This window comes from Ixodes scapularis, unplaced genomic scaffold, assembly GCF_016920785.2.
Source record: "Ixodes scapularis isolate PalLabHiFi unplaced genomic scaffold, ASM1692078v2 PGA_scaffold0__279_contigs__length_252992795, whole genome shotgun sequence".
NCBI lineage: Eukaryota > Metazoa > Arthropoda > Arachnida > Ixodida > Ixodidae > Ixodes > Ixodes scapularis.
Window position 1 is genome coordinate 17,502,135 of NW_024609835.1, and position 72,089 is coordinate 17,574,223.

A 72,089-nucleotide genomic window follows, 5' to 3' on the forward strand; every position below is an offset into this window, starting at 1 on the left:
ATTACTTTTAGAAGTAATAACAATTAGTTCTAACCGTTACTAGTTTTTACTATATTTTTACTATATTTTTACCTTTTTTTCTGAAATGACAAAAATAAAATTTACTTAATTTTTCGAACGGAAAGAAAAAATATTTTTTGCAGAGGTGTAGAAAACGAGGTAAACCCCTTTGTATGTACAGTTTCTGTGGAATGTCCGTTTTTTTCGAGCTGGGACTGGGAGTGGAAAGCCCCAGGAAAGCACCAGTGCGTGACAAAGGCCATTCAGGGTGAAGTTTGAGGGAGCCCGAATGTAGCTTTGTAAGTCCTTCGTTCAAACTAGGCCCCTCGCGCACACACAGTCCGAAAAAAACAAAACAATCCTGCTGATGGTACGTACTCGCAGCCCGTAGGAGAACCAGAACCCAAGGATATCTAAAGTGGATGCAAAATATAACAAAGCCAGTTCAAATGCACGTCACGATCACGTATTTCCCCTACGTGGTCTTTGTGACAAGCAAGGTTTCGAGTTGAGAAGTGGTCGGGGCGATCTCTTCCGCTAATGGATACTACGCATGATCCGTTTCAAATCTTGCAGCTGATGCTCTTATGTGTAACATGCGAGTTCATCCACATGTGAATAATATCTGGAGAAGCGCGTGTGTGTGCGAAAGAGAGTAAGGGCCTCTTGGTTGCCAGTACAAGAAAATATATAAATCAAGAAAACAAATACCTTTTATTTGGAACCAGAGATCCCAAGAACGTGCAACGACTACGAAGAGGGACCCCGTGTTTTCATTTTTCAATGCTTGTGAAAATGTGAAATATAGGTTGGAAGTCGTTCAATGTTATGAGCGCTAAATGTGTAGGTCTATACACAATAAATTAAAAAAAGAGGAACGGTTACCTCTTAAAGTAATGTCCAATTACTTTTGCTGCCCAGTAATCAAGTAATCTAATCGAATATTTTTAGCCAAAAGTAATAGTAATTGTAATCGATTACTTTTTTTTAGTAACGTGTACAACACTGATTAAGAGTGCCAAGTGCTGCGGGAGTGCGTTCTTTCCGAGTTTTTTTCTTTTGCGACAACCTTGTTTGGATCCTCGGAGCGGTGTACGCTATCAAAAGTCTGGATGCCGTAGTACGTTTTCTTTCGGCGAGTGATTAGAGGGAGAAGTGCAATGTTCTTTTGAAATATTCTCGTTGAGTCCCAACTCGATGTCAAAATATCTCCAGAAAAAAGGTCAGGAAGAACCACACAAGCATTTTTACATCAATTCACTAGCTACGCTGTCAAAAGTTCCCATGGGTGTATACTGTCCGGAGGTGCACTTGGAACATTCATTATTGGTCATGTTTTAATCATTTCACCCAATGGAGCTGCGAGCGTAATGTGTGTTTTAATGGTCAAACCGTCTCAGTGTAAAAGAGAAGGTAACCTTTTTTATTGCAATTACTTTACGATTGGAGCATATTAAACATCTCGCTCTTCATTGACTGAACCGGTAAAAATAAACCCAATGATTGGTGTCTCGGTTGCACCGCTGTGCAGTACACTTGCAGGCACTTATAAGAGTGTAGTGTTTACGGCTCTCACGGAGGTTTGAAGCGCAAAAATTAAAATCGTAAATATGCTCCACGGGACTGCTGTTTAGAAGACGTGCCGTAAGTAATTTAAACGTACAAAAATTACGACGAAGTTTGATTTCAGTTTACATGACAGCAAATGTACTTCGATACTGCGCGTATAAATTGCGCGCATACCCTCGTAGTTTCAATATTCTCTAATTACGATTGCCCTTCTTTTGCCTGGGCTGATCTTAGAGATGAAGATGGAGTATTGCAATCGAGCCGAAATTGCACTGAAAGGCTGTTGTCGAGTTTTACCTAAAAGTTAACTGCACCGGAATTTTGGGGCACAACCCTGCCGTGTTCGATAACTTTGACGCGACTTTTAATTTCTAGTTTTATTTTTGCTAAAGAAGCAATGCACACCGAGACAGAGTTCTTGAAAGAATAATATCGCGTAACATACGAGTAGGCGTGAAAGCTTCGACTTGCGCAAGGAAGACGGGCAGTGCACTTCGATGATCAATGTCTGTGCGGTGCGGTCATCGCATTTCTAGGCCTAGCCTTATCATCTTAGCTAAGCTAGAAACCGGCTGCCCTCGTGTACTGAAGAACTGGATACGCAAAGGTGTTTTATTGGGGCGTATGACACAAACACGTTATTAGAGCCAGTTTTGTATGAAACGTAATGATCCGCGGCACATTAGTCGCCGAATGAATACGCGTCAAAAGTTCATGCTTTTCTGCAAAGCTTTTATATGCTTAAAGATGCTATAGATAGTTAACCCGAAGTCACACTCACATCAATTCTTACATTTAGCAACATCCGGTCGTCGGGATCCCAGACGGACTCGAGCAAGATGAAATTCGCAGTAAATCGGCCCGGCCCAAGTTAGTATAGGGCTCACCTTTATTTTCATTAGAACTGAACCAACACAACCTATACCCGTTTTCACCTCAAGAACCGTAGTAAACAAATTGTCGGGCTTCTGGCAGAGCATTACTGATTTCCCCCTTTATGCAGACAATTAAGATATATGCGGTGACATTTGAGAATAGATATATGTTGTCTTATTAAGACGTACACGTTCCAAATGGCAAAAGCATCGGTTTTTCCTCCGACAACCAAATATCGTAAGAAGTAGTTCGCGCCGCGTATCAACAATGCGCAAAACTTGCTTTTTTCTTGAGGTGGAAACGGATATAGGAGACAAGGCTGACGCCTTTCCTCTCCCTAAAACGTCACTACTAGTGCGTCAGCATCGCTGCGAGCGCGTGGTGCAGCGTCTCATAACGTGTGCGACGCTAGCAGGCGGTGACGCCCAGAGGAACGCGTCTGCCACTTTGCGGCGTCTCTCGTCCAGGTTCGGCGTGTTTGCCGCTCGCGGCGGGATCCACTAACGATGACGTCATGCGCAAGCCTTGTCTGCCAGGTGCTATTGACTGGACTCGGCTGATTTGGGCTCGGGTTTTCGAACTTGTCCGAACGGGCGCAGGTCTCCTAATATAAATTTTCGGGCTCCTCAATAATACTCCTCTTTTAGCGCGTTCTAATGGCATTCTAGTGCACAACTTGCCCTTCCTTGTGTATATAGTATGGACCCTTTTAATCAACAACCGTCAAGCTACCGCTTTCTTTTTAGGCAAAACAGCGCTCCGTGTATTGTTTTTTTTTTTTGTTAGGAACAGACACAGCCCTGCCTACATTGTTTTTTTTTTGTTTTTGTTTTTTTGTTTTTTTTGCGTCTCGTTTTTGCGCTGCTTTATCCTATAAGATGATTAACCAACTCGCCCGACTTTCTCCTACCACTTTCCCCATTTCTCACGAGGGTAGCTTTCGATTGAAGTTGCATTGTTCCCATGCTTACCTACCGGATTTTTGGCTTGATCTCAGCTCTAAGATTTTTAGATGTGGACGTAATCAGGCATCTTTTGTATGCCGAGTGTAAGAAATGAAGAAAACCGGCTTTTTCATATTTCTCCTTTTGCTAGAAAAGAGAAGCAAGGAGCGCTTGTTTGCGTCGAACATCAAAAAAAGGTTTACATTCTTGCCTTAATTAATGGGGTATCCACACGAAGGACAAATCCGCCCCTTTCCTCCGTGGAGCGCGCATCACGTGAGACATACGTCATCCTTTTTTGACGCCACGCGGCGCCGTTCTCCTCCGTGGCGGAGGCGCGGAGGCTTCGTGCTGTCAGCACGAAAGCTCCGCAGGTGCACGCGGCGGAGCCGGGGACGGAGTTTCCCAAGTTGTTGACGTCACGACATCCGTCCGCGGAGTTCTCCTTCGTGTGGATACCCCTTTAAAGAGCGGAAGCTATATGCGCCGAGAAACAGAGGAAGAAGGAGTCGAGAGCGCGCGGGCGACGTCAGAACGCCAAGTTCTGATTGGAAGGATTAGGGGGTAGACCTAAAGCTAAGCTGCCTTTGTCTCCACTGCACTCGTCGAACGCTCTCGAATGATGGAGCCAAACACCGGACGCCCGCGTTCCGGGTTCTAACACGTTCGGCGAGACTGCAATGGAGACAAAGGCAGCTTAACTTCAGGTCTACCCCCTAATCGGTCCAATCAGAGCTCGGCGTTCTGATGTCACTGCGCGCTCTCCTCTCCTCCTCCCCCTCACTTTCCTCGACGTATTGCTTCTTTTTATTTCCAAGAGAAGTTTTCCATAAGTGGTAGTATTTACCTCCTACATTGAAGCAACGCTTTCGTGTGGTAAGGAAAGCAGTACTCTGCTCGGCAATGTATCTTTGTGCAAGGTCGGTGGCACTGTGATTACTATTTTTAAGTTCTTATTAACTTTAAGAACAACCGTGTTTATTTTTTTTTTTATTTAAATGGCTACAAATCAGACCTCTATTGCACCTTTGGTTGGTATTTTTTTAAGATCATCATATGCTAGCGGCGTCTTCGTTTTGTTATGTACACCATATCAAAGCGATGCATCTTTTAAAAAGCCGATTTTTGTTAGTGTTTAAAGTGTAACTACAAAACGGCTGGTAGTATCACGCACTGGCGAAGATGTGAATGCTTAGATTGATGGAATGATGGAACCTTGGAGATTATGCCAGTTTTGGCTATTGAAACGTACTTGCATATTTAGCACCCTCAGGCATTTATTTCAATGGCACTAGAGTTGTAACAGCGCGCAGACAAAGTCTTTTTTCGTTGTTTTAGGTTTTTAATTGTAGGGCTCGTATTTAATCTCCAGTAATTAGCTATAAACAAAACGTAAAAATACACGCGGGAAATGTCTATTCCTTGGTGCAAGATCGAAGGTAACCCTTCTAAATTGTAAAAGCTAATTCTCTTTTATAAGTTCGGCGCCTATCTTGGCTTTTGCGATATTTTTTTTTCTCTATTTTAACGCGATAGTGCTCAGGAGCTCGTGTCGCAGAAAATCACGCGTCGGCGTCAGCGTCGGCGGGACCGGAAAATCCCGGCATGCACCTGGTGATGCCACGAGGGCTAAATTTCCCGCTAAGTTTGCGGGACATTTCTCTTTAAATTTGGAGGAAATGTTTTTCACTATCTTTAGCGGGTCGATTGGGTCAAGACGTCACAGCCATATGTGACGTCACGCCACATAACCTCGCGAGGGAATTTTGAACAACCCGCAACAATCACGTGTGACATCACGTGACATGTGGCGCTACCAACTAGACCTCGCAAGCACGCCTCTATGGCTTGGGAACGAGCGCGAGTGAAAAGGCTTTGCGAACGGGGCCCAATCACGCTATTGCCTTCCACCCTTAAAGGAACACTGACAGGGTATTTATGCTCGCCGAGGGTTTTAGTTGTACGTGACATATGAGAGCTGAACTACCCAGAACAGAATTTGCGGCTCGAAATTCGGTTTCTTTCCGCCCGAAAACCGCCGATCAAGCACTGGCCGGTTCGAGTCTCGCTCACTCTCTTTTCAGCGGTCACGGGCCGTTTTCTAAGGTATCGATGCGACCACCAAATTTAATCAAAGTCGTGGGTCACTGAAGGCACACACCTAATATTGAAAATAGAAAAAAATATGAAACCCATTTGTTGTGGCTTCTAAAAAGCTGCAAATACGTTGATTGAAAAAAAAAAGTTCCACAGACAACCGGAAGCATTCTGTGCGTTCGTCGTTTCCCGTATCGTGGGACTCGCGGGGACGGCGATGGCAGCGGACGACTGGCGTGGGACCTTTATTTGAGAACTGTTGTTCGCGGTACCGGCGAATTCTGTCTACCTTTAAAAGAGAAATTTGGAACTGATCAAAAGAATTGGTATTCATCCCGTACGACACGCCCGACCACCAAGCCGATTTGCACGAAGACGTCGCCGAGCCGTGGCTCCCTTCTCGTGGCTGAAGACATCGCTCGCGCAAACGTCAAGCACGACGTGTCTACTTCGAGTTGAATATGCACGCGTACGATTTCTTTACTAGGTGTGAATGTCGCCAATGCGTGGTGCTTCCCGACTTCGACCCGGGAGTGCTTTTGCTAGAGGAAAATCGGCAGCAAACTTTCGAACTTACAGTTTACCGTTCATTACTAAGGAGAGAGATCCACCAATGAAGATGTGCGCCGGTAGCTCAGTGGGAAAGACGTCCGCTTCATACTCGGTAGGACCGAGATCGATCCCCCGTGCAACTTTTTTTTTTTCAAACATTTTCCGATGTTACATATCTTTTTTTTTTTTTTTTCAATTATCACTGAAGAAACAAACAAAAAAAATAACAAACAAATGTTGTGGACGACTCTTCGCCGAGTTAAACGGTATGGGATTTCCTTTTTGACACTTGCGAACTCAATGTATTCACTTTCCACAAAATGCAAGGAGCATATAAATCAGGAAGCCTGTGCTTTCCGAGGTGCCCGTAAATGTTGAATTGCAGCCAGCCATTGGTCCCGATCCCGTTGATCTTTCGGAACCTCTGTCGCACAATGCCGCTTTTTTTCGGATGCAGGACATGTGAGCCAGCTCTTCACGCAACATCTTGGGTGTATTCTTTTCGGAGCCGATCATGGAGATTCACCACGAGCACTCACTACTCATCTCCAACTCCTCAATGTACAAAACAACTCATCTTGGAGTTCAGAACAACGAGCGGAACAAACATAACTGCAAAAGCGAACAGTACCCGTACGCCGCATGTCGTGTCATCTGCTACGGCGAGGAGAAAAAAAAAAAAAGAAAAAAAGAACGCACGGTCGGGTGTAGTCACGTGACTTCCGCCACTCACTCTCTTCTCTCCACTTCTCCGACCTCCGTCGGGTTTCGGTTTCGGTTTCGAGCAGTTGCGTCTTTTGGCTTTATTAAAAAAATACGCTACTCTGTTGCAAAATATTAATTGGGTATTCCTCCGACATTATAATGAAGCGCCTGGCAAAAAATGGAAAAAAAAAAATTTGGGGGTGTCAGTGTCCCTTTAAAGGGGCGATGCAGTAGTTTTCCTACTTTCAATAAGTAGAGCTTAGAATTATTCCTTGACATTTATGACCTATAAAACACACGTTGCTTTTTGTTTTTCTTTTTTCTTTAGTAAATGGAAGTCGCAGAAAAAATCCGAGAAACGCGAACACCGTTTACCTTCTCAACTTGCAGCCAGAAAAAGCGCCTACGAGACCTGAACCGATTATAGACCTTTCCACTGTTTACAAAAATCACAGTTCACAGGTGCTATTGGCGACGTGAGCGATCGAAAGCGCGGCTGTGGTCTGTCTTCCACGATAGGCTGAATGCTCACTATGACGCCAGCAAATTTATTTCCCATCGACGGAAATAAGAGTAATGTATGAACTTCCATTTTGACGGTGTTTGCAGTCTTGGTTTGGGAGTGCTATGACTTCAAGCTTCCATAATGCTCTTTACAAACAACATGAAACTTGTTGTTCACAAAGTAATGACGCCACGAGAGGTAACCGTAGGAGAGCGCCACCAAAACATCTCGCCGCCAATACCGTCCGTTTCACTTTAAGTGACAGTGAGGCCGAAGCTACAAGCGTGAGCATGTGGCCCTGAACAATACTTGCCCTGCACAAGCGCGCGTGCTTCACAGGGACGCTGAAAGCCCGGAGCTCGCGCTTGTAGCATCGGCTGCGTCTGAACTCAAGCTGAAACGAAGTGTAAGCCAGTCCAGCCAGCACTCGCGCGCAGTTGCGGCCAGCCAGAAAGTGTGTCCGCATAAAACAGAAACACAGCAATAAACGCACCCTCAAACGCTTTAATGGAAAGATGCATATGCCGCCAATGTTTTTAACATAGCCACGCGTCGGAGTTGGCAGTGCACAGGGCGCGCGCTGAGTTCCACGCACTGCTCAAGTTCGGCTATCCTCGTCATTCCAGCGATTCTGCACGAGCAGCTACACGAATGCGCGTCGAGGCACTGACTGTCACGGGCCAAAATCAAATGCCTATGCAGTCTTCGTTTCCACTGTGTGAGCAGCATTTAAAGATCTTCGCAGCGGGGATCGCAAAGCTTGATGACGCACTCCTGGGGATCGCGTTGTTGGCATTATCCCCACAACACCGTCATAAAGTTTTGCGAAGGAGAGCCCGTAGGAAAAGGTTCACTTTTATCCTTGGAATTCCACCGCAACGAAGCCTCTTGGTCAGTGGCGTTGCGTTCGAGTGTTCTTGAGCCCTACTAGTGCCAGTAAGCACGTGTAAAGTGAGAAACTTTCCTACACAATAGCGCTGTACAGCCCTTGAACCTTAAACGTCCCTCCAAGTTTCTTTTCTTGCCGACGTTGAGCGTTAATTTACTATGGGGGTTTAGAGGTAACATGCAAAGGAAAAAAAACATTTTTTTTAATGCAGCCTGGACGGGAACAGGATGCCATAAAATGAATTTACAACGAACAAATAATATTTTAAGAGCTATATCTACGACGCGAAGCGCATTTGCAGTTGGCACATGCGGGAGCCGCCACTGGCCACGTGCTATAGATCTGTGCACCGCCTCGCCGCACCGCCGCCACTGCAAGCAGAGCGTGGTGCGCCACGCCGCCGCCGCCGGAAGGGAACACTCCTGCGCGCCACTGCCGTCAATTTCTGACCGACGCACAGGGCTATCACGGGGTTTTTGCGCTCTTTCAGGAGCTTCATTTAGTCTATAGAAGTTGCTTATTAGCCTTTTTTTTACACTTTAAATGGAGATTTTAAGTAAGTTTTAGAGCCTTTATGAAACTCCCGAAAAAGCGCAAGCACCAGGTGACCATAGTGGCCATTCACGTGACCACAGCGGCCTCGTTTCCGCGTGCTTCCCCGTTCGCGCGAACTATAAATTCATTTTGCGCCGTAAATATAGCTCTAAAAGTGTTTTTTTTTTTTTTGTTGTTGTAAATTTTGTTGTATGACATCCTTTTTCTATCTAGACTGTTTAAATATTTTTTTCCTTTGCATCTGTTTTTTAGTTAGGTTGATTACGTACACCATAATAAACATACCCACTTCAATTTTGTTGGGTTTTTTATCCCCCCTCCCCACAATATCTTGTCCAAGAGAGATAGAGCTCATGTTGAAACTTCGCCAACACCCAGAGTTCCATGATTTCAGTTCAGAAACCCAAGTAAGGTGCGACAAACGAAAGATTGTACAGTCTTTACCTTTATATCGCTCTAAATTCCGCGGGACCTTCTCAGAATTTGGTTATCATTGATGACCGCGACATGTGCATAGCACACCGATCCTAGGTGAATCATGCGCTTAAAATAGACTTCATATCTTAACTGATCTCTCATTCAGAGCTTTTCAAAATAAATATTCCCACTTTATTCCGCAAACATGATTGCCCAACTGAAATATGAATTCTTTAAATGACCGTGAAATGAGGTATCCTTAGCTCCTGGGCATTGAAACAGAAAACAAATAACGATCACTCGGAGAAGTTGGTTTCTTTAGAACCAAAACAAACTCACCGACTCAAGAATACCTTTGCTCGTACACTTCATAAAAAAGACGAACACGAGTTTTGGCAGTCATTAAAATTATACTCTCAGCCGTGCCTGCACTGTACTGGCCTACTTTGCACTTCCCAAATCGATCATTATTATTTCTTTAGTTCGTATAGCAAATTAAAAGGATATCGGTATCATGCTGCGATTCATGTTCAGTCTCAATGGCGAAAGGGCCTGACGCCTATTTTTACCAGTGACACTGCACAGCCATTGGGTGCTATCCGATTAGCCCTTCTCATTGGCTATACGCTTAAAGAAAGGTCAATGATTGTTGTTCCTGCCGTGCATCTTGGAAGGCAATATGGTGCTTTTGAGAGCGTAGTAAGTTCAAGTCGTAGAGTTAAGACTGACACAGTCATATCAAACAATAACGAATGAACAGTGAAAAGGGCGCACGCCTCAACTTCACTCAGAGATAAGAAAACGAGGCTTTTGCTTTGCCCATACCACATCACATGAACTACGTTACAGCTAATAACGGAAGAAAGTCGCCTCAACCCTGCAATTTATCGGGGTTTTCGACACCCAACAATAAAAGCACGACGCACACTTAATTTCCCTGCAAAAAAAGAAAAACAACATAAAGTACACAACCGAGCGACACGCCACAGCGGTTCATAATCACAGATCGACGACCAGTCCTTGCGGCATGATCCTTCGTACCAGGACGAACCACGAGAACCGACCAGTACCACCCTGTCCCCGTTCGCAGTCGTCGCACTGCGCGATCACCTACACGTCGACATGGCGGCCGCCGCCATACAGGACCAGAGGAGGCTGACCAGGCACCATCCGGCGTCCGTCAGCCGACCGGAAGCAGCCCCGTTGCCCCTGTGCTGCTGCTGCCCCCTGGATGATGACGCCAGCACATCCGCGCCCTTTCGCTGATTCAAGACGACCTCGATGTCGTTCTTCGTCAGCTGCACATCATCCTCGTTGCCAGCTTTGTTCTTCTCGTCGGCATCGATGTCGGGATCTGGAGAGGCCCCGTCGTTAATCCTGTTTCCGGACTCGTCCGCGGCTCCCTTGTCTCCTTTCCCGGCGGCTGTCGGCGGCGGCAGGGCCGAAGCCTTTCGGGTGGTGGAGTGGGCGATGGCGGCGGCGCTGCGAAACTCTGGCCTGGCGTAGTCGGCGGGGCAGCCCAGCTGGCTGGCGCTGAGTTGGGACACCTTGCTGCTGCTCAGGTTGCCGCTGGCTTGGAAGTCGCACTTGACGTGCCTCAGCTCGCGCCGGAGCTTGTCGTTCCTGGTGGCGTTCTCCAGGTGCAGCATCCACACGAGGCGGCAGTCGCAGCTGAACTTGTTGCCTGGAGGAAAACGAGAACCGTTTATCGATCGATTGATTCACTAGATTGACTAATCGGCAGATTATCTGTGTCACTGACAAACTGCCTGACTGAGCTTATACTTTTTATAACGTCCCAATTGTTATGTCCCGCCAGCATCATGGGTTGCATGCACATTTAAGGGGAATAAAAACAAAAGAATTATTGTAAAATTACTTGTTGGGCTAGTTGCGGATGATTTTTTTCAACCACGGTTGAAAGCCCTAAAAAGACGAACACAAATAAGAAGTAATCAACGGCGCTACTCACAACTGTATTTAAAAAAAAAAAAAAAATGAAAGCCGTTTACAACTCCCTGTAACACCGAATTAGGGCGCAGCTCTTGAGGAGGAGGAGGGAAAGTTGCTGAGGGTCACGTGTTCTCGGGGGGAAAGGGGGTCACGTGACGTGACCCACCAGAGAAAATTTTCCGCTAGATTTAGCGGGGCAATTTTTCTGCTAGATTTAGCGGGGAAATGTTTCCGCTAGATTTAGCGGGGAAATTTAACCATAATGCACCGCGCGGTCACGCCGATGGCGACGCCGACGCCGCTTAAGCCGCAAAAGGGCGCCTAAAGGACTGTTCACACATGTAGCGGAGCGCTACAAGCGTAGCGCTGACCTCGCGCTAAGCGAGTGCTGACGGGAGCGTTCACCAGCTTTCTATCGCACCATCAATACTGTTGTTCATGGCAGACAATAAGTAGCGGACGACACGTGAGAAGCGCTACATCAGCGCTTCGCTGCATGTGTGAACCGGCCTTAAGAGCTGCGTTCTAAAACAACGATAGAAGTACATATATATAATTATATATATATATATATATATATATATATATATATATATATAATGTATATATATATATATAAATATATATATATATATATGTTAATAAACCTATCGTCCCCTTGGCTATGCATGCGCCAGGATACACGCCATTCAACCAGTTTACATAAATGTATATATATAAAAAGGAAGTATCTCGGCATCATAAAATGCAATCGACGTGTAGTTGACGTGTTGGGGCCCCCTCTTCCTGATAAAGTACGCCTCTTGCAGCTCGCCTGCTCTTTGATTCTTGCTTCTACCTACAATCTTGTTGTCACCGAAGCGTGGCTCACATTTGCAGACCTTACAGGGCGTGGATGAGCGGGCTTCCCTGATACGGCCTTGATGAATGTGGCAGGAGCCATCCTACAGAAAGTAAAAAAACCGCACAACCCGGAACGTGACGCAGTTGGCACCGAGCGACATGAGTCCTGATGTCGTACCTTACGTTTACAAAATGTCGCATAACCTCAAGAGGGTCGCGAACAGGCATGGAGTGCCTCTCGTGTTTTCAGCTCCCAAGAAACTCGGCCAAATTTGTCCTCGAATGGCTAGTGAAAGCAAAAACGAGCGAGCATGTGGTACGAAGCACGTCAGACCGTATATCGAATGCGTCACGGGGTCGCGTATGAAATACCGCTAACGTGTGGAAAATCTTACGTTGGGCAAACGGGAAGTGCACCAATGACCGTTTGAGGGCGCGTGCATAACATTCGAAGATAAGTGATGGGGCACCTTTGCCCACGAACTCTAGGGCCTGCGAGGCGTACTTTATCCCTGCGCATGCGTAGCCCGAGTGACGATAGGTGTGTCAACATGTACATATATATATGTGTGCTCCTATCTTCTTTTTTCGGATACATTTTTAGTAGCGCCCTTGTTTTTCTTCTCTTGTGTTCGTCTTTTTAGCGCTTTTAACCATGGTTCAAGAAGGATCCATTGGCGAATCACCGTTGCAAACAAATTATATTAAGTGTAAATAAGTTTTGTATAACTGACGCGGGTGGTCCTAGAACGTCAAGTAGCTATGTATTGTTCCGACATCCGAGAAAAGGATATTGACTGAAATAAATTAGATCACCTAGAGTTCATAGTCTCCGAAATTATAACATGTTGGGAGAGGAGGTGCTTGAAAACGGCTACACTTGGTGTGAAAGACCTATAGTCAACGAAAAACATAAAAACTATAAGGTCTCAGAAATTACGCACATTTCACGTCACCCAAAATAAAGTGGCTAAGCAAGCCGATGCGTGAAGCGTTCGTGCCATTCTTCTTGGTTACACGCGGAACATTCAATCAAGAATGTACGGAAGGTCAAACGTCCGTCAAAACTATCACGAGATACTTCATCAGCTTCCGCGCAATAAATGCTCTGGGAAGTGCAAACAAACCTCGAAGGCAGCAGACACTGGTAAGACTTTGAAAATAAACCTCCTGCAGGAGGCATCACAATGGAGGAACTGTTTTGCTAAGAGACTTAGTTGTGTGCCTCTTAAGCCGCGGTCACACGTTCTTCCCTGCAGACATGATGACAAACATTATCTGCGGGCACGCCTCAACAGCTTCCAAGCATGTTGCTCCATGCATACTTCAAACATGGCAGGCTTTGTACGTACAATCTAACAGGGAAGTCGCATATAAGACACCCCTCAGACGGTGTTTGCACACTCTATGTATTGTAGGAAGTAGGAACTATGAACAGTGTGCCCGTGGCTTTAGAGAAAAGCCGGCTAGTGTTCTCACTGTGCGGCGCGCCTAGATGATGCCTAGGAATAAATTAACCTGCCCTAGAGGCTTAATGAAGTAAAACAATAATCTGGCGTCATTACCCTTTCTACATTGATTCGGAAGAAGTACAGCGTACATGGATTCCCTCCTCGCAGAAGCTCCTGTATGTATATTGCCTCAAGATGCACGCCGAACGTCAGCCATCGATTTTTCTTTAATCAGCTCTGCTAATGAAAAGGGCGAGCGGTTTCGCCAATGAGGATAGCGGACCGCATTGCGCCCCTCCCAGCAGCATGCAGTCTCGGTAGCGGGTGCTTTCCAAAAAGAAAATGGAGGCATCAAGTTAGAAAGGGAGAAGACATCGGGAAGTGGCAATACCAGAGCAAAATAATAAATAAATAAAATAGGTAGCCGAAAAGGTTGGGGATGAGTAAAACGAGAGGGAAGCCTAAATTAATGTCTGGAAATTATTAATTAGCGGGAAATGTTCTCTACACAACAGCAGTTCCCCTAACCCGGGAAACTACAACACGTTCAGCAGCGGGCCTCGCACCATGCGAGTCCAACCGGTCAAATGGCCTCTTCAGGAGGATTTCCAAATCTAGCTTCAGAAAATTTGTCCAAGATCAGGCGACGGTGGTTCTTGGACTATACGCGACTGAAAAACGTCGTACATTTGTTGGCAGTCCTTCTGGTGGGGACAAGACAAAGTCTGCAAGATACAGAAGCAAGCGAAGCATCCATCACGTTCTGCCACCGAGACAATACTGATTTCATACCATGATACCTATCACCTTTCTCGTTAGCTAATCCGATTAATCGAAAAGCCAGGAAAAGTGTTCCGTGTCCTTTTCGGTGGAGTAGACAAACGGAGATTTTTGAGGGTGTAGACAAAACAAAAAGCACCGAATAGAAAAGTAAAGAAAGGAGGCAATTTCTCTTCTGCTTTGCCAATCTTGACCTTTCTGCGGTCCGCGGAAACCGTGTTTGAAAGGTATTATAAGCAAGACCAAGGATTTGCTGAGTTTATGAAGAAATATTACTTTCCCTCTTCGGTTCAATGTAGGCCTCCGATAGGAAACGCCTTTTTTGCTTTCCATTCTTTTCTGCCCGGATCAGCGATCGAATCCGGCGGCTCCGGAATGATCCTGGAGGCCGAACAATGCGCCATCAAGAAAGGAGATTAAATGTAACTCATAAGAAAGAACCTACTTACTTCTTGTTCATCCGGGTCGTGTTTGAGACCATAAACAAGGCCGACATACGACATCCCCCAAAGTAATCAGAGAGGCGCCGTCTTTTTTCTTCCAGATTGCAAATTCAGAAGCTATGGATTTGCTCTTCTCAATGTGGATACAGTTTAATTTGCGCTTCATCTGTGGATTTGAAAAAACCTTACAACAGTTTCTGTGGTTTTTTTTTGTTTTGTTTCTTTTTATCTTTCTTTTTTTTGGGGGGGGAGGGATACTTGGAATAAGTAAGAATAAGTAAACAATAAGTAATGCTTGGAATATTCTCTCCAAGTATATTTGCGTCTCCAGCTCGTTGCTCGCCCTCTCGTGGCAGAAACGAGAAGCGCTCTAACGGGTGTTCCCCGGGTCTCTTTGAAGGAAAGAGGGGGGGGGGGGGGGGCTATGGAATACGGCGAGACAAAGGGACCGGGACACTGCCGCCTGCTGCGATTGGTCAGCGCCACGCCACTGACCAACCGCAGCAGGCGGCGATGTCCCCGCCCCAACATCCCGCCATCTTGCATAACCTCCCTGCTCAGCGGGCACGGCGGAACACCTCGCGATCATGGCTCGCCAACAGCGAGTTCTGAATGCAAACAGCACTCTTCCCTGTGCCAATGTAATGTTGTAGCCCGTATGGGATTTGTACCATACGGTCCCGGTGGTTTTCCAACATCAGTGAAAGGTGCCGGAGTGAACGTACAGTGCTAATCACACTTGTCTATAACGCGCGAGCGTGCGGCTTTCTCCGGGGAGCGCTAGACTGGTGGCATTCGAGGAAACCAAGCTAGTCACGTGGCGCAACATGGAACGGCCCGCTCAGGGGGTGTCCTGCCCACTCTATCAGTTTGATAAGCGATAAAAGTAAAGTGCTTTATGATATATTTTTGTTTTTTGATGACGACATCGTTGATACGCCTTCATGCTTTAGTTTGTTTATCGTTCGAGCAATGATGTTTGTGAAAAGCGTGCGAGCAACCTTCCGCGTTCGCCGCCAGCAGAGTGGGCAGGACACCCCTCGAGCGGGCCGTTCCATGTTGCGCCACGTGACTAGCTTAGTTTCCGCGAATGCCACCAGTCTAGCGCTCCCCGAAGAAAGCCGCGCGCTCGCGCGTTATAGACAAGTGTGATTAGCACTGTACCTGCAAGCGGGTAGGCGTTCCTCCGTAACCGAAAGGCTGAGATTGGCAAAACGATTGCGTGCAAAAATAATTAAAAAAGGCTGTTCTGGAAAGTTTTGCAATTTGAAAAATAACGGAATCACTTTTCTCGGCACATTTGTTCCAAAATAACTGGTGTCGAATTTGTAACCTTTACCGATTATAAAAGATCGTGACTTGGATAGCCCTAAGCACTTTACCCACAATTAATGTCTTGACATGGATTTGTCGTACTAGACAGAATATTTTAGTTGGTGTTGCACTTTTTTTAAATTTAAACCTAAATCGAAAATGATACATTTGGCACTTGTTGATAATTTACCAACATTGGATTGCCATAGCTCTTCGCCCGTTTGAAATGAGATCATAAGAACATATTATATTGGAGCTTGAAAAGCTACGTGTGAGGGTACCTTAACTTTATTATTATTGATACTAATTGCGGGCCCCGGTAAACGCCATACCCCCAAAAATACGACGTAATACTAAAATAGATTTTACACAAATACCTCAATCTCTTTTCTTTTCAGCGTGTGAAAAACTGACATCGTTATCAAAATAGCCATCGCCTAAAAAAAGAAAAAAAAAACTTTCGTCGCTTGTTTTGAGTTTTGGTTTTGGATTGTGGACAGGCGCCGAAAAACGCCAGGACAAGAAGAAAGAAACATTGGCGCTTCTTCTTGTCCTTATGGTTTTCGGCGCCGGTCTACGATCATGTACCAAGTGGCCGAAATTTCCATATTAATGCTAGTTTTCGATTTTCGTAGTGAGAACAACGTTTCTCAATTCATATTTTTATATTATAAACTTATTACCCGTATCGATATTTTGTTAAACTTTGATTGATTTCAAAATTTATGCGCTGGTAATGATTCTAAAGTAAATATTCATCTAGATGCCTAAAAATACATTACAGGAATAAAAGGTTGAAAGCGCGAAAGAAACAGGGACAAGGAAGATACACAGACGACCGGACAGGCGCTTTACTCTCAACTGTTGTGTTTTTAACGGCAGCATCGACACCTATATATACACACATTATCGCCCAACCCGCATCACACCCAATCGCACACTCAAGAGCAGCCATCCAAAAACGTCCTTTAACACTGCAGGGCCCGCAGTTCATCGTTCCACAAAAAGGTTAGTAAGGTGCTAGGAATGAAAGAGCCATGAAAATGTTTCGTGCGACTAGAATGTCACACGAAACATTTTATGACTCTGTAATTTCGTGAAATGATTAGAATGTCTGCCGGAATGGCATTTCATCTGCAAAGAATTCTTCGGAGACGACACCACGTTCATGCATGCTCACCTAGGTACCGCAGACGACCAGCCCCTCCGGCAGATAAAAAACAGACAAGTGCGTTGCTTTGACACACTTGTCGCGACAAGGCCTTGCGAGTAGTTGCCTCGACTTTCGAGATTGGAAACTACGTCGCGGGAAAGTGCGAATTGTAAGTTGTGTTTCTTGCGCTAGGAATCCCATTTCCAGAGTCAGGACTGTCCACATCGAAAGGCGCGAGTGGATGTCCGGCGGCTCTCCAAATTTAACGTGGGAGCTCGAGAGGCATAAAATGGGAAGGGACTGCGCCGTCTATTCCTGGGAAGGAGAATGAACAGTCCAAGTTCGTCTGCGAACCGCGGGCCTGGCTTTCCCGTGGGGAAACTTCTTGGACGCGGAACGTGGGGAGGGGCACGTGGACACAGCACTCTTATTTTCGGTTTGTTCGGGGGTGCTGTCACTCGGGAGAAACTAAGTGTGAAAACCTTGTCAACCGTGCACTTCAACTTGCAGCGTTGAAAAGGTGAACCCTGGAGCGGAGTGAACGGAAATAATTTCACAGTCAAGGCAATTCTAATACAAAAGACAATCTGCAGTGTTTCGTCTGCTTTCTGCGCAGGAGGGGCGGTGACGTCATAACGACGCCGAGCTCTGATTGGCTTAGATTGAAAGGATAGTGGGTAGACCTGAATGCTAGATGCCACGAGGCTACTGAAAATATTGTTTTCAATCAGCCAATAAGAGCTCGGTGTTCCGACATCGTCACAACCCCTGTGCAAGACGCAGACAAACCTGCGCTCCGCATTCTAATACAAAAAAACAGTGTGAAGAAATTGCCGGAGGCATTCCTTTTACCCTGACGGTCACATTGGTAACACTGTCTGCAGACATGTCCGAATCGTAATAATGAGGCGTGTTCGCAGATAATTATGCCATCATGACTGCAGCGAAAACCCTGCCTTTTTTATAATGTATGAGCAGTGCGACCGCCCCGGGGTCACACTGCTTATACACAAAAGACAGTCTGCATACAGATTCGACAGCGAGTCGCTGCGAGATCCGTGCTTCGAATGCCGCATACCAATGAGTTCGAGGATAACTTGGCACTCGGCATTCGAACTAGGGATATTGCGGTGACTCCTGTTTGCAGACCGTCTTTTGTATGATGGGAAGTCGCAAACACAACTTTCGCGTGGCGCTCGGCCGTGCGGCCATTGCTTAGAAATTCTAATGGGCACTTCGGCAGTCGCTGCCATATAAATAAGATCTCCGAGACCGTACCTACCTTTTTAGTGCTTCCCTCCGGCTTTACGTGAGTTATGTCGAAATTTCACTCGCTAAATCCACTTGGGGTTCTAAAGAAATCTCGACTTTTATTTGAGAACTCCGATCATCAAGAATCGTCTTGTATTGCATGTTTTTTTTAGAATACATATTTTCTTAAACTAGTCGACAGGAAAGTTAGTTATTTTCTATAACGCAATGCACGAACTGATCGCTATACCTTTTCATTTCGAGCCCTTTTCCCATCCGCAAACCGTTATTCTTGTCGTCCATCCTATGCGGCTGCTCTCACAACGTGACAGAATTGCAGCAAAGCAAAGGTATACAACAAGTTGACCGATTGCTGAGGAATATCTGTCGAAGCGTGCATCGCATATCGAAAATGTTACCGGGTCAATGGGTTGAAACGCGAACATGGCGACAACATGTTGCTTCACTAGACTGGGCTACGCTCCCTTTCACCTTGCGATACCCTGCAGACGATGCTACGAGCCAAGAAAGCCAGTCCAATGTCCTCCGAGTGTAACGCGACTTCCGCCAGTGAATACTAAGTAAATACTCCATATTGGTGACGCATGCGACCAAAGTTGACCGTGTGATCGGCATTCGAGATTGGTCAAACGCTTTCCACGATGTCCTTATTTGGATTCATTTTGCTTCCATCGACGGAAATCAGAACCTGCCCCAGGTCGTGACGTCGCGAACGTAAACGCCAAGAATGCGCCACCGAAACACGATAGGTAACTGCGACATGGAAGTGACTCGATCCGCTTGACCTTACTGGCGTCGGCGGCAGTCTCCAGACTGTGTCGAGTGTCACATCAAAAGACCGCAGTGCGCGGATGCGCTTCGCTGTTGGAGCGTGTCACTAACGTGTAACTGTATCGGACTCGAGACGTCGGATCAAGGGAGGCCGCCGACGGGTCGACAGCTTCCCCGAACTCTTTTAGCTTCTTACCAAACAGAACACACGACAACAAACCCAAGAGGCCACGTACGCTTCGAGCTGACAGAACCGACAGAAAAAAGTTGCATCTGCAGGGTGCTTGAGCGCTGTGCAGGCGTAAAACTATTCGTGTAAATAAAGCAATCAACAGAGTCCATTGAAACTTTTTCCAGAGTTTTTCATAGGCCGTGCATTCATCGTACTAGTTTTATGAGGGCTCTTTACTAGGAAAAAAATTAGGCCTATAATATATCATTTTCTTCTTTTCTATGCACCGGGAGGAAGAAGGTAAAAACCGTCTGGTTGACGCCCCTAGACAAAGATGGCACCACACACAGTCGGATCTGCTGGACATGTTTTCGGAAACTCATCTAAAAGAAACTTCACGTTTTTTTCTTCATGGCGTGCCATCTGTCAGTATGGGAACGACAACCAGTCAGTTTTCGCCGTTTTCCTCCCTTGCAAAAAAAAAAAAAAAAAAAAGCCTTTTTACGTTTATTTTTTATTTTTTTTTTATGAAATCTACACTCCACAAAATTAAGTGTGCTAAATACACCACCCAAAGACACCTTAATGAACAGTTGTATTGCGCTCGTTTCGATTGGTTTATTTATACAAAAGGAGTTTGCGCCCGAATCGGCGCTCGGAAAGCACGCTGTAGAGTCAAAACTCGTGGGGTTTTCCCGGCCGAAACTAACACGCACAAGAGCAAAGAAACCGCCCCGTCCCCATGACAGACCCCCGGGTGTGACGTGAGGATGTGACGTGCATCTGATACGAGTATGCGACCCAGGATTATCGCGGTGCTGCCTCGGTCGTCTTCGCAACAAAAGGCCCAATAATAGTATTAGCCGAGTGGCTCCTGACACCATGCGGTAAAGCTTCGAAATACTTCCAGACCTCACGTCTCCTATACGTTTCGTTTCCTTTTCTTCTTTTCTTGTGCATGTGTTAATGTGGTGTTTCGCGGTCATAGCACGCCTCTGGCGTTCTCATCTGCTGTGCTGATTTAAGGAGTTACGACCCTTCGTCGTGCCCATGGGCCTAAGGTATGCTGCTCCCTGTGAAACTTCAGGGTGCAGTGCCCGACGGCTAAAGTAAAGGAGCCTTCCCACGTTGAGTCGCCCTAGCGGCACCGCTGTTTTGTGCCATTGAGGGGGCTGTAGCAACGATTTCGTAGTCTTGAGGGACAAACCACGAGTGTATAAAACAGGTCTACCAACCGTGCGTTGTCGCCCGCCGAAAACTGTGCCCTTATAATTGACAGAAATTAAACGGGCACTTAGACTGAGAAAATATATCACAGAAACGAAACATCTATTTGCTGCGTCATCCTATTATTTGTTCTACGAAATAGTCGAAGTTGTGTTTCACAACCTCTATATCTTTTCCGTATGGCCTACCTAGCCAGTTGAGCATTGCGCATTGTCATTGCCACCGAGTGGGATGCCGCCATCTGATTTTGATAACAAGATAAATATATCGGTGCATCGATAAATCAATAATCTGGATGTTGTTTGGCCAAGATCTATCGACCTGATCTGCCGGTTTCGGGGATATCAAATATCTTCCACAAAAGTTGCGACAGTCATGGGGCGGGGGGTAGTGAAAAAGACACAATGTGGTTCCTGTGCCCGATTGGAAAGTGAGAATACAAGTTCCCAAAAAATAACCTAAAAAGAAAATATCAATTTTAAAAATGTTTCGCAGATACGCTCCCTCCACTGGAGATCGTAAACGTACCCGATGAAGCGGAATGAATTAACTAAGTCGAACCACCGAAGAGGAGGCAGATTCCTCTCGGATAACCACAAACCGGCGCACACCTCGCAATGGTCTTTTCGAGCGACGATCTCCACTTGCCCCTCGGCCTCTTAATTTTGGGATGGCCCTCGGACTTACTTAACTCTCCACTAATCGCCTCCTCCTTCTCTCTTTCGCACCAATGCGCTACAAACCTTTCGGTCGATTCCTTTCCTTCGTCCCGTAACAAGCGAAAGGCGCGTCAATTGAGAAGATCTCGGCCCTGACCGCTAATTGTAGGCATCGTTTCCGGCTGAGAAGCGACGGGCTCACCCAATACCACCCAACAGACAAGGCCTGTGCGTGACGTCATTATTTGTGGCTCCCGGCCCCAAGCGGCCAACTCGTCGAAGCTTTACCAGAGTCCCTGCAAAGCGGCGGACGCCTTTGCCGTGGCGTCGCCGTCTGCTAGCGACGGGCTCGTTGTGGAACGCTGCAGGACGCGCTGGTGGTGACGCTGACGATAGCTATATATATCTATATATATAGGCAGCGTTGCCGGGGCCCAGTAGTAATGACGTTCGGGGCGGAAAGGCGCGGGCCTTGTGTTCTAGGTGGCATTGGCTCGCCCCGGGTGCAGGGAGACTTCTCGCCCGAATGCTCCCCGTGCGCTCCGCGGGTTCGCGCTAATGGCCGCGCCACAAAGGAAAGAAAGGAAAAAACAGACAAGTGGGCGCGATCCGACACGCCATATTTGTTGTTTACTCGGGACCAGATGAATACCAGAAACCGAGCTTTTTCTGTCACTGTGTGTGTCTGCGTATGTCTGTGCTTGTGCGTGCGTGTGTGTGGGGGGGTAAGGGGCGGGGGAGGGGGATGCAACAGTAAGATTTTTCAAAATTTCGGATGACAAATGTAACACGCGTAGGGATACCTGCTCTTACACGAAGCGTGCAAAAGTAGCGTCTTCCCCTCCGAGTGACGGTTGTAAACGTGCATTGGAAAGTGAACCTATACTGAAAACCTCGCCATTGCAGAGGACTTTTCACGTAGCCTGTAAAAGCCGTGGTCACACTGCTGATACGTTACACAAAAGACAGCTTACAGAAACAGCTTATAATGCGCGTATATTTTTCTTCGTCACATTGGTGATACAAAATTGCCTGCAGACATGTTGGAAGCACAGATGCGTATGGCGTCAACCTACTTCGAACATCCTCGAAGCGTGTCCGCAGAATTTTCTCTCTGTCTGTGCAGAGAACATTTTTGTATGATGTGTGAGCAGGGCGAATGCTGCTTGAGGCTTTCATGAGCACTTCTTGGGCAGAAACTTCGGGTGGGGGAAGGTGGAGAGAGAGCCACGGTATAGAAAATAAATGGATATGTTTAGACAAATATTTGCGCGACACGCCGAACCCAGACTGTGCCGTGTCTCTTGTTCACAAAATCTATCTGCAGCTATGTTCAAAGCATGTACGAAGTAAACATGCGTCGAACATGCAGGAAGCGTGTTATGCTGCATCATCATGCCATGCAGGAATAACTGCGCTTGCGATGTTTTTTTATGCTGTATCATCAGTGTGATTGTGGCTTCAAACATCGTTTGGAACATTTCATATACTGCACAGGTGTATCCCACTCTCATAATACACGACGCTCAATATCGTGCCATAAATTCCCTCCGATAAAAAAAATAAATAAATAAATAAATCTAGAACATCGCCAGTGCAGTTACTCGGCCAGTTTAGCTTCCTTCTTTTACTATACAGATAAATTGACTGAAACTGCTTCCGATGTAGGGTCATGTGTCATCCCGACGCGGCGCAGGCTACGTGAGCCACCCGTAGTCATCTTAATGGGTCAACTCGGGTTAATAGTTTCAAAACTGCGATTACGATTGTACCTAAATTACGAGGTATCTTTCTTTTTCGCTCGATAGTTTGTGTAGTTTAGTAAATATTACGACTCGAGGGTTGGTTGCAGGCGTCTACGGCAAAAACCGCAACTATGGGAGAGGGCTGGCAACGCTGGTTATCAGGCGTCATGTCGGTGCAGGGGTACGCGGTGCGACTTCCGAGTGCCGGCGCAAAGCACGCAGCGTGGCTGCAAGTTTGTGTGGCCAAAAAACCAAAGCTATGGGTGCCTGTGTGCTCGCACATTTTGAACACCGAATGGCACCGATGAAAACTGTGCACTCGCAATCTTCGCTTTTGAAATGCCACAGAACGTTGACCCAGAGTATGAATATATTTCTGTTTCTTGCTCGCGGAAATAAAAATCTATGGTAAAAAGTTCTTTTTTTTTTTTTTTTGCTTTACAGATTTGTTTTAAAAAAGCCATGAAAGCTACACTTATGCCGTTTGTGCAAGGGAGTTATATGGCCAGGGGAACATTATCTGGGTGGCTAATCTTTGCGATAAGTCGGCTAATTAATTCAGATTCGTTAACTTTTTATTTAGTGAAAATTGACATATGGTTCCAATTAGAAACTTGCTGAGCGTCATCAAAAACCACTACATCAATCATTTTCAGAAAGACCTTGAGCGCGTGAGAAGCGGTGTAGTGCACTAAAGTTACCACTCGTGGAACAAATACAAGGCTGAAGCTAGATAAGAGACGGAAAAATGGCGCGGGCGCCTTATTACAGCCGCTAGCTTTGTACGTGCTCCCTGAGTGGCAACTTTAGTGTACTACTACGCTTCTCACGCGCTCAGTCTTTAACGCTCAGCGAGTATATAATTACAATCATATGTCTATTTTCAATAATTACAATGTTAATTAACGAATTTCAATTAATTAGATGACTTATTGCAAAGATTAGCCAGCCACATAATGTCCCCCTGGGCGTATAACTCACTGGCACAAACCGCATCTGTGTAGCTTGTGGGGATTCCTCTGGTCTCCCTTCCCCGATGGCTGTGATAACGGCCGCGGGTCAGAACGCTCGGCCTCCTTCGCCGTGAGCTCCCACCTGTTCGAGAGGCGGACGGCCACCTGGCTTGGGGGGCTCTCCTCTCACTCTCTCCCAGGGGGACCTCTTTCCGTCCCCCCGCTCGGATGCGGATCACTGCTGACAGGCGAGGAGGCTTTCGCCTCGACTTTTCCCGCTTTCGGGAAGGGACTCGTCCGGGTGACCGCGAAAGAGATAGGACGTGTGTCGGCGACTTCTCTGATGCTTCCCCGGTCTTGGCTCTCCGGAACCTCGCGTCTGGCCAGGTAAGGACCTTTTCTTACCTTGCCGGCGCGGGGGGCATTTGGGATGGGGGCATTGTCGTTCACTTAGAAGAGTATCTTAATAAATGCTCTTGGACTCTGTCTTTGCTCTGGTACATGTGTCTTCTCTTCCGCTATATTCGAGAGAGTGAGACATGGTAGACGATCATTGGCAACGACGGAGGTAATTAATCGAACCGACCCGCGGTAATGGAGCCCTAAACGTCGTCTACATTGCCGTGGAGATGTGGGGACCGCGCTACTAGGTTTGACGTCTCCTTTGAGATATCGCCGCTGTTGAGACAATTCTTTAGGTACTCTATCGGTACCTGTGTTGGTAGCTAGCAATATCCGACAAGCTTTCATGGTGTTTTTTAAACAAATCTGTAATGAAATTTAGAACAAAAACACCCTGTATTATAAGAACAGAAAATTAATACAGTTGCGTCATACGATTGAGCGGCGCGAGTTTCACACGTTGTATGTCTGCTTGTAGGTGAGAGTTTGCAGGAAACGTACCAAAGCACCGACGGTATACGGTAGAGCTTGGGTTCTGTGTTTTCGAATAAATGAGAAAAATTCCGAAAAATGCTCGCCGTTAAATTTTCCGTCACTTCATACGTACCAAGAGAGAAAAAAAAAAAGAAATTTTGAGGTGATAACCTTAAATTAAACCCCCCCCCCCCCCAAAAAAAAAAAAAAAAAAAAAGAAAAAAAAAAGACGGTGTTTTAGAAATAAATTTCACCAGAGCACAGGATCAGTGGCCCTGAGGAGATGGAACTTCAGTTTCCTTTGAAATGTCGAACTACTGACAAACAAGAGTTGCCTTTTAGCTCGTCAACATTCCTTCGGGACAACGGGTCAGGGTACGCAAACTTTAGTCATGTTGTTCTTTTTTTTTTATTATTGAAACTACAGGTAAATGGACATTGAAGTTCACAGAATAGGGAGTCTTACAAAAATGAACTCAGATAAACCTCGAATTTCCAACCAATATTAAACTACCAAAAAACACCCTCCGAATTTCGCGATAAATAAACCCCAAAAACCCAGCATACTAGTTATAGCCTAGTGTTGCTGGACACTCAGCTAACCCACTGGCCGGTATACTAAAGAGCGGTTGGTCGCATCTTTAATATTGGTTTTAGCGGAGTATACGCGACTTCATTTTGACCAAATATTTCGGCCGCGATCATATTTCGTGCCTCAGAGACGATACCGCGATTTTCTTTTGATTCGATTTTCGACCGGAGTTGTCCTTCAATCATCGCAACAAGATGCATTTAATTGCATTATAATTATAAGATTCAGAGTTCATCGCGATTCGTCTCGTGGTCACGACACCATATTGCCTCTATTCTTAAATCACCCAGAAGAACTCAGCCTGTTCGCTTAGTGTCTAGAGACACTCGAGTCAGTATAATGATGATCTTTTCTTTATTTTTTTTTATTTTTATTTAGTTTTGTAATGATATAGTCTCGAAAAGGCTGTCGTTCTCGAAGTTCAAAAGGCGTTAAAAAAGCTTCGCAAGATGGTCGCAATAGCCATCTTGCAAAGTTTTTGGTTTGTTGTTTTCGCTACCTGTTGCATAGCGCACGGTCAGATCGGAATACCAAAGAAGTAAAAACCAAATGTAGCGCGACGCAATGCCACGCACAACCGGTTATGAAAGCAAGCAAGACTTGGTCGGTGAAAGCCGGGCAATGCCCACAAATGACGCGCCCAGACAGACATGGCACCGCCGACGCCGCCACCACCAAGCGCACTTCGGATTCCGACCGCTTTCGCCGTGTCCATGCCCGGTTTCACATCAAGGGAAGCTGACTGCGAGGAGCAACCTGAGCTCGATGCTTGGACCAATCGCCATCAGGCTTCGCGTATCCGGATGCCGCAAGCGAGAGTGGCCCAGCCTGTCTCGTAGGCTCCGCTGTGGTGTCACGACAGCAGCTTCGAGACTTGGGATCTGTTCCGCCGGCGCAGCCGCTGAAAGCTGGCGAGTCTGTCTGCAGTGCCGTGACCGGGCTCCGTCCCGTCGTGACGGAGGGCCGACGTCTGGGACGGGGGAGGAACCGGAGCAGGAGGAGGAGGGCACTGCTTACGGGTTGCCTGTGCCGTCCTAGGGCCTTTCGCTGCTCTCGGTATCCTATACAAGATGCCCTCCGCGGCTCTTCTGCTTCTCGTCCATCTTCGCGGTTGAGAAGGTCAGGAGGCAGCGTTATTCACCGGCGCCCCGCGGATTTGCACGTCCCCCCCCCCCCCCCCCCCCCCCCGCGCTTCGCACCTGTAAATACTAATGTTGGAGCGATTAGTGTTTTTCTCTTTCTTTCTTTTTTGTTATCTGTGTGCGTGTATGCGTCTGTGTGATGCATCTTCCAAAGATATACGTAAGCGCGCGTTTCGTTTAAAACCTGCAAAGTGCGAAATTTCGCTGTTTTTCTTTTTTATTTCTTTTTTACAGACATGCATACAAATTGCACTTTCTTCCGTATGTTTCTTTTTTGTTTTTTTTTAACGTGAAACGCTGTTTCGGTAGTCGCTCCGGATTTCGTGAAGCCCTGGCCTGTCACGTAGCATAATGCACTGATCTCTTTGCAGTAGGATGGATCGCGGATCGGGAGCCCGTCGGTGTCGCCACCGGTGGCCACTGCTTGACACCAGGCAATACACGGAAGTCTATGGGAGAAACGCACAAAAGTAAGAATATTGAAGCATGTACGCTGTGCTCGGAGGCGAGACTTTTATGGCGTGCTGCGATCCTTATGTCGGGTGTTTGGAGATCGAATCGGTATTTGTGAAACGTTCGAACGACGATTAAAAAAATCAAACGGACCGGAGCACCTACGGCTGAGCTGGCAAGCTTGCTCTCGTAGTGGAGTAAACAGAGGAACTTGCCGTCCATGAGACCGTTCTCGGGGAAGCCCAGAGGTTGATGAATGACAAAGAAGTTCCACCTCGACAGCGGCTTTCAGGGAGTGAGCGAATTCCGCTTAGCAAAGCCTTCGAGCTTGTCGTCTGCTATACCCAACTCAACGAAACCGCCACCGACTCCGCGGTGACTCTAGGTAACTCTCGCCTCATTGAGCTGCACTACAGCGGAGTCACTCTCGACCACAAAATATTTATTTATAAGAACTGCGAGGGGCTGTCAGCTTTAATGTTTGTACGCAAGCTATTTGACAAGCTTATCGAAAAGCATCCAAGAAGTTTCGGTGCCAACAACAGCTTAGAAACGGGGAAAACGGCACTTTTTCTCGTTCTTCCCATAGAGTCCCATGCATTGGCTGGTGTCAATCAATGGCCGCCGGTGGCGACACTCGGCCCCAGGTGCCGAAGCCGCGGTCCGTGATCCAGCCTACTACAATAGAGATCAGTGGCATAACGCAACGCGCTCAGTGTTGCAATATGGGATGTCGCAGACCTGCACACCAGTTCGGTTTTCCCACTAAATTTAGCGGGGAAATTGACGTCACGTGACCTGGTGTCACGTGATCCTATAACGTTTCCCGTAAAAAGCGATTTTCCATACAATTTTGTATTCTCTCGGCAAACTGCCATACGTCAGCCTCGTCGACGACATTGACGTCGCCATGACTGATTTCTGCGCGCGATCCGTGAACACGAATCGGTTACGTGTCTGACCGCTCCCGACGCCGCCCGTGTCATCTCGTCTTGCCTTTCCTCGGTAGAAGGAAAAGACAAGTTGGCGCTTGTTTCCCTGTAACTGCGTTCCCCTTCAGGGACTACCGAGCGTCACAATAGTATAGGCCCATTCATTTGTTCCACATACTGATCGTTTCAAAAACGTTCAAGATGTTCATCCCAGCCCGTATTAGTGGAACAACTCAACTGGCAAAATTGGGAGCAACGAAGAGCCCAGACCGCCCCACCCGCAGTCGCCAGAAATCGTGTTACTCCTATGACGGTCACATGGGTCATACAGAAACTGCCCGCAGACGTGTTGCTAGCATCTATGAAGCAAACGGGCTTCTACGATGCTTCAGACATGTCCGGAGACAATTCTGCAGTCACGTGTCCACCAAACACCGTGCCTTTTCTAAAAACGTACAAAGTAAAAAAAAATCAATTTTAAAATTTGTTAAAATAGATTTGTTTTATTTAAATCGTACATATTTTATCTAATCAGATTATTTTGATTAATATTAGCTTATTTTTATATAAAGCACTAGCTAAAAATATTAGTTTTTTTCTCGCTAGATGCACTATTAAACTTGGCATACTGATCAATTTACTAATCTGTCCGATCACTGAAAAAAATACGGAAGAAAAACAAAAATGCCGTATAAAGGTACTATAAAAGTAAGCAACTGCTTTGTTTTTCTTTTTTTTTTTAATGTAAACCCCGCTATGCAGCGTGATATTTCTAATTGCAAGCTTTCTTTGTTTGTTTGTCTTTGTCGTGTTCAGATTTTCTTGCCATATGACATTATTTCCTGATATTTGTTTCTTCTTTTCGCTTTCTGATTTTCTTCCCGTGGGACATTATGTATCTGAAGAAGTAAACAGAAGGTAGAGAGAGATTTCTATTAACGCTCCCATTTGCCCAGAAGAGCGCCCCCCTTTGCTCATTTTCAGCCCGCTATAAATATATTTTGTTCGATGATTATTTGATTTAAGTTAGCAAATGAACATAGAAAGCGTCAGACGATAGGCAAAACAGGAAATAAAATGTGTCTTGGGGAATATTTGGGCAGGAAAGGTTTGATGTGGATCATCGGTGTAAAAACGGCCTGATTAAAACCACATATTAATTCACGATTTAAACCATATTGATCCTCATTCTCCACCCTGCCAAAAACACGCCCCCGTTACACCCTGGGGCCGAAAAAAACAAACAAAAAAACTATCCCAACGGTGTGCAACTACAGACTCGGTGGGAATATCTAGCGCGGACACGACAGGCTGCTCTCCGCACCGGAGGCGTGAACCCGCTGTTCGAAACAAAGGGAGAGCGAGACATGCCTCGCTTGAAAACCCCGAACGGGGGACGACAGCGGCGACAATGAATAGCGGGCCCCTTTCCTCCGGTCCGCTCCCTGTACACTAAAAGCTCGGAGGCCCGCGGTAGCAGCGTCCGCAGCCGCCAGCTGCAGCGTCCACCGTCGCAGGTCGCGTTGATGTTGGCTCATCGCTCCGGAGATAGCGCCAACACGAGGAAGCGTCTGTTCAAACTCGTCGTTCGCATGCGTCTCTCTCTCGCCATTCGCGATCAATGCGTGTGTAACAGTGCGTGACGTCGAGAGCGGGCGAGTTCTCCGATGGCCTGCCCCGCATCCGCCGTAGCGCACTCATTGTGAACGTGCGTTTACTTGGGAGGCCTCTGGCACGCAACGTGCAGATTGATTTGTCGCGCGCTGTCAATAGTCGACGCGGACCGCCGGAGTCGGCGAGACAAAAGAGTACACTGAAACCTTATTCGTGGTACGCGTGTTCGTAATTTTCAGTGCTGCAATTGTGCCAACTCGCAAAGTTTGTATGAACTGTGCCCCCAGGGGCCAAAAGCGTTTCCCTACGGGTACGGGCTCGGTCCCTGCCCAAAGTGACGGCACGAGCTCCCCAAGCAAAGTTTTTGCGTAGGATGTATGCAGAAACTCTAATGAGCTTGTACCCATTTCCCATAACTTCTGTCTCAGGATAAGTGCCAGCGAAGCCGATGCTACAAGCCCGATATATATAGTCTAGCACGAAGCTTTCACCCCACGAGAGCGCGTGCGCAACACCTAGGCTCAGAGCGCTCCCTTTTGTGGAATCTTCGCTATTCACTAGATAGGTTCCCAAAGTACCGAAACTCACCGCCGAATTCAGAAACCTCACTCAAACTACACTCAAACTGAAGGGCCCCTCCACTTCCTCGAGGAAGGCGCGAGGGCCGGCGCTGTCCAATCGCGAGGACGGATCCGCCGTCGCGATTGGCCAGCGCCGGCCCTCGCGCCTTCCTCGAGGAAGTGAAGGGGCCTTTCAGTTTGAGTGTAGTTTGAGTGAGGTTTCTGAATTCGGCGGTCACTCTTCCGGCATATTTTTTTATTTATTTATTGTACCCTCAGGGCCCGAGGGCATTACAGAGGGGAGTGGGTTACAAAAGGAAAATCACTAAAAACCAAAATGACAACCTAAGTATAGAAACACGAACATAAGAAACTTTAACTTAGAGAATTGGTTAAACAACGCTTAAACATAATGGAATCTGCTACAAACACAACTGACGATGGAAGGTGGTTCCACGTGATTGTTGTTTCGGGATGAATGAATTATAAAACGTAGTGGTTTTACAAACAGGTAGGCCGATTTTGTGTTGGTGATCGACGCGTGGCGCGACATATGAGGGAGAAATTAGTAACTTTTGATGCAAGGAAGAATTGTGATGATAAATTTTATGAAACAGACAAAGACGGGATAACTCACTACGTGAAGAAAGGTTAGGTAGGTTTAAAAGCGTTTTCATGGATGTTACCCTTGCACTACGGTGATAGTTAGTCAGAATGTAGCGAACGGATCTACTTTGAATAGCTTCGACTGCTGTTGTAAGTAAGTCAGTACCGGGATCCCATGTAGAGGAGGCGTATTTCTATTTGGAGCGGGCAAGGGTTTTGTATAGTAGTGGCTTGAGAGAAACAGGGAAAGATGGAAAATTACGTTTGAGGAAGCCAAGCATGCGGTTAGCATTGTAAGTTATGTAGCGAATATGAGGCTCCTAAGACAAGTTCGATGAAATATGGATCCCCAAGTACTTATACGATGGTACACCTTCCAACAAAACACTGTTCAGATAGTAGAAAGAAAAGTGCGAGTTAAGTCGAGAAACAGTCATTACTTTAGATTTGTTACTGTTGAGCTGCATGTTCCATTTTTTTACACCAATTAGAAACCCAATCAAGGTCAGACTGAAGGATAGCAACATCAGAGGTGTTAGTTATTTCACGGTAAAGAACGCAATCATCTGCAAATAAGCTAATAGAGGACGAAACGCAGGAAGGTAAGTCGTTGATAAAGATAAAAAAAAAAGAGCAGGGGACCTAACACTGTGCCTCGAGACACGCCAGATGTCACGGGAGCTGGACTTGAAGAAGTATTATTCACAGACACAAATTGAGATCGGGTATTACGGAAAGCACGAATCCGTGAAAGTACATCCTGATCAATGTTAATTTTGCTAAGTTTATGGAGTAATAGATTGTGTGAAACGTTATCAAAAGCTTTAGCGAAATCAAGGAAATTGCAATCCACCTGGGAATCACGATCAAGAATAAGGTGAAGGTCACGAGTGAAGGTGAGTAGCTGAGTTTCACACGAAAATGATCTACGGAAGCCATGTAGTGCAGGAGCAAAAAATGAATTGGGTTCTAGGTGTTGAACGAGATGAGAAAAAATAATATGCTCAAGAATTTTACACGGAATGCTTGTTATGGAAATGGGACGGTAATTGAGGGGAGAATTATGATCACCGGTTTTATGCACGGGCACCACTTTACCCACTTTCCAATCGTCAGGTAAACAGCCTAGAGAACGTGATTGCTCAAATAATTTAGACAGTATTATCGAGGAATACTCTTTTGTGCTTAACAAAAATTTAGAATTAATTCCGTCAACTCCCGCGGAGCAGGATATTTTTAACTGTTCAATTATCTTTAGAATTCCACTTGTTTGAATTAAGATGGGATACATGGGCAGAAAAGCACGTTGTTGAAGTTGAGGTAAAGTTAAAAAAATACAGTTTGAAAATGATTAAACAAAAGTAGAATTTAAAACATTTGCACAGTCATCGGTGGAAACAGGTTCACCTGATAAACTAAACAGAGACAGTGTGGTGTTTTTATTGCCTTAATCGCATTCCAGAACTGTTTGGCGTTGTTGGTTAGTAGTGATGGCAGGGTGAATGAAAAATAAACTGACTTTGCATCCGCGATTGCACCCTTGTAAGCATTGGCAGCCTGGTGATACTCCAGCCATTTAACCTCGGAATTTGTTAACTTTGCCGCACGAAATTCGCGCTTCTTTTTATTGGAAAGTCTTTTTAGGGTGTTATTGAACCAAAGGGAATTCGAAACAATTGGTATGTTACGTAGCCGTATATGTTTATTGGTTAGGAGCTCAACCTGCGTCTTAAACAATGTCAATTTAATTCTAAAGAACGGTCAGAAAAGTGATCTACGTAATCGTTAAGAAAAAAGCCAAGGGCACCGTTAATAGAGTCAAAGTCACCTCTACTAGAGTCTCGTATTTTTTTAAGAGTTCGCTGTGCTGTTTTGGCTGTCACATTGAGTGAGAAATGTAGTAGCGAATGGTCGCTGAGAGCCGGCATGAAAGTAAAAGAAGAAATAAGTTCAGGTGAAGCTGACAAAATGAGATGTAATACGTTTGCAGTTGTAGCAGTGATTCGAGTAGTAAAAGACACCAGCTGCGAAAAACTGAAATCATGACATAACTTTATAAAATCTTCCCCATCTGATGAGAAAGGGTTAGAGAAAATATGCGGGCGAGACCATTTTATTTGAGGATAATTGAAATCACCAAGAAGGAGTATAGGAGATGAAGAAAAGCGCACTATTATTGAGTTCAAAACATCATGAAGATTGGAAAGAAAAGAAGAATTCTTAGCCGTGTGTTATCGTCCGGCATCAGCTAATTCAATTAGCTGATGGCGGACGATAACACACGGCTAAGATAACTTTTTGGAAATTCAAACACAAGCATCAACAAACTATTTCTAAATCAGTATTCAAACGCACACAGAAAGAATCAACGTGATCGGGAACTGCCAATAAAACGCCAGCTAAATTTCGTGCACCCTTATCACAACGGTAGACATTACAACACTTATCACAACTAAATAATTCACAATTCCGAACATTCGATGACAGCCACGTTTCGGATAAAACTACTAGTTCAGCGCTACAAGAATCAATAACTGAACACAATTCATCACGATGACGTAAAATACTCCTTGTATTTCTAAAAAGTGCGGATATATTTTGGCACTCTGGCCAACCCACGTCCATCCTGTAAACGTTTGACAGCGGGGTTTGTTTTTAAGCATTCTACTATGAGGGAGCTCATTGAAATTCCCGGTTACAGGTTGTTTTATCAAAAAAAAGTCGTACACTGTCGTTTTTTTGTGCCTGAAATTGATCGCAGCACCATGGAAACCAACATTGGTTAGTGCTTACTAGCCACAAAACTTACAAAATATATATAAATATATATATATTTTTTTTAATTTTGTTACAAAAAAAAAATTCTCAAAACTGATTACAGACGCCACTGAGGAGACGCAAGTTGTCCCGCCTCCACTTGCCAAAATTCAGTGCCACTCGCGGCACCGAGTTTTGGAGGTTGTGGTAGAAAAAGTTCTTTAAGAGATATTGAAAGCGTCCACTATCACAAACTTCATTTTCATGCAATCAAAGATATTCGTCGTAATAATAATTGTTACTACAGTCCTGTCTCGTTAATATGGATCCCGTTAATATGAATGCCCCGCTATATGAAAACCATTTTCGGGTATATTGTGTGAAAATGGATGCATATTTGTCTCGTCAATATAGGCAACTCACATTATGGACGATTTTTTGGAAGGAAGGGAGGGGGAGGGGATGGTAGGCATCCTATTAACCAGGCATCACTGTATTCTTTATTTTTATATCTTCACAAAGCTGCATCCCAGACCACACATTACCTGCGGTCTCGGGTTCATGGCCTGTTTTTGTGCTTACATAGATGACAGGGGACTTGGCTGGAAGGCGCGAACGCCGATCGCGCTTTTGTCCACATAATAGGGAGACCTCAAGTGACGTTCACTTGGCTCATACTCTTGCAAAGATCCGTACTTGGGAGCCTTGGCCTTACGCCTTTCGATGAGCGGAGGCAGTGTTTTTTTGGCTCGCTCGAGGTTCTTTGTGTGGGAATCGATTACACCCGCCGGTCGAGTCGGCGGCACAAGAGAGCCTCGACCGGTACTCGGTTTTCACAGACGCCGGCTGCTCTTCCGAGTTAAGGCGAGCCGGCGCTCGAGCATGTTGGCTAGTCGGAGTTGGCTTGCCAGGTACCAAATCAAAGGGGAAAAAAACGAAGTCAAGCCATATTTACAGGGTGCGATATGGCTTACGAATTCGCAGCTGCGACTTAAGGAACCAGAACTTCCCCCAAAATCTTTTTTTTTTTTGCCGCACGAGCGATGTCGCAATTGCGAAATCGCAAGTAAAATCGCACCATGTGATTCAGGCTTAAAGGGAAGCTGAAGCGGTTCTGTATTTGAGTAGAAACACTTAAATCGTCTCCGTTTGACCTCCAGGGTCAAGAATATCGAGATTGTTTTCCAATTCGGTGCACGCGGGCTGCAGAAAATCCTTTCCAATGTACCGCAGAAGGTCCTCTTCCCCGGCGCGTGAAGTCATAAAGGGATTTTCGGGAATCATCGCTCTGGCGCATCTTCAGTGCACATCAAAGCTATGCACACGCATTCTTTCTATTTTCAAAAATATTAGAAAGAGACGTTGCCACGGGTGTCAGTGCGGCGAAATATACCTGGCAAGCTTGCAATTGCGCGCGCTGCCCACACGAGCGACACACGCTTGGCGGCCGAAAGGTCATTTTATGACGTAGCGACTGGTCGGAGGCCTTTCATCTTTTCTCGCAGTTACATCTTCGGGTAAAACGATCATAATATTTAAACTCACGGGATAAAAATACTAAACAATTCACTTTTTCGTTTTTTTTTCAATAGTTTTCTCAGCTTCCCTTTAAATGTGGCTTCATCTGGCCCAAAACACTCTCCAGTGTGGCTTCCGGAAGTAATTGTCGGCGTAGCCACCTTTCGTGTTTCGCACAATTGCCAACACCAGAAACGTCCCCAGCAAAAAAACATTGCTTCCGTGTAAACGAGAAAAAGCTTACTAAAATTATCACGGACGGCTTGCCTGAAGTAACATGACCCTCTTGTGAAACCGCCGTATAAGGTATCTCGGACGAAAGACGAAGAAAGAGAGCGAGAGAAAGAAATACCATCTGTTCTTTGGCGCTTTAACATCCGCAGAGGAGGTGGCAAATACGCCGAAACCCCGGGGGTCTGGCGCACGTCATTCCGAGCGGAAACATAAACATTCAGCCATAAACAATTGATTTCTATGATGTATACATATAGCAAAAATTATAAGCTCTTCTCTCTTCTCTATATTTATATATATATATATATATTTATTTTATTTTTTTTTTGGGGGGGGGGGGGGGGGGAAGGGGGTTGAAACTATTCTGCCGCCGTGAGATCCGAGATACTTTCTGCAGGAATGTGTGGATGGAGGCAGGGTTGCCCGAAGCGTGTTCATTTAGTGAGCAGTATTCGTACGGAGAGACGCTGTTCGCTGTTGGAACGCGGTTCACCGGCGCCTTCCCAGAGAACAGAGGGGCCGCCTTTCTGCGCTGCGTCAAGCGGAGCGGCCGAGGCCCGAATTTATGGACCAGACGTGCCGAGGGCCGCAGCTTTGGAGCCGCCTTCTCCCTTTGAACCGGGCTCAGAGATACGGCCGAGGAGAGAGGTCCAAACCAGAGGGTACCGACCCCACGGGCCGCTGGGGCAAAACTATTCCAAATGAGCAGGCTGCTCGGTGTCAACTCGGCGTAGCTTCATCCGCTGTGGTAGGGACGTAGCGAAACTGCCGAAGTTGCAATTCGACTAGGTTTTACATGTTTCAACTTTCTAACTCAAAGTTCTACCAAACGTTTGGCATTAGTTCAGCTGTTCAAAGAACGCGCGTAAATTAGCTGACGTTGAGGAGAACTGTGCGCCAGCCATTTTTTGGCGAACACACTAAATAATGAAAAGTTGAAATGTCAGCTTCTATATTGTGCAAACGTTAGTAACTATTCTCTAAAATTCATGAAACACGATATTGTGTGAATAATTGTCCCCCACATTTAGGGATGTTTCGTCGAAGTCGGGCAACACTGTCTGAGAAATCGAACCTCTCCAATGTTTCCATCCGTTTTGAAGGTTTTACGAAGCGGGAGAACCTCGAAATTCGAAACTCAGATGGGACACGCTCACGCAGAAACGCAAGTTTTCCTAAATTTGTTTCTTTTCTCGGGACAAAGGCAGTGTAGAGTAGGTGGCAACTGCATCTTTTGGTTTTGTCGCTAGGTTTGTGTGAGAGTGTCTATCGAAAAGGGTGTCAGGAGACTACCCAATCAATCTTTTGCTACAGATGTCACGTATATTTTAGTAAAGCCAAAACATCCAACTGATCGAAACTCAAACCGAAATATGAGCATGGGAGGCTCGGAGGTGAGAGTTGCCGGAAGTCACGTGGCTATCGCTCCGTCCCAGATTTTCTCGCTCCTCCACTTCTCGGGCGTGTTAGACAGACGACGACGACGACGAAGTTGCGTGCACCATTTGACGTACGACAGTTTCGCACTTATATCCTTTATGCTCCGTGTTCTGCGCTTGAAGATCGATTGGCAGGTACCACGAGCGACAGTTCTGAAGTAGCTGCCGCACGTCCATCGCAACGTTAGTCCGTCGTGCGCCGCCATCGCGTCGTCCAGCCCGCGGTACGTCGCCATATTGGGAATGACGTAGTCTTGTACTTCCTGTGATCTGTGCAACATTTTTTTTTTCGATCAACGTCTTCAGAGTTTTGTGGAAGTCACAAAAGCTGGGGTTCATAATCTTTTATATTTTTATATTGAATGCGTGCTTAGATGACCCACGGCTTTGAATATATTTGGCACGCATTAGTTTGAACGGCACGCGACCATTGAAAAAAGAGTGAGCGCGCCTGGAACGGACAATTATCGGCAGGCGCCTTTGTGGCGGAAAGAATACGAAATTCGGGCTGCAAATTGCATTCTGGGTAGTTGGGCCCTCTCATAGGTCATATTCACACAAAAAATCGGCATTCATAAATACCCTGTCAGTGTCCCTTTAAATTTTAGGCAAGTTTGGCGGGCGAGGGTAAGGCCACTCGCTAGTATATCTCTATAGGTAAGTCCCAGATTCGTATTTAATTATTACTTTTTTCAGGTAAAATGAGGACGTCTTACAGGGTGTACGTAAAAAAAGCTGCGTTTTTCTCTTTAAAATAATAAACTATCATTGACAATAGCTCAACTTTACCTGAGTGTAGCCTTTGCAGTTGTAAAAAAATACCAAAGCTCCAAAACTTAAGGTTCGGGAATGAATACTGATCTGCTAAAACCTTATTCTGTCTAAGATAATACAACGTTATACAACAGAACCAGGCGCAGTGGCCCTTTTTGGATGCGGTCTCTCTTAGATGACTCCACCGCTATCGACTCCATGCCGTCGTCTCCCTCTGTGTTCAGATCTGCTAATTAACGGCGACAACTATAAGTTAATGTGAAAAACGCCGATATGTCTGAGGGGTTCATGAAAACGTTGCACTCAAGTAGCGAGGTAATTTAATTGGACGGGGATCTGTTGAAATAGGATGGGGGGAGGGGGGGGGAGGGAGGTCAATAAGAACAACACTCGCATTTCAGACTTTACCAGCGGGGAACTTCGGTTTCGCCATAAGCTCAGCCCAAATATTAATTCGTCGTTGTAGGCGATCGTGCGCTCTTCACAATGTCCTTGACCTTCGTCTGGCTTCTTTTCCCAGCCGTGCTCCCCACTCTGTCCAAACAAGCTTCCTAGAATAAACGTCTCCAGCAAACCTCCAACATCCTCCTCCAAACACTGAGCCCCAGCCCTCGCCCCGCTGTCGCCATCGCCTAAACAACGCGAGCACTGTATCTTTCTCTCCAACTCGGGGTTACTAGAGGAAGAAAGAGAGCGAGAGAGAGATAGGGACCATCGAATAAACGCTCCCATCTTGAGCAACCCGTGGCTTTCGAGTCTGATATTGAACGGTGCCCCAGCTGCTACTGTATATTGACTCGCAAATACTGCCCGAATAGGAGGGGGGGGGGGGGGGGGTTGTAGACAAGGGCGATAATGTGTAAACGTTCTCCGAAAAAAAAAAAAGAACATATTTAACAATATTGTACGCCCTTTGAGCGGTCAAGAAGAATAAAATTAAAATATGTTCTCATAACTTAAATAATTAGACGTGAAGCCTGGCACAAGGACAAGGAGAGGTTTAGATATGGTGTTTCCTGATCAGCTCGTCTGCTTAGTTTCGCTTCCTGGGAAACATGTTCCTCGCTGCTGTTCACGAGAGGTAACAAACTCCTTGCTTCGCCACATAAAAAAGAAAAACGAGTAAGGAGTAACGCGTTACTATTAATTATTAACGTTTGACGCGTAATTGATCACGAGGCACGCACCCCTTGTACATCGGAGCCTCTAAGAATTAACGAAACAAGGCCTGGGACTCGCCTGTGTCGACCCTAAAGAATAAATAAAGGGCGCCCGTACTTGAGGGAAGAAGAAGAAGAGGTTCATTTAGAAAGACAGAGGTCGCTCCATGCAGTTTGCATTAACCGGTTTCTCTGTGCCGGGGAAGGGGAATAGGGGATGCCAAAGAAGGGCAAGAAGATGAACGTAATAAAAACACGGCGTTGATAGCAGCGGCAGCCGAAAGGGACCTGGTGTTTCTTTGGGCTGTCGGGTCACAATCGTCCACAATTTTCAGTCGGGCCACAATTGTCCGAGACTGGGTCGGAATGGAGGACGAGGCGGAGCTTCAAGTTCCTCGAACACTTCCAGGAACTTCAGAAACGTCAGGAATATGATTACAACAAAGACGTCCGTCGGAGTACAAAAAAGAAATGGTTCTCATATCGAAGAAAGCTCTACAGGATGTACTGGAAAGAATACTCAGCAGACGTCCCTTGCTGCCCTTTCATTCCTCCGCAGAATACAATTTTGCTTCCCGGGTGGGAATCGAAAGAGAGTCCTCTCAAAACGTTTCCTTTTTCGAAGCGCATAAACCCAATTGCGCACACTCGTACGTTACTGCGTCTGATCGGTGATCCGTGTTCTGAGCATGCGCAGTACCGCTCTACTGCGGAGACACGGCACATGTGCCCGCAGCCCGGTGACTGGCCATTTCTTGCCCGAGTGACAAGTGCTGGCAAAGTGTTTGGTGCGCCAGCCGCGTCGACCTGTACTCTCGTCGAGTTGCAACCTGTTCCCCTCTTCCGATGGGTCGGAGACCCGCTATGTCTACTGCGCGCGCATCATCTTCACGGTGAAATTGATTGACTGCACCTCCGCGCACTTGTAGCACCAATGATGGGCGTCTCTATGTAATCAGCCCAAACAGTACGAAGGGAGCAACCCGTGCCAGGGTCCAATAGTCATACGGTCATGCAGCGACAGGGATAGACATCCTCGTTTACTGGGACTGTATAACGATTGGGGAGCGATAGCACGCGCCCTCGTGATGGGTTGATCTTATCGAGGGACGACCAATGAAAGAGTCGATCGTGGCGCGGCATACATCTTTTCTCATTGTTGAATACCTAAAAGGCGCAGTCTGTGGCCAGCACTTGTCACCTCATTGCCACTGGGCAGAGAATCAGATGGTTGCGTCTCGCCTTGTACAACGCAAAATCAGTCATGAACCGACGAACGTCGTTGTAATTAACCCAGGCTCATCTTTACTGGCGACAGCAGTGACAGGCAGCGGTAAAGTCACTCCCGGGGTAGCTTCTTTAGTGGAAAACACATTAAGGTTCCCTGACCTGGCGGTGTTGCCGGGCTCATTAGACCCAACTTCTTTTTGCTTACTGCACATTGAAGAAAATGTAAATTTGAAGACAGTGATTAGGTCGAAAGGTAATTGGTCTACGGGTGTTTTAAAATAACTGCGCTTTTGTCCACGCCGGGTGTGGGCAGTGCGCGTGCTCAGAAACCAGACACGCGGCATCTGACCCGTCTGCGCGTGCGCTGCGGCGTCAGCAGCGCCACCGCTTGAAGCGTAACGTCAGAGACGTGCCTTTGGTCATACAGTGAGGTGAAATAATTACGCATGCCTCAACAAAGAATTTCCCCCCAAGATAATGGGTTTGCACAAGCGTCACGTTAGACCTCGGCAAACGAAACAAGCATCGCTTATAATCTGTGAGAAAAGCGATAGATCTAGAAAGCTATTCCAATATCAAAGTATCGCAATTAAATTGGCAAAGCAAAGGCAAAAAAAAAAAAAAGAGATAAGAACAAAACGAAGCTAAAATTCGATTCGATTTCCGTCTGTTCCCTTCGTGTCAAGAAACGCTTAAATTCGCGTGTTTGCGATTCAATTCGTCGATACAAAAAAGAAGACGGAATGAAAAAACACTAGCAGGCTTATTTCGAAATCGACGTTGGCGTAAAATCGAAGTCAGTCGTAGCTCGCTCGGGACATTCCGCCACTGCCGTGACAATAGAACCCGAGGAGCTAGGAGGCTCGCGTGCAACCCTAAAGAGGCTGAAACGGGAGAAGAACTTAACTCGGCTCTGCACGCGTATTTTAACCCCCCAACTTCTGCTTTCCCCATTCCCTATCTCAGTGGGACACACCCACTCTCCTCTATTCCTCTTTTTTTTAAACTCGGCTTGTAGTGTCTGTTTTTGTTCTTATTTATTTTCCGATCCTTCCTTCGCTGGGGAGGTTTCCTCCCCAACTCGCCAAACGGCTGCTGCTGGAAGACATGTCTCCTGATTTCAACTTTAGAGGGACCTGGGCGCGAAAACAAAAGTCAGCAATGCGCCCTTACGACAAATAGGAAAGGGAATAGCGACCTTTCCCAAAACACAGAAATTTTCCCGTTCGTTTCCTTCTATTTTTTCCCCTGCCATTTTCTTCTCAATCTGATTTTTTAATTGCGCTCAAAATCTCACTCTCCTTCCACTTTTTTCTTCATTTCTTGTTTTCGGTAGAGACCACGTCATTTGGAGCCCCCAAAAGAAAAAATAAAACTAATGGGAATCTTAGCAAATCGCTTTCTACGTCATGCATTGAGAGAAATGTAGTTGTTTCGTTTTCTGTTCATTCGTGCCCTTTTATCTCCCCCTTTTGTTTTTAGAACTAGCCTGTTTGAAGAACCGAAAAGAGCGAGTTCCTCCCATTACCTGAATGACGACCATTCCGATGTGCAGTGCAGTTCCGACTTGGGAACATTTCAGTGGCGTTGCCGAACGAAACAATCTGTTAGCGAGCGAATGGTTCTGTCCAAGAGAGTAGGATATACGTTTTATTTAGTTTTCTAATGTTCCGCATTGTGCCATCAATAGAAACGTAGCCAGAGCCTTTTCAGAAAAGAAGTGTGAGCAAGAATAAGCTTGCAAGTGGGTGTAACGCAATGGGAGTTTCGCAGGTTAGGAAAATACATATATGCTCGTATCTGTCCCAGCGTCCTAACATAATTACGAAAAAAAAACCGAACCCACCGAAGAGTATTTCGACGAGTGTATTTACGTGCTTTCTCTTGAGAACGAACGCAGAACATAAAAAGGGAACGATGACAGACATGTGCGGGTTTCCAGCTTTGACATAGCGAGCTTTAAGCGTACCCAAAAGCATAGCGCAGGCAGAGAAATAGCGTTGTCTCGTGGCGACGACGCTTGATCTTCGCGTACGCAAAGCTTCTAAGTACGCTATTCTAAAACTCACTGTTTATATCACACCGGACAAAGCTCCAGCAAATGCAGCTTCCGCATTCGAACCTCTTATTAGTCTTTCGGACGTTATAAGCTTTCTTAGAAAACCGAGCCGGAAATTTATCAAACACTAGAGTTGTTCGTGTTACCTTACACGCCCACAACCTGTGCACCTAAGACGACACAACTCAGGCGCTATCTTCTACCACGGGACACACCGTCTATGTAATAGATTTGTCAGGTTAGTCACTTGATGAGTTCGCCGATTTTTCGTTTTATAAATTAACTTGTGACGTCATCATGGATGATTTTCGTATATTTTAAAAGTCCTATAGATTGCGCATAACTAATTTCGTTCCATCTAAAATTGAAGTGATTAAGCGCAAGCACTCAGAGTTGAACACGGACATCCTTGAGCTATTCAAAGTCGAAGCGACTGGTTCAAATAAAAAAAAAAATGTTAGTGTAAAGTTTATAACTTTATATAAACGCACGCAGTTTTGTTGTTATTTCTTTAATAAAGAGGGATTCCCGAGGTCGTCTCCCCGGCAAAGTGTCGGTCCACAGAAATCGTGTATTGCATTAACTGTAAAAAAAAAATGATTACGGAGGAATTAAAGGGAAATATTTGTTAGCTGTTTGATTGAACACTTTATATTTAATGGTGCTCTAGATAATGAACAGATGTAAACAGCACCGTTGATCCAACTCTCCCGGTTTGTACTGGTCTAGTTTTAATAGAAAAAGGCATCTGTCATTTGCTTATTATTATTGATTTTGGAAGTTTAACTGAGCCTGATTTACTCTTAGACTCTTTCTTGATGCGTCATCTAGAATGGGGGAGGGGGTGCGGATAAATATTGGTTAATAGACATTAACAAATCTTTAGTCTTGTGCGAATAGTGGATTTTGAGTTCGAAGCGAATAGTGGTTTTGACCGAATATTTTCGATTCGAATCTCGAATAGTTTTTCCACGCCTTTCACTAACATAGCACAATGCTTAGACGAAAACCCAGCTAAACTTGTGAAGGTTGTTTCACTTGTTCATTTATAAGCCAAGTTTAATGTATCTATATTTATGAACTGTGACCTCAGACGGTCTGGTGTCCTCGAATGGCAAGTAAACGACGGATTTGACATAAAATAAATCCTGTAAAGGTGGCCAACTATACCTAATGGTGTTAATTTACAAATCTTGCTATATAAAATATTCTTTCTTTAATCTCGAGTTAAAAGGAATGAATCGTGCATTGTGAACGCAGGTTTTAAGGGAATCTCTGCCTAACATAGTATACTCTTGCATAACAGTTTAATTTTAAACCTTTTACTGCAATGTAGATATACACATTCACAAAGCTTTAATTTATTTTCACATGCAGTCGGCACCGGTGCACCATCCCGCTTTAAATGTAAGCTTTACTTCCAAGCACGCAATTACGATATCCATACTTTTCCAAGTGCTTATCACGGCGTGTTACCCCGTTTAGTGCGCTTCTTACCAAGCACCGGTTGGCTGCGGAGAAGCAACAACCGCGGAGCTCGCTTCCGCGGGTATTGCTTCTCCGCAGCGCACCAATGCTTGGCAAGAAGCGGACTCAACGGGGCCAACTCGCCGCAGTCAACACTTGGGAAAACGCGAATAGTGCAGTTCTTCTCGAAGCGAATATCGAATAGTGCATTATTCGGAACTGCTATTCGAAATTTCGAATATTTGCACAACCCTACAAATCTTTAAAGTAAACTGTTCTTCTCAATGAATATCGAAATAAATCTTGATAATCCCTAGAGTTATCACTGCAGTGAGGTGCTGTTCCGAAATGCAGGAAAAATAGGTAATACCTATTCTTAAATAAGACGACAAGCACATGTGGATATTAGGCACATATTGATAACCAGTTTTTGTTTAAAGTTATTAGAAAATAAAAAAAATTGAGATTTATTTTCTGTTATGCAGTGAAATTAACTGTCTTGACATTCATATTAAAAATCGCACAAAAAGACTATTTTTTGCGCTGTTTTTAATGTGAATGTCAATTACCAACTTGTTCAGCAGACCAAGCTTTTAATTGTCTTTGCCGCTTGTATGCACAGACTTGAAATATAATTCTATAAATTCAGTATTTGTTCATTATTGAAAGATTACCCCGCACAGCCCAAAGGCGCAACGAAGGAGTTACAGCTTCAGGAAAAAGAATTTTCGTTTGAAGAGAACACTAAAAGTAAGGCATGCTTTGGGTAAGTGAATAACTAGCGGGGGTCAGATGATTATTTTCCCCATAGATCTATACAAAGCCCGTGACACAAAGTTCCTGACAATAAACTTCTTCGCAAACGAAATGCCATCTTCAACACGAATAAATTATTAAAATTGTCTTTCGCATTTACAAGAGGGAGAACCGAATGTATCAAAAGCCATAAATCTTACTATCTGCCTTTTGAGGGGGCCCTAGCTCTTTTTCATTGGGCACTTGACTTTTTTACTTTTCATTACCGATATTACAAATATAGAAATCAAATATTGTATTTATAGACTATTATGTTTTGTAGAATGCAGGTAAATCCTATCAGAAACAAAATTATGTTAAGAAATATAAGGAAAAAAGAAAGCCCACCTGGTGTCGGAAATGGCAAATGGTTTAAATAACTCAAAACGGTGAAATGTGCTATTACGCAAAACGCGTGCGACGACATTCTCATATAGCATTGATGTGTAAATGCTTCGAAAACTTTGAGTAGACATGCACGGAGATAAATATTAGTATTAAATTTATGAGATAAGGACATTCGTGTTTTGAAATGCCTCTTCCGGTGTACCCTTCTTCAAACTAAAACTATCGCTCTTTGTGAAACTTTATGAGAGCAAATATTAAATTATAAACATGCTGGCTGTGATTTGTTAAATTAAGAAGCTAGAAAATATGTACACAGGTTGTGGTTTATATACAACAAATATGATACGTTAAGCTCTCCTTGGGCATCATTACGACCACCAAATGTGCTCGCGCCGAGAAAAAAAGTGTGCCTATAAATTAATCGAAGATTTTATTTTCTTATGTACAGATAAAACTCCACACATCGAACACATCATGTTTTCAGGTCAACTAAACAGAAGACCTCGACACGGATGTTTGTTTAATAAAGATCCAAGTTAGACTGGGCACATTCAAATATTTCGTTTAATTTTTATATCCATTTTTGATATTTAAAAGAAAAACAACATTCCTGCATATTAACGAAGTTTCAAACGTATTCTTCTTTAGCATTCATATTGGGTGTTCACATTGTTTAATATCTTGTATTTATCTTGCTCGCTTTTATATACACGTTCCCAGTACGTGCCCATTTACTGGGAAACAGCCTCATCACTCATCTGCACAAAATCATATTTTGTAGATAAGCCCGTTTATCGACGGAAAGTTTAGAGCCACGCCCACGTGTAGCCGACTTTCAGAAAACCAAAGCACCTGTCCATGTTCTGTTTTAGAGCCAGCGCCACCCTTCTGGCATAACGCGCGAAACATGAACTGGTGTATACCAACATACACCCATAGCTGTTAATCGGAAAAGCTCTATCCTCCGCCTAACCTGAACATGGAGAGATTGCAAAGGCTACCAGCGCGAGAAGAGCGGGAGTGCTCATGCGCTGCATGAGCGCTCGTGCAGCCGAGGCGCGTTCCAATGCATGGAGCTCGCACTTGTAGCCTTTCCGCTTTGTCCATGTTAAGACGAGGTGAGTGTAACACTCCTCTTAGTATTTATTTCCCTATTATTTCTCAGCAAGCCTCTATACCAAGAGAGTAGCCTTCGCTTTTCTAATTTCAGCTAGAAAAACAAGGAAAGTTGTCCGGCCTGGCGGTAATCTAAAACGGCGTTCGCGTCGTCTCTCGCTTCCGTAGATTAGGCGCGATGTGCTCACTCGGGAGCATTGTGCTCATTCGAGCCCATCCTTAAGAGCGTCCAAGGTCACTTGCAATGCGATGCACATCCGCCTTCAAAGCTGTTCTCAGCCTCTCTTACGAAACGCCAAATGCCATATTTAAGAGCTCTCTCGAAGGCGTGCTAATCGCCGGATGACGGCGACGTTTAAGCCGAGTAGACAGAGTTGATTTGCGTGGCGCCACGTCGAAGTTATATATGGGAATACTTCATACCTATTCCTATCCGAGTGCGCACTACCCCAATGATTCATGCCTGCCCTTCGGAAGACATAGGGAGAGTCAGTATAACGCGTTACTTGTAGCTTGTTCCTTCTTCGGTGATCCAGTAAGTGTCTGCGCTAATTTTTGTTGTGTGGAAAGAAACAAGGAACCCATTTGACGTACGTGTTACCAAATAAAAATTATTTTTATTTTTAGTTTACGTGCTGCCATTGCCGCGGCACCTTCCGGAACAGTAATCTTGAGGGGTGTGCGAATATTCGCCATTTTCGAATTACGAATCCAATATTACCCTATTCGATTCTTTAATCGAATCGAATAATAATTTTCGAAAGTTTCGAATATTTTTGAATAATTTCCGAATAGTCGCTATGGTGTGGCGCCGCGAAATTCCCTTCACAGGCGTCCCACAACGCCCCGGCAAGACTGCCATACATGCCCGCAAGATGGCAATACGTACCCTCTTCTAGACAATGATTGTCGTCATCGGCAGCAGCAGTTACTCTCTATATGTACGTTGCTGTTGCCTCCATTATAAACCACTGTGTTAAGTATAACCCGCATGTAATCGGTTTGCTGAAAGACGAGACAGGCGACGTCGACCCGCTTCGCTGTCGCTCGGTCAGTCGCGCGATGAGGCAAGCCGCATGAAAATGGCTTGAGCAGGCGACCAAGGCGATGAGGATGTTTTCTAGAAATTGAAACACCGAACGACGCGACGAGCGACAGTGAGAAACATCCGTCGCTCGCCGCTGACTCTCGCCGCTGACGCTCGTCTCGTCGCTCGCTAAATCACTTATATGCGGTTCAGCCTTTATTAACCGCTTTCGCACGAGACTGCTTGCACGATTTCGAAAAGCGTGTCGTGGAGACGCTTCAGAACTGGTTGCAACGGTACCGCCGCTCTGTATGAGCGAAGTAGAAGTAGTAGAAGCAGGAAGTTGTACCAAGAGAAAGCGCAGTCTGGAAGTTTTTCGGCCGCTCCCACGCAACCAATTAAAAATACCACGACAGCCGCGTGTGTCAAGTCTTTCCCAACACTTTCCATGGTTGTTCCACTTGTTCAGCGTGTCAAGATAACGTAGTGTGCATCCTTAAGCTCCCCCCCCCCCCCCCCCGCGAAAATGTATCACGACAAAACTTACGTTCAGCCGCTAGATTTATCAGGACGTAAGCACGCACGGGAACTATACTCCGTTCACACCTAAGCTGAGACTGCGGTGGAGGCTATGTCCTCCTTAGACCAGTCCTGCTCTTCTCCTTCGTCGCGTCATCACGCTTCCGCCCTTACCCACGCGCAGAAAGCCGGGTCAGGTCATAAGAGAGAAGCGGCTGATTGGTCCGGCGGGCACGTACCTCCCACTGCAGTCTCAGCTTGGGATTGAGCGGAGTATAGTACCTAGATCTCCCTGCGCGACCAGAAGCCGTTCTGCTTGGGGAGTTAAACCAAATTTCCTATCCACCTATAAAAGAGGAGTCCTGCGCCTTTCCCCCAAAACGTCATGATCCACGCAGCGCCACCAACCTGGCACCAGCATCGCTGCCAGAGCGTCCCGCAGCGTCTCGCAACGAGCGCACGCTTGCACGCTGCGACACAAAGACGGACCCGTCTGCCGCCTTGCGGTGGCTGTAGTTGATATTCAGCATGTTTACCGCTCGGGGCAGATAGAAGATTTCCTAAAAATGACGTCATGCGCAGGCCATGTTTTTACGTGCTAATGGTTCCACGCTCCACACAATTTTTTTATTGATTCGACATTGTTTTACGCCGTGCCTTTTTATTAATAAAGAACAGAAATAGTTTCACGCAGTTTTTATTAGATTATTTTGCTACATCAATTCCTTATTTGTACTTAGCTTACTGGTTTTGTTTTCTATATTTGTAGGCTAATGCACTCTGCTGCTATGAAAGTGCACCAAAGACAAGTCAAAATGACGACGTCTGCTTCTTTTCATTTCTTGCTTTTATTGTTGGGTGGAAATAATTCAATATTAAGCGTTTGATTGATGGCACTCGGCTACTTAAAATTTCTAGATAAGTGACGCACTCCTCCGTGCTTCTTACTATACTTCCTTTCATCTTACGTCCAGACGCAGCCGACGCTACAAGCTGATGGGACCAATCAGACAACGTCTAAAGCGACCATCATAGTGTTCGTCACGTTTTTGCGCGTGTTAAACAGAAAAGGCCTGGAGTATTGCGCTTTTAACGCTGCTTGATTGGTCCCATTACCTCGTAGCGCCGACTGGCGCGACGGCGCAGTGTGTTCGAAATAACGTGGCGAAAATACCATGGGGCAATATCTATGCAGAAGCTTCTTCAAGTACACGGGAACAGAAACAAAACAAAACAAAAACACTGACCAGTGAGGCTCATGTCGAAGGACTCGGCGTCAATCTTCCTCAAGTCCTGGACAGTCCTCCAGGTAAGCGTGACCAGCTGGTTCTGCGACAGGTCCACGGTCACAAGGTTGGGAGCTCCCATGAACATTTGCGCCGGCAGGACGCGCAGACGGTTGAACGAGAGGTACACGATGGTCAGGTGCGGTAGACCGTCGAAGGCCAGTGGATCCACCTCGGAGATCTCGTTGTACTTGAGGTCAAGCTCCACCAGGGACGACAAGCCGCCGAAGACCCGGGCTTCCAGCCTCTTCAGCTTGTTTCGAAACATGTCGAGCCTGAGGACCCGCGACAGGCCCTTGAAGCTGTGCTCGGTGAGGGCCTCGATAAAGTTGTCGCTGAGGTCTAGCTCTTTAACCTTGCCCAGGCCCGCGAAGGCGAAGTCCCCTATGACCGTCATCTTGTTCCGCTCCAGGAACAAGTGCGTCAGAGACGGTAGGTGAGACAGGGCTCGCGCAGGCACCTTCTTTAGCTTGTTTTCCGCCAGTTCCAGCTTCTTGAGGCGAGGCAGATGCGAGATGCAGTCCGCCTCCAGTTCCGAGATCTCGTTGGAGTCGAGGGACAGCACGGCCAGTTTTGTCAGGTTGTAGAAGGCGTGAGTCCTCAAGACACCCAACTCCGCCTGGGAGAACTTAAGACGCTCCAAGACTGGAGCATGTGGCAGGACGTTGGAAGGAACAAACTTTAAGTGGTGGTCCTCACTGAGCGAACTGAACACGATCGATACGATGGACGGCTGCTTCGCGAGGGCCTTGAAGACGATGTCCTCTTCGGCGATCTCCTTCACCACGTAGCAGGTCACTTCGGTCGCGTCATCGGTGATATCGTCTGTGTCACAGCGGCAGTATAGCGCTTGATCGATGCGATTGCAGAGATTGGGAACGAGGTTCTCGGCTTCTGAGGCTCGCGCTTGAAATGTTGCCGTAAGGAAGATTAGGAAGAGCGTGAGATACCTAAACCGAAAGAAAAGCGGAGACATTGTGAGTATAAGATGATTATCGAACATACTCGATTAGTAAAACTGCGGATACAGTACACTTTAAGGTACCGTTTAATTCATGTATGATTCATTGCATAGATTAGTCCCGGGTGCATTATATTCATGTAGTATTTAAGATATAATTCTGTATGCGCTCTCACAAGTCCCTGAGCGTAAGCTTCCGTAATTTGCTCTCCAAACAAAAATCATCGGTATTCCTTTAATCGGCTTAACCAAACAGAATGGTAAATGGCACAGTATACACCAACGAGCAGTCTCCGTGGCAAGACAAGTTTTGCCGCTGAGACCGCATGACGAATGGCTGAACAACTTTCTCGTTGTGTGAATTAAATAATGGAATACCAACAACTGCAGTCGTATTCACCAGGCGTGACTACTCAGCGAGAAACGAACGACTAGGACTGGTAGTATTCCTGGGAGCAAACTTGATCGCCGCAAGGTGGGATATTGCTCAGGAGTAACAAGCGAAAGTGACTGGAAAATAAAGTAACGCAGGCGTGTACTCAGGAAATGCTACTGGGTGAACGACACGTTTATCACATAAAACGTAGGCAATAATTATAGTAAAAGTAAACGTTACAACTATAGGGCTTTGTTAAATACAAATCTGATTAAAAGAAAAATTGAACATCGGAAGACAACATGAAGAAAGCCGGATTGTAAGCGACGTAATTAAGATGGAAGTACTCTTGAATTGCAGCCTCTCCCGTCGTTCAGTGACCTGTTAGGATCATTTTAGCGGCAGCTCTGTCCTCTAGAAAAGGCGATACCCAGAACATTAGCACTCTAAGAAATTCCTACGCGTCTACTTACTCGCAAAACGCTCGAAGAGCCAATCTCTGCGATCTACGAAATCAGCTCAACGAATGATGAGGCGGAACATTTGCTCAGAGCTCAAAATGAAGTATACGCTCTGACGTTACGAGATGCAAGCATGACGCTTTGCATTGCGTAATGCCACAGCGCGGACTTCATTATTATGTCTAAACGGATGTTCCGCCTCATCCTTCGTTGCGCTGATTTCGTAGATCGCAGAGATTGGCTCTTCGAGTGTTTTGCCGGTATGTAAACGCGCAGGCATTTCTTAGGGTGTGTTGCTACATTTCCTACTGGAGTTATCCATCGGCGTTCTGAGACAATATTTGTTTCGTTCAAGATGGCGATTGGCGGTGATGGGAGTCGGACACGGCGCTGAGCGCTAGCCACCCACTAAACACAGGCTAAACTAGACCTACTCCTTCACTAAGATTTGTTAGGCACATTCTATAGGGGGCCCGTTTTCATACTTGCGTTTGCTTAGAACCGAGCTCTTGGGGTCTCTCTCGACAAGAGTGAGCGCTTGCGTTATTCATGAGGTGGCCCTGGAACTACATTTGACTAGAGCGAAGGCATCGTGATATTTGCGAGATCAAATGTACTTGCGTACAGGGGTCTAAAACACGCGGCCCGCGACCTTCTGGGATGCGACTGCGAGCCCCGTCCCTGTCTCAAGTGCTACATGCTCCGAAGTCATAGGTTCATATCGTCGATTTATTTCCGCTCGGTAAGAGGCACCGCTCATATAATGTGTTCACACATTTTTCACTTCCTCATTATCTTTTGGACTAAATATTGCATTGTATAAATATTTGCTTCTCACTCAGCGCTTTCTCAGAAATTAACCGATACGGCAATACCCCTACTTCGCTACAAGCGCGAGCTCCTTACTCGAGGACGCAGCTCGACTGCACCAACTCTTTTTCAGCAGGAGGAACTACCAAAATTCGCCAGGAAAGCAAAAAGTGTCGTATGAAGAGATACTTAACATTAAAACGAGCGTGTTGGTAAATATGCTTAAACAATCAGAAAGAATAAACACGAATTCGGAACGAAAACAGACGCACACATACAACAGACGCATACAACAAAGAGTAAGATGCGTCTGTTGTATGTGTGCGTCTGTTTTCGTCCCGAATTTGTTTATTCTTTCCGATTGTTAAAGAGATACTGTTTTCGATTCTCGTTGAGTCTAATTGTGCGACAGGGCAACAACAGTATGGTCGGTCTCGTTCTATCAAGAAATACCAGCACATTGACGTTTTCGATTGATTTTGTCGTCACATCAGGTGTTGGCCCAAATTAAAGCAAGTCAAAGTTAGAGATGTTACTGGAAAAAAGGCAAATTTACAAGAAGCAGAGAGCACGAGTTTCCTTCTTTCGAAACCCAGAAAAGGTTCCTGAAACATGAGCCGAAACTACGAACGTGGTACTAGATAACAGAAAGTATAAAACAGGGAAAGGACGAAACACTGTCTGTTTTATACTTTCTGTTATATAGTACTTCGTACCAACACGCTCGTTAGAAATATAATACGAACGTAGGCTGCGCGTTCTCCGTTAGGGTCAAACTTCCCACGGAGCAGTGTCCACGGTTCTTATCGTCCACTCGGTCGTGGCCGCGGGTGCGACTGCAATCACGAGAAAGATAGAGTGCATTCTGAACGTCGCCGCGACGACACCGTCACTTGCGTTGCCCTTTCAGTTACAGAGGGTCGCAAATTTCAACTCTAGCGTGCTGAAATGAAATACTTGATTACATCCTTACCTAGAAATTATGATTGGACAATATAGGTTAAGCTCACTGCTTCCACTAAGGAAGTATTCGTGGCTAAGTGGTTGGTCAGAAGAGCTATCAATTAACGCGCCCAACCTCATTTAAAAATTTTCGGTCAATGATGTGTTCTTATTCTTTCCAATTAATGACCACACTCTCTACATAAACGGCTCTGGCCTTAAGGCGCTCGGGACACGGGCGGTAAATACCGAGTACTTACAGTACCTCCCGCTACGCTATCGCTTTGGTCAATGACGTATTTAGTCGACGGCGACAAGCTCCTCCTTCAACGCCCTTCACCCTTTGCACTTAGTGGAGCAAACATCGGAGAGGAGGCGAGTCCCTCCTCGCCTCGTCTCGCCTCCGCTCAACCCTTTTCTCCAGCGTTCGCTCAGTTAGAGGGGGGAAGGGTTAAGAGCTGAGCAGGGGCAGCTTGCCCTGCTTTTCTTAACTATCAACAGGGTATGGTGACGTCTGCTGCACACGTCTGCTGGTGTTTTGATCGAATGGCGTGCTAGTGCACACCAAGGAGCTTCTGAAAGGAAAGAGTAAGGTTGACGTTCGGGTCCGCTCCTAGAAATTTATTCTAAGAAACTTCAAACTTTTTCGAATTATCTAGTGTCGATGGTCTGCCACTTCGACTGAAAATTCCAGTAAAGCCCTATCAAGTATTTTGTTCGAACGTAGCAAGAGTGAACACGCACCAAAAAACATTTCCTGCAAGGTTCAAGAACGATTGAAGTGTTATTTATCTTTGTCGCGCCAGTTTCATTCGCTATCATATGTTCAAATTATTTTTGTATTATACTTTATCGCAGAAAAGTCTACTGCACGTAAAGAAGAGTTTCACGATTGTGAAAACAATTTAACATAAACGTGCCTTTCAAACTTGCATCCCTCCCCCCACACTTCATTCCATATCTCGAGTAAGTTCGTGTTCTACCCCGTCAGCCTCATTTTATTATTTGCAATGAAAACTGTCTTGCCTTTCTAACTTTTCCCGGGGGCCTTTCTGACGGGAGTTTAACGCCGCTTTCGCGGCATGAATGTTGAGGAATGCAGTCTCTACTGACAAGAAGACAGCTTCTTTGAGACGTCATACTGGCTTTGTTCCAAACGCCGTAAAGATTAATCGAACCCCTCTTCGGCGAGCCGGGGCAGTTTTCTAAACCTTCCAAATTTTTCTCCAAGCTGGGCCCCGTACCGCCTTCGCTAAATGGATGAGCGACGCCGTAAATCTTGCCGCGATGAAAAGGAGGCGCATCGCGAGATGCGAAGGATGAAGTAAAACTATCCGTTTACGACAGAGACATAATTTAAGCGTCGCGCTATAAAGTACACGCTGTAATCTGGTTATACAAGTCAGACGCACAAGCAACTGCTTTCTCATAAATTACGACCTTTGCTACGAAGAGGAAAATACTTTCGAAGTTCCTCGCATCTATGACAGCTAGCGCGACTACATGTGTGCCTGAAGCTTTTAAGCTTACATAAGAGGCGTCCAAGGTTATTTGGCTCTGCACTTGTGGAGTGCTGTAAATGTTTTCTGCCTGAAAGGTCGATCAGCAAATCTCTCAATCTCTCATCCTTAAATTAAATTATTGATTTCGTATTTCAAAAATATTCCCCCAAAGATTGACCGGTATCTTTTTTTTATCACTCATTATTAAAATTTACTAATAAGGAGTTAGTAGATTGTTCCAGTACCTCCGAAAACGATACCCAATAATAATACTGTCCCGTAGCCGTGCTTGTGCACGTGATTAATTTAACTTCTCTGTGTATTTTTTTTTCTTTTTTCGTGGAATTCCGAGGGTTTTTTTGGCCGATGCTGATCGTCTCTACGGCACGTTGCATGGTTTCTACCGGGGTCTGGAGGCCAAAAATGGAGGTGACAGTCGAGAGGCACCGACGAACGTGAACGCTGCAATGGTACACTTGTTTTAGAGCTCCACGTCGGAGGTGTTTTGTCATGTACATGCCTGGTTTTGAGATCTCTCCTTAAGAGGGGAGGGGGGGGGGGGGAGTTAGTTTTGTCCTGTGTATAACTGCTCTTGTGATCCTGGCTTCGAATGTCTTCTGGATTTTTTATGCCACTCTTGCGAAATTTGTTCGATGGTGTTTTGCCTTGCGTGTGCTGTTGATTTCGGAATGTCCACGTCTGCTTTGTAATCCGAACCCTTCCATTGGTGCTAAGAAAAAGATTGGTCGCCTAGATGGCCCCCGATTGCTGCTAAGCCCACGGATCTCCGCCATAGGGGGCTGGATGGCGCATAGCTGCTTTCCCAGCCTGGCGGAAGTGAAGCCACCGGAAGTTCGATGCTTGTCCCGGAAGTCGGGCGTGTGCTGGGCTTCCTAGTGCATTCAGTCGATATTTTGGACCATGCTTTTTTGTGCCTTTAATTAGGTTTAACACTCCCATTCTAAATTAAATCCTGAGAATAAGGCATTTGAGCGTGGGACATACGCACACTTGATCAACTAGAACCTCAAAACTTTAACATCGAATGGCTTCTCAGGAGACTTCGCGGGTCCGCATCTGTTGTTACTCCGCAAAAATAAAAAGAAAGAAAAAACAAGGCTTTCTTGGAATGACAAAAGAAAAACAAATCCAGCGCCCTGAACGCTGTTTGATCCAGCACTCGGAAGAGTAAAAAAGTCTGTCAAGCGCTTACTCATGGGATAAGCCGCTTACTTCCGGTGGCTTCATGCCTGCGTGCTCAATGCGTCATCCAGCCCCTATAGTGGATATCAGTGCTAAACTCAATGTAAGCAGCCGCTAAGCTTTTGATCGTCACTCTGCCTCTGAATGCAAACCTGCACGTCCGACACTCCTCCGGCTGTGAAGTCTTCCGCCCGCTATCTCACAAACTTGTGACCCCTTACTGCCGTGGAGGAGTTCGACTCGCCCGCCTCTGTGTGTATGCCTGCTTGTCAAGTGAGGCTGTAGCCGGGCCACCCGCTAGAAGTTTGTGATCGAGGAGGACGGCAGGGGAAGTCGCCAGAGTTAGGACTACTTCCCCGAAAGGTTTATTGTCCGATTGTCTAATGTATTGTAAAAGGGCTTTTCTAACCTTTTTCGAATAAACAGATGTATTTGTATCAAAGCAATTCAATTAAGTAGAAAGAGAAACCATTCAAGTTTTCTTCGCTGCAATACGGTGCATGGAAAAGGGTGCCTGACGAGTATGAGGTATCGTTATCGGAGTTATCGGAGCGATCTACTAAAACTCCCTAATGTTTTAGTTTATCAAAAAGCGAAGCGTATCATCGAGCACTCGTTTTTCTTTCTTTCTTTGTCAAGAATCTTTGGGATGCAAATTTTAGTACTACAACTCGTGAATATAAAAGAAACACCATAGGATAGAATTCCTTTGCCTTAGTTTCTATACATGTCATGCACTTGACGTCATCACTCTCTGACGATACTTCTGGATCATTCCTACTTGTCCTTGTTGAGAAAAACAAATGCATTGCTGCGAAACATGTGCTGCGGCATGACAGCAGATGTGACGTCATTGCGAGCCATGTATCGTTGCTTCCATCGAGCAAATTTTCGGAAGGGCGGAGATCAGTCGCATTGTCCTGGTCTAAACGAGCGTCGAGGTGCCGTAGTCGCTCATCGAAATCGGCGTCATGCGGGCAGTCGTGTTCGACTTGATTACGGCAGGGCAGAGGCCATCCCCTGATACAGGGCAACCTTTGCGCCGCATAGGGTGGAAACCAGAGCGAGCAAAGGGAACATATGGTTGCCAAAGAAATATCTGTCAAGATGGGAAAGATGTTGCTCACAAATCAGTCATTATGAGACTGGTTGCAACAGTGCCCTGTCGCTCTAACTTTGTGTCTTTTTTTTTATGCCGACAGAATTTTTTTTTATCCAGAACGAAAAACAAATAAGCTAATTTTCATAGGTGCTCACGTCGACGATTAAAACCAGTATATTATTATTTACACAGAAGCAAAATTAAATTAAAAAGGCCCAGCGCAAATTACGAGATCAATCTATTGAAGGAGCAACTCCGAAAAAAATAGGTTTGACAAAAATGTCAAAGAAGTTTTATAAAGACAGCAATACGTAACGGAACCCCAAAGCCGTATTTTGATCATATAGACACTTCAGCGTTCATCGTTGATTTTTAGAAGCAATTGGTAACTAGCAATGGCATTATGGGTTCACACTATGAATAATCTTGAGGAGCGTGTGTCTCGAACTTACTATTGTTGACGTGGTTCTCTTCACGAGACGCATGCCTTTTCCAACGGCTGCGTAGACGTTAAAAATGTAACCAATACGCATGTAATGTCATCAGCATAAAAAGTTGTTATGCGAAGCACGTACAAGTGCGCTGTGCATGTAAACATTTCACATGTACTGTTGGGAGGAGCAGATTACTCAGTCCCATTTTTCTTTCTTTCTTCCTGTCATACATTAGAAAGAAAAGTAAACCCGAAAGATCAGAATTATTACACTGATATAATCACGGTATTTTGATAGTCAAAAACATAAGCAGTGCAAAGTAAAGTGTTTCTTAATCGTGTCAAAGAAAATTCTGAAAATGTTGAACCGCACGTTCCGCAAGACCCAGCCAACCGATAATTAGCTTAGCCCTTTCTTCAGCTTCAGAAGTAGAACCATAATCGCCTCGAGCGAACAACGCCAAAAATTAATATCAATGGGGAATAATATCTCACAACCGTTGGACGTCGCACCTATACTATTAACTAGGCAATTTGAGGGCTAGCTTCTGAGGTATAATTTTTCTGTATTCCGCATATATATTTTACCCGTAACCCCCCATTATAAGACCTGTGGCTCATTTTGTTAACCGGGTTCAAAATCAGCGCAGACAGCGTAGCCTTCCTCTGCTTGGCTCTGTGCAATGATTTCGGGGTAATCTTTACCTCAGCCTCGTTCCGAGGCCTTCACTTTCTACGTGCACAAATATCCGTGGGCGTCTACACGATGTAGCTGATTACTGGAGCAGCGATTTCCGGAGGCGACACCTCCATCACGGCTTAACGATTCGACCGCACACACTCTCCAAGATAGCGGTTTCCTGACGCTCATATGTGCAATTGGTTACACAAAACGTAGTAAAACCGTGGGATTATAAAAAAACGGCGGGTTGGTTGTGGCCAATATCGGAAGTTGAGAAGATTGTCCTTGGAAAAGGTCGAGTTTGCAAGGATGACGCAGAAATCAGGCTAGTTAACATTTTACACCAATAATATTTGATTTAATATAATTAGAACACGAGAAGCCATTTAGACACAGTCAGTGCAAAGGCGAGCTGGTGGAAGTTTATCATGATGACTTGAACGCGAAACTGGGGTAGGAGGAGGACAACGTTTTACAGCAGTAGAAAAAGAAACAGGGTCAGACACGTCTCTATGAAAACGGGCCTGTCCCTGTTTTTTTGATTTCCATCACTGTAAAATTATTTTTCTCTTTTTGCCCAGTCTTGAGTTAAAGTCATCATGATAAGCTATTGAGCCATGTGTGGTTATTTCAGTTGCAAAACTTGTTCCTTCTATGGAAGTCTTTCAGCAATGCAAAAGGGAGTAAAATAATACATGGCGATCGAGTGAGCATTTGTTAGCTTCAAGCATTGGTTGCCGCATTTTATACGTCACACTATGACTTTTAGAATATTAGTCATTACTTTGCTGGTTCTACAATGTCCTGCTGCTTCCGTTGTACTGCCTCATCCCTCCACTAATGAGGAAACATTGGATACTTTTTTTTCATTAAAAGTTGACATAAGGCTTTGATCAGAATTATTGAAAAGAGGGGGCATGTGATATTCATAAGAATTTTAAGAAATATTTAGTACATAATTTTTGTATCGTGGTCCATTTGTCTAAAGAAAGTAATGTGAACTGGCATTAGTCAGTGTTTCAAGTGCCCCGTCAGTCCAATTTGCACAAATATGTCAACTATTCTGACTAAAGAAACAGGAAGCATGATAATTACATGTCTCAATTAAATTTTAGACTTCGGTCTTCCTCACGAGAGGGGGAAGCGGTAACCTAACGGAACATCACTGTGCTGTGCAATCAGTACCGGCCCTACCGCATCATGGCACCTGGGCAAACTCTGGCTGTGGCGCCCTCCCCCCCCCCCCCCCCCTTTTTTTTTTATACGCCCCTATTTACTAGGTACGACATCAAGTTGTTACTGAACATGTGAGTTGTGGCCCAGCACGAGTGTTTTGCCAAACGAGAGCCGCATTCGAAAAACGAGCCGTGTCCAAAATAAATCCAACAGCTAAAGCGGAATGAAAATGGATGGACGCGGCGGCGCCCCCGTTTTGACAGCGCCCTGGGCGACCGGCCAGGCCGCCCACCCGTATAGTGCCGGCCCCCTGTGCAGCACACAAAGCTCGCACTTGAACTCATCGGACTAGTCGTTCTTGCGATGAAAGACAAATTCAGCGATGGAAAATGGGCGCTGCAAAAGCTACGTGCACAGCATTAAAACAACTATGGCAGCTGGTCCGATATTGGGCAGGTTTGTTTAGGGGGTATACACAGGACGTCGTATAGGTAGTCGTTGTTTGCAGCGCAGGCTCCAAACTAGCTCCTGTTTTTTGTCTGCCAAGAACACGGATCATGATTGGGTCGCAATGCTCGCTAAACGCGCATAACCCTGCATTCCTCCCAATCAAGTTAGTTGTTCTTTGTGGACGAAAAATGGGCATAGTTCCCAGCACCCGCTGACAGCGATTTTCATGGATACGGCGCCACGTGAATACCTCCGAGAGCTAATTAGCACTAACTTAATTCCGATCTGTCCCAGTTTCTACGCGCCTGACTAGATATGCATAACCGTGAGAACTTAATGGCAAGAGGTAATGCGTTAATGTAGAGAAAAACGCAGGCAGGTTTCCTCGGTGAAATACAAATGACACCTTCTGGGGAGATTGGAATTCCGCCCGCTCCGAATCGAAAACGCGCGCGACCGCAAAAAGAAAATGAAAGAAGGCGTATGCTATTTCCAAACGAAAAATTAAAAATAGTAATCAGCGTAGCGATCTGGTTGTTAAAAGTTGTTTGGCCTACTTTTTGGCCAAGAAAAAACTTTGGAGGCATTATTTTAGCAACTTCACCGAGTAATGTATTTAAAATTTTGAATTAATCAGCCCAGTCCTTCACCACAACATGCATGGCTTTCAAAATAAAAAAAATAAAACACCTGAAAAACAAAACAAAAAAAAATTGAAAACGCAGGTGGGCTGCAGCGAGTTTAACATTAGAAAACTTGGCAAGAAAACGCAGCAAATTTAAATAAAATAGTGGTTTACCTAAATTGAGGACGCGATACAAAAAAAAATGCTTTATCGGCAATGTTGAGAAGAAGAAAAAAAAAAAACGCACGAAAACCTTTCTTTCGCTTTCTGTATCCGTGAATGGCAGCGTCTTATATCTCGTCTTAAGCTCGCGATACCCGAGAACTCGGATCAGGATCCAAACATCTGTGCGCTTCACACACACACACACAAAAAAAAACACAAACAACAACGAGGTATTCTCAGTTACTGCTCGGTGTACCAGTAACTACATATGTAGTGTAGGTTATTACCCAGTTTCAATAAAAAAATTACCTCACTTTAAAAAGTAAAATGTTAAATTCCTCGTTCTTTCGCAAATTGGGTAACAGGTGGTACTCAACATAAAACTAGAAAAGAGAGACGCGGTTAAAAAAAGGAAAACAGATTGCTGAAAGGTCAACTGAAGGGAATCTAGCTACATCTGTTGGTTCTCCAGGTCAATACAATAACTAGGAACAAACAGATAAAACTAATCTGCTGAGCAAAATCTGCGGTGTAATCTCTATTGTTATGCCTACGCTTTTTTGTTGTTATTGTTTTGCGGCGCTTCCGTGTTGTGACGCAAATACGGCAGATGCTTGAGTGAAAACAGCGTTGGTGTCCCTTACAAAAAATTTATATATGGCCAGATCTGAAGATTTCAGATATGGCCATGTCAAAAAAGTGAAAGCCGTTTACAACTTCCTGTAACGCCGAATTGGAGCGCAGCTCTTGAGGAGGAGGAGGGAAGGGTACTGAGGGGAGGGTATATTCCTCCTCCTCCCTCGTGATCATGCCTGCTAGTCCTCCCGTCCTCCTCCTCCACCCCCTCTCTCTCCTTCACCGCCTTATCGTCCTTCAAGCTCCCCTCCCCTCGCCTCCGTCTCCCCCTCCTCCTCCCCCTCCGCCTCCCCCCTCCTCCTCCTCGCCCCCAAGGTCGTGACCCCCTCCCCCCGAGGTCACGTGACCCCCGGACCATACTAGACAATAAGGGGAGAAGGAGAAGGAGGGAGAGGAGGAGGAGAAGGAGGGAGAGAAGGAGGAGGGGGAGGAGGAGGAGGGGGAGGGGCGTGGTTACGCCGACGCCGCACAAGCTGGAAACGGGTCATCTGACCCCCTCCACCGAGGTCACGTGACCCCCTCGGACCATACTAGATGATGAGGGGAAGAGGGGAGGAGGAGGGGGAGGAGGAGGAGAGGAGGAGGAGGGGGAGGGGCCGCACAGGCCGACGCCGACGCCGCACAGGCTGGAAACGGGTCATGTGACCCCCTCCCCCCGAGGTCACGTAACCCGCCCGGACCATACTACACAATGAGGGGAGGAGGAGAAGGAGGGGGAGGACGAGGAGGAGGAGGGGGAGGAGGAGGAGAGGAGGGCGCGGTTACGCCGACGCCGACGCCGACGCCGACGGCGACGCCAACGGCGACGCCGCTCAGGCTGGAAACGGGCCCCTAAGAGCTGCGCTCTAAAATTGGCCACATATAACCTGATATGGTATATCTGCCAGATATAGCCTCATAACGCCAGATATAGCCTGATACCCCTGGCCAGATATGGAAATCCCAGATCTGGCTAAGTAAGGAAATTCCAGATCTGGCCAGGCATTTCAAAAGTACAAAAGCCTGAAATCAGCACTTTATATCTTTTTATTGTCTACAATTCTCCGAAGTGCCCCGGCCCGCACTCGAGGAGTTATGGAAACGGTGGTCCTTCAGCTCCTTAGTGATCGCTACTTTTGACCAATTTCATGATTACACAGGTTCGAGTGTAATTCGTAGTCACCGTGAACAAGCCTCCCATAGGGCTCAAGTACCTATCATATCACTTTTAAGTTTTTCGTCAATGGCAGCGTTCAGGATATTGTGCATTCTGTCCAAACTTCAACCAGGCTGAGCCACCGAAATCTCTTACCATATTATCATTCTCGTGATTGCTGTTTTAGCAGGAATTACTTAAAAGCTGAGAAATCACAACAACCGAAACCGGGATTTAGCTCGGATTCCGAGGAGCTGTTTATGACATTTTTAGCGTTTCTAACTTAATATCAGCGTCTTTGAAGTTGTACGAGAATGATAATAATGTAAGAGATATGTCTGCGGCTCACCCAGGTTGAAGGTGGGACGGAATGCACAGTACTGACACTGGCGGGACATTTTAAAAGTGGTATGGCAGGTACTTGGGTTCTGTACGGCACGTGTTCAGGGTGTCTCCGACTTACGCTCAAATCTGTGTAACCATAGAATTGCTCAAAATTTTCGATCACTAGGCAGCTGAAGAAACACTGTCCCTATTCTTCCTCGAGTACAGGCCGAGGCACTTACGGGATTTAGCAAATTGTCTATTCGGGCGTAATGTTAACACTTTGAAATAATTAAGCTACATTGAAATCCTAGCGAAAACTAGCACAAATAACCTTAAACTTACGCTTGTCGAAGCTGAAGTTTGGAATTATTTGTGCTAACATTTAGGTCGCGAACAATAATTCATTCAGAGCTTTCTAACAAAGAATTATTTTACTTGTTTTAGCTTTTTAATATATTGAAAACCGGCCGCCAGATAAGTCTGTATATACGCCAGATAAGTCTGTATATACGCCATATCGGGCTGTATATATGCCAGATCAGACTGTATATACGCCAGATAAGTCTTTATATACGCCATATCAGGCTGTATATACGCCAGATAAATCTGTATATACGCCAGATAAGACTGTATATAGGCCGTATATAATCATATAATGTTTGATATGGCCAGATATGGGCCAGATATAAGATTTCCATACGGGGTTACACATGTTTGTCCAGAGTACAATACCTAAATATAGCATCAACATTACTCTATTGAAAGCTAACTTAAATTGGTTACTTCTTCCCGTTCCCGAAGTATAAAGAACTAAGAAAGTAATTTCATTATTACCGAAGAAGTACCGAGCTACAGAAAACGCCCAACTACACATAGTCTTCTTTTTTCTTTTTAACGCGCTTTGCTTGCATTAGCATTGGCGTTCGTCGTTCGAGAACAGCCACAGCAATGCCACGCGCGGGCCGACCACGATGTTTTGCCGGGACAGATGTCGGCACGGTGCGACGCGCGCCGACGCGAGGTGCCGCTGGAGCGGACGAAGCCCGTGAAAAATTGCTCACGGGGTTCGGGCTTGAGCTGTAACGCTTCACGTACACTGCTCTCTGAGCCAGGCGACATCGGGCCGGGTGCCAGCAAATATGCATTAATCTAGGCTCGTAGCAATTACTACTGTTTTGCGGGATACTCCGGCGGTATCCCGCAAAACAAAGTATGAAATCACTCGAAGTAACTTGCTTAACGTACAAGGCAAGTGCAGACAAGACGCTGTCGGACACCCTCATCAACAAAACGCTACCGACCAAGCAACGGAGAAAGAACATTGCTCGCATACACTCCCGCCTAAATAACATCTAATAAAATCAAACGGGAATTGAACTTACTTATCGTCGATCCATTAAGAGGCAGCACTCGGTTGGCTAATTTTTCCACTCGAAGATGCAGTTAGGACGAGCGGAACATTACCCTCAAGCAATGTCGATCCCCGAAGACACCCTCCCGCAAAGCATGCGGGCCTCTTTTTTTTTTTTTTTTCTTCTTCTCTTATTCAGGGTCTGCGAGCGAGGTTCGCGATTTATTAAGTGCCCCGGAATCGGCCTAAGTGGGTAAAAATTCTAGGCGTGCGACTGGACTATATACAAGCGAGAGGGTTCCACTTCCGGTCCTGGTCGCCCTCAGAGCATCCGGGGGCAGGCGCAGTGTCCCCCGACGCAGTCCGCTTTTAGGAGGGCCAACAAGTCGACAAAAAGTCCTCGAAACCTCGGCATCCGCGTGTCATCTGCAACTCGCTTATCAAGAGTACGGTTTGGCGCAAACCACTCCACATGATCGTCCCCTCGACCGTTGCAGCACAAGTTTGAAAAGAATCTCATTAGGAGTGCGCGCTCTCGATCGGTTCGTCGGCGCGCCCATACTGAGGAGAGCGCCCTTCTCGTGAAAATCGCTTAATCCGTTTTCTTCGAAACGTACGCTTTTCTTGGCGGCATTCGTATAAAAACCCAATATTATATGATTCTATATTATCTTTGCAGAAACGAATACAAATGTGCGAACGTTTGGGCCTTCGTTTCTCCCTGGGTAAATCAAATTTTAGGTTTCAAGACGTTGAATTCATTGTTCCCTTCTCCTTTGAAGAATTGCCTTCTTCTTTAAATGTACGCTTCAGACAAAGTTCTTGAATTAGAAGCCAGATTTATTTCAATTATGTTTCATTTTAGGTACAATAAGGCGAGTAGGTCTCTCGGAATAACAACAAAAGTACTGAAAAGTTTCCCATTAACCTTCATCTATCGCAAATCGTTCGAGCATTTTTGTGAACAAGGCCCGGCAGCGCTTCAATTGTACAGCAGAGCAGAGGAACAGAAAATCACGTCCATTTACGGAAAGACGTCTGCCAATCTCAAGGTACCGTTAGTTATTAGATTTCAACGCGTATTGCATTTCTGAGCTAGAAAGCTCTCAGCGCCTCATCATTCGCTGTTCTCTTTCCGTAAATGGCGATGATAGGTCCGCACGTGTCCTGCAAGAAAATTGGACGCAGACTGAGCAGTAATTTCTAATTGTGGGCATTTGACGGTAACTAGACGGTTCCTTTTTTGTTTTTAGTTCGAGCGGCTTGTTCCTTCTAATAATATAATTTTTTGAAGTGCAGCACACACAAAGCCCGTTCAGATGGGACACTAAACTCAACGAGCGTGTTTTTGTATTCAGTCGCGTAAAATACGAATTGCTACATTCTTTTTTAATTTTTTTTAAACATTTTTGGCGACACAATTGAAATTGTATGGCTTCTGCGATGTACCCTATCGGAGGAACAAACATAAGGGGCAAATCCGCACGCAGCGATCCGCTTTATTTGTGCGTAAATTTATTTTAACATCAACAATAGAGACCTGTTGTCTTTTTTTTTTTAAGGGGACCGCCATTTTGTGAATTGCGGTGCCGACGGTGCCCGTCTAACGGCATAAAACTTGAAATGGCGGCCTGTTCTGGCAGAACAGCTATCTAGGAAGAAGGGGGGGGGGGGGGCACTTCTTGACTAGACTTGGCTATGGTGGGCTACGATAACTTGGCTGCAACTCGGCCGGCTGAATCGAGCTGGCTAATGACAGGCCAGAACCTTGCTTTCTCGAAAGAACCGGGACGAAGACTGTGGGGCGCTTTGGTCGAGTTTTTACAATGAAGTATACATATGAGGCAGAATAATGTAGTTTACGAAAATAAGCTCTAGGCATTCGATAACTGCGTCTTGAGGGCTAGCACGTAGACGGTATCATACCTTTCCCGTGCAGTGGAGTAATAGCATTCTTTGCAGTGAAAACCTCCACGCAGTTGGAATCGGTCCTCTTGCCGTAGACCAAGTAGATGTGAGCATAAACGTGACGACAGGTCTGACACAACGCCCTCGCGATTCACACTCTCAATCGACTGACTTCATAAACAAGGGCCACTGAGGAACACGCAAAGCTGAATAAGAACGCAGCCACACTGACGCTGCAGCTTCTAGCGCTCATCGCACACTTTTCGCGATTGTCCCTACGCTTATTAAAATTACTTGCGCGCCAGACGACGACACAGCGATTTCCAGACAACCGTAGATTTTCGGAGATTGTAACATGGTAAACAGAAGAGCTCGGAGCTAACTCACGCACGACCTCCGTTTTTAACATTTTCGTCCATACCCTTGGCGGTTACATATACCTGTGTCAGCGGGCAATCCAATAATACAAAGGGTCGAGGGTACGTCAGTTGCGTGCTGGTATGGTTATGAGAAAGAGGTCTATGGGTTGTCATTCTCTTTGGCTGCATTTACATGGTTGCGACTGCAGAGCATCGAATCGACATTTGACTATTTTGATTGGTAGCAGATGAGTAGAAGAGGAAAAAGTAGGAAAACGGGCTGCGTGCGATTGGTCCCTGCTTGATTGGATGCGCTACGCTCGAATTCATAGAAACGTAAACTTTGTCACACACCGCCCGCAATGTGTTTCCCGAAATATTGCAGCGCGCGCCGGATATCTTCTGTAGGTAAGAAAGAAAACCAAATGCTGCTTCGAAGGGCGTGCCTATCAGCGTCAAACAGGAGCGTTCAGCGACGACATTGGTCTAGCGGATATAGACGACGTAAAGTTCTATGGGTTGGGCTGGCTGAATAGGTGCCAGTGATCCTTTCAAGCGCGTGACCCTCACTCAACTTGTTGCTTAGAACGCCAGTATAAGTGGGTGGGGCGCCACATCTTCGTAACTGGATGTTAATTCCAAGAATTAGGAAGATCGCGCATCGTCTTTGCACGCTATTGTCGTTTCGGTTCTCCAGTGGTTCAGACCAAGGACGTCATCAGCAATAGAAAATGTGCTCAAAATTTTTAACTTATTTTGCCTATTTTGCACAGAATGCATCAGATTTTTTTTTTTTATTATATATTTAATGGTTGCTAAAGTCCCACAGACCAGTCCAAAAAAGCTCGATGCAAACTAAAAAAAAAAAAAAAAGGCCAGAAACGCTTTGCAGGGTCCCTTTAATTACGAGCCACGCGCACCCTTCCTTTATCCTATAATAGCATCACATACTCGACAAAAATATTAGATTAGGTCATCGTGATTTTGATAAAAAATGTAGCATAAGTGCAAAGTTTCTTTTTCTCTGTCAAGAACGATAATTCAGTTGCGAGAGGTGATGTGTACATCGCTGCAAATAAGTTTGATGGGTGCGCTTTAATGCTAGTGCGAGCCACGAATTGACAAAAATAAACAAAAATAAGCGAGGTACCAGGTTTAGAAGCAGCTACCCATGCGCGCGAGTTGATTTCATAAGCTTCTAGTGGAAACGCGATGTGGACCCACTAGAGCTTGGTGCGATGTTTAAAAACATCGTATTAGTAATTCGCCAAAAAGTAAAAGAAGTTAGTCGTGATAATACTTTGCGCACTGCCGCTGCATTGTTCTGGTATATGTGTCAACTTTAGTGTGTGCCTCTAACAATATGATATAAGCTTTTTTTCAATTGGCGTATGGCTCGGTGACATCAACCGGCAATCCAGTCGTCGATAATAGCTAGGAAGAAAACGCTACTGATTCTCGAAGAGTTTTCAATATTATCGAGTAGATGAGTTGGCCTTTGAAGCACGCGTCGTTGCGTATCAAGGACAGATCCACGAAATACTAATAGTCCGACGCCGCATTGAGACGATTAGAAAATACTAACTAAATCTGCTTAACGGTATGTTGATTGTGCCAAGCGCAGCTAACATGCAGCGAGAGCAACCTACTTCCATTTGGAAACCCAGATGATCGAGAACGGGTTTCGCCGAGTGTTCTCTTTTTCCAAAGAGCGAAAATAGGTTATTTTTATAGAAGTACAGGCATAATGTACTCAGGTACACCTTTCTGTGGTGTTTCCGAAAAACAGGAGGAAAGGGCGCGTACAGCCAACAGGGCAGTTCTGCAATCAGCGTATGTAAGGTGGGCGAGGCCACGCGTTCCCTTATCTTCGACCACATTGCCACAGAACGTTGTTCCCGAGGATGAAGTGCGGAGCCTGATATGTGTACGCCAGGAGAGCACGAGTTATTCGCAGGAAGAATAACAGGACACACTTCTGCTTTACCTCTGAAACCGTTACATGAGTATAAAACATTATTTTTAGCTTCAGCTCCTTTTGTTTTTTTAACTTTTGTCCTGGGCCGGCATTCCCTAACGCCGACCCTGCTCCAATCTTACAAATGACAAGTCGAAACAGATGTGGTTAGGCATTTTTATATCACCTGTTTACGTTGTTTTTGTTTTTTCTTCTATTATTATTAACTGCTATACATATTTATTATTTTTTTTATGTACCTTTGTTTTTAACTTTTTGTTACTTTTTATTATTGTTATTATTATTATTTTTATCCTACGTAATTTCGGCAAGCCCCTTGCACACAATTTTGAGCTACCAGCTTGGAAATTTACTATATTCGACGGAGTTTTCTTGCAGCCACTAGGGGCATATACAGCGAGCCACAGATAGTGGACGTGTGTTTTAGTAAATTCTCAGGTGTGCTTCGTCAGGCACGAAAGCGCACTTGCGACCGCCGAGTCTCTTCACCTTCGCCAACCGACCGGCGCTCCACTCCTGTCTTCGGAATATGCATCGGCGAACCGCACCGCGACTTGGGTATTTAATGAGAAACGAATGAAATCCGTCCGGTTGCGATTAAGAAACGCTTTTGCATAATGATTCCAGTTGAGGAAGAATAAAAATTCTTAAGATACTAACATTTTCCTGAAACCGTGAACGACTACATTAGCAATATATAAAAGGTATTACCAGTGGAGGTCGCGCGTACAAAGGAAATTAAATAATGTTGTCACTTCCAGCAGAAACAACAAAACAAAAAGAAGGTGAGACACAGGCGGGAATATGTGTCGTCCTCTTTCCGTTTTATTACTTCTTCTAGAAGTAAACTTATTACAACACGCAATATACGGATATAATGTATTATTTTTATAATATAATGTTATAAACTACTCGATATGCTTAAAGGGACACTGACACCCCCCAAAATTTTTTTTTTATTTTCTGCCAGGCGCTTCATTATGGTGTCGGAGGACTACCCAATTAATATTTCGCAACAGAGTAGCGTATTTTTTTAATAAAGCCAAAAGACGCAACTGCTCGAAACCGAAACCGAAACCCGACGGAGGTCGGAGAAGTGGAGAGAAGAGAGTGAGTGGCGGAAGTCACGTGGCTACACCCGACCGTGCGTTTTTTTTTTTTTTTTTTTATTTCTCCTCTCCGGTAGCAGACGACACGACATGCGGCGTGCGATGCGGCGTGCGGGAACTGCTTGCCGTGCGATTCTTTTGCAGTTATGTTTGTTCCGCTCGTTCTGTACTCCAAGATGAGTTGTTTTGTACATTGAGGAGTTGGAGATAAGTAGTGAGTGCCCGTGGTGATTTTCAATCATCGGCTCCGAAAAGAATACACTCAAGATGTTGCGTGAAGAGCTGGCTCACATGTCCTGCATCCGAAAAAAAGCGGCATTGTGCGACAGAGTTTCCGAAAGATCAACGGGATCGGGACCAATGCCTGGCTGCAATTCCTCTATAACATATACGGGCACCTCGGAAAGCGGACGCTACCTGATTTATATGCTCCTTGCATTTTGTGGAAAGTGATTACATTGAGTTCGCAGGTGTCAAAACGGAAATCCCATACCATTTAATTCAGCGAAGTATCGTCCACAACATTTGTTTGTTGTGTTTTTGTTTGTTTCTTCAGAGATGATTGTAAAAAAAAAAGATAAAGATATGTAAACATCGGAAAATGTTTGAAAATAAAATAAAAAATAAAGTTTCACGGGGGATCGAACCCAGTCCTACCGCGTGTGAACCGGACGTCTTTCCCACTGAGCTAATGGGGCATCTCTCCATTGGTGGATCTCTTTCCTAAGTAATAATTCAGCCGGTAAACTGTAAGTTGGAAAGTTTGCTGTCGATTTTTCTCTAGCAAAAGCACTCCCGGGTCGAAGTCGGGGAAGCACCACGCTTTGGGGACATTCGCACCTAGTAAAGAAATCGTACGCGTGCATATCCAACTCGAAGTAGACACGTCGTGCTTGATGTTTGCGCGACCGATGTCTTCAGCCACGAGAAGGGAGCGACGGCTAGGCGACGTCTTTGTGCAAATCGGCTTGGTGGCCGGGCGTGTCGTACGGGATGAATACCAATTCTTTTGATCAATCCCAAATTTCTCTTAACGGTAGACAGAATTCGCCGGTACCGCGAACGACAGTTCTGAAATAGAGGTCCCACGCCCGTCGTCCGCTACCATCGCCGTCCCCGCGAGTTTCACGATACCTACGCGAAACGACGAACGCACAGAATGCTTCCGGTTGTCTGTGGAACTTTTTTTTTTTCAATCAACGTATTTACAGCTTTTTAGAAGCCACAAAAAATGGGTTTCATATTTTTTCCTATTTTTAATATTGAGTGTGTGCCTTCAGTGACCCACGACTTTGATTAAATTTGGTGGTCGCATCGATATCTTAGAAAACGGCCCGTGACCGCGAAAAAGAGAGTGAGCGAGACTCGAACCGGCCAGTTCTTGATCGGCGGTTTTCGGGCGGAAAGAAACCGAATTTCGAGCCGCAAATTCTGTTCTGGGTAGTTGAGCTCTCATATGTCACGTACAACCAGACTTGTACACGTTACTGAAAAATAGTAAAGAATTACATTTACAATTACTCAAGGCTAAATTGTAATTTATTACAATTACAATTACCCTCCCATGAAAGTAACTGACCGTTACCCCAAAAAGTAATCCGTTACTTTCGTGGCGTTACTTTTAACATTATTGTCCTCAGGTAAGGAACAAAGGCAAGGGGGCCTATTCAAGTTCTTACTGTTGCCACCTGTTCCAGTTAATGACCTTGAGTATTTTGAGGAACAGCTGGCTCTCGAAAATCTCGTCAGACATTTTGCGTTATTTTTTGCTCAATATGTCGACTGCTACGCTGAACACCAATTGAGCTGAGGCACTGGATGGGAGTGCCAAACTGTTCCTCGCGAATGGTTCATGCTCTACATTGAGCTTTTTCGGCGCAGCAAGGGAAGTACTATTTACCTCGAATGTAGAGCAAAGCTTCGTCGTTGCAGCCGTTGCCTGCTATTCGAGGGATTTTGTAGATCCTTCTGATACCCGCGATAACGATATATATTATGCATAAGCAAAGACGGCGGCGAACTATCGGATATCGTTATCGGAGTCATCGGACCGATCTACTAAAATTCTCGATTGTCTAAATCGCGAAGCTGTGGAAGTCATCAAAAGCAAAACATAGTTGTAACAGTAAAGTGATAATTAAATAAAAAATAATGTTTGGCTCGATATTCTTCTTCCTTTGGTTCTGAACAGTTCGAGCGTCACTTGAGACTTTGGTGAATAAAAGAAAGTTTCCAGTATATAAATATAAGTAATAAAAGAAAAAGAAGGACACTCATAACAACAATTAATTAGAACGTCGGTTAAAACAAGGAAATGTAAACGCACGTTTGCCGTGTGTACCTTTCTTGGTGCCGTTCAAAAACGCACGGAGCACGAACCGACTGCAGTTTACTCCGGTGTTCTCCAGATAAACGTCCGCTGATGCCACGGGCAGCAAAGGGCAGAGTACTAAGTAAGCCGCGCTATGGCTTCACTCACGAATTTCACTCCTTCCTGGAGCCCAGAATATCAAGGCTACGTCAGCCACCATTATGTTTTATTTGTAAAAATATCTGCTTGAGATAAGATGGGCCCTGCTGGGGCAAAACAGGAAGAAGAAGGGAAGACTATTAGCATTCTCTAAGTGCTCGCAAAAAGCTGACTCACAAAAAGGGTAGGGTAGACGGAGCGTTGTCTCGTGTTGTGACATTATGAAAATGGTCGTAGAAGGACATTGTTAATTCTTTTTAGTGCATTTACCGCCTCGAGCTTCTCGAAGAGGCGCACAATCACTTGGTGTCCTCCTCTCCCCGTTTTCAATCGGAAAGGAAAAACAGAGGGACTAAAAAAATGCGGAAATAGCTTGCATCCTCCGCCCTCCCCCCCCCCCCCTTTTTTTTTGTAGAAATGTTTTTTTTTTTTTTTTTACATTGTTGTTAGGGTCTAAAAAATAATAGATTCAGGGGGTTGGTGTTTGAAAAAAAAAGGGCTTTGCGGAACTGAAGTGTCAAGCCTCCCCTTGCGCTGGTCAGTTCGCGTGATAGTGCACGTCACTGCGCTCGACTTTACAGAAATGAGAAAGAATAAAAAAAAAACTTTATTTAGAAGGGGAAGGGGGGTTGTTCTGACAAAAAAAAATGTAACGGATTACAAGGAATCCGTTACGTCAGAAATGTAAGGGAATTACTTTCAAATTACTCTAGAAAATAAGTAATTATTCCGTTACTAAATTACTGATAAATGTAAGGGATTACAAGTAATTTCGTTACTTGTAACGGATTACGTACAAGTCTGCGTACAACTAAAAACCTCGGCGAGCATAAATACCCTGTCAGTGTCCCTTTAACAAGGGTCACAATATTTCCGACTGTACAGTCGCCGGCCATATGAGCTCCCCCGGCCGAACGCCGACCGGATCGGCGAAAATCCGATCCGGTCGGACGGCTCCAAATTTTTCGAGGGGCTTGGTAGCCGTGTGGTACAACATTTTAAATAGCAAAAGTACGTATCAAACACCACATAAAGAAAACACAGAGTTTTTACAGTAGGGCCAAGAAAACCCCGATTATTTTTCTTGCTGTCAGTAAAACGTACATTAGCTATTTTAATAAGTTGTACTACACGGCTATCAATCCCCTCGTAAAATTTCGGGCCGTCTGTTGGACTGTAGGGCGCTGTACGTCGAATTGAAGTTTGGGGGTGTATTATATGGGACAAAGGGTGTAACTATACAGCCCCTGACACCCTTTTTTTCTTGAGAGTGTAGGAAGTTTGATACCGATTCGTGTTTTGAAATATGAATCTGAACCACGGCCGATTACAATCCCGCTTCCGGTTGTAGGTAAACGCAAACGGCTTATCGAAATTCTTCACTGCATAATATCTCTGACGTGTTATATGGTACTTTTTTTATTTGCGAAACCGGTTTGTCATTTTAAATAGTTCCTACCCGAACAGTAATCCTACGCACAAGAGCCCCCCTTTCTTAAAATCTTTCTTAAACATTGACTAGACAGTGGCAAGCAATTTTGAAATGATTTATTTAATTTATAAGGATATGCTATAGGTA

At 45.4% G+C, this 72,089-nt stretch overlaps 1 protein-coding gene across 1 annotated transcript; it reads right to left on the reverse strand.

The window, feature by feature from the left end:
• Positions 1-10,164: 10,164 nt before the first annotated feature.
• LOC115330169 (connectin-like) lies at positions 10,165-49,325 on the reverse strand. Its single transcript, XM_040218802.3, has 2 exons — positions 48,311-49,325; positions 10,165-10,793 (listed from the first exon to the last, which is right to left on the reverse strand). The coding sequence occupies exons 1-2, from the start codon at positions 49,323-49,325 to the stop codon at positions 10,216-10,218; spliced, it is 1,593 nt and encodes a 530-aa protein (XP_040074736.1). The 3' UTR covers positions 10,165-10,215.
• Between the last annotated feature and the right edge of the window lie 22,764 nt (positions 49,326-72,089).

What these genes read in the sequence shown, in the direction of transcription:
- LOC115330169 (XM_040218802.3), bottom strand. Translation starts at nt 49,325, where the DNA reads ATGTCTCCGCTTTTCTTTCGGTTTAGGTATCTCACGCTCTTCCTAATC. An exon ending in CTTCGACATGAGCCTCACTG is followed by an intron (nt 10,794 to 48,310) that starts GTCAGTGTTTTT and finishes GTTTTCCTCCAG; the next exon opens with GCAACAAGTTCAGCTGCGAC.